General features: G+C 34.3%; 1 protein-coding gene across 1 annotated transcript; it reads left to right on the plus strand.

Moving 5' to 3' along the window:
- Positions 1 to 28,900: 28,900 nt before the first annotated feature.
- LOC128669702 (uncharacterized) lies at positions 28,901 to 49,516 on the plus strand. The gene is made up of 6 exons (XM_064435944.1): positions 28,901 to 29,047; positions 43,615 to 43,689; positions 43,857 to 43,861; positions 44,257 to 44,450; positions 48,006 to 48,248; positions 48,843 to 49,516. Exons 1-6 carry the CDS (start codon positions 28,901 to 28,903, stop codon positions 49,256 to 49,258), a joined length of 1,080 nt encoding a protein of 359 aa, XP_064292014.1. The 3' UTR covers positions 49,259 to 49,516.
- Positions 49,517 to 72,089: the final 22,573 nt, after the last annotated feature.

A 72,089-nucleotide genomic window follows, 5' to 3' on the forward strand; every position in this document is an offset into this window, starting at 1 on the left:
CATGTTTTGGTGATCATTCATTATACAAAATCACATCACACATGTGTGAGGTTACCACGAAAAATTTTAATATAATCTCTATAATATTTAAATCCAAAAATCTATATTTACTTTGCCAACCCTATTGAAATTCAAATGAAAAAATTGGTCTAAAACCTCGCACGATACCACAAAATGGAATATCCGTCGATCCATCAAACCATCGGCAAACTTTGCATAACCTTATCCCAAACGCCATGACACTGACAGATTTTGTTATCAAATGGCGCTGACATTATAACAAAACCGTGTCAAAATACATAAATCTATATTACACCATACCAGAATGACGTCACTTTCAATAATATCGAAGGAGCGATAACGTGGAAAGTGTATGTTGGTTTAAAAATTAAGTAAGATAAGGACAAAATTTTTTTTTAAAAAGTTACCTCATTTGACCGACCCTATTTAAATGAGTTTCTTTTGCCATTCCTTTCAATGATGGTCGTTCCGAAATGCAAGTATTTTGTAGCTTTTATAGATATTATTGAACTTAGACGTGACTGACGTGATACATATTTTACATAATTCTTTTTAAGCATAACGATCTTATGCTTAACTATTTGAAGCGAAACTGACATATACCAAAAATATGCCAAAATATTTTATATGACACAATAAATTATGAAATCATTTGCGTGTTAATACAAATATGTTTTGAATCATTTCACCGATACATTCCGAAAAGCTAATATTATTTGCGGCAGCTAAAACTGGAATTTATCGCCCGGCTTATTTGTTGGAATTTGGCTTATTTAGCTTGACTTATGCTGCTGCATGCATAGCCGTGATAGCTCGAAATATTATTCAAATACCGCACTGAATTCAGTACAATGGGTGGCAATTTAAGGGAAACTAAATTAACTAGCATTTTTGTAAATTCCATTGTAAAAAACCTTTTTAAGAGTATTTTTTTTTTAATTTATAGAACTTTGTAATTTTTTGTTCTTTCTGTTTATTTTTGTGTAAAGGTAAATCTTTAAATTGGCTATTTTAAATAAAAACCAATTCCCTTAGAATTTGTTTGACTTCTTTTCGAGTGTATTAATTACGCAACACTGGTGTCAGATTCTATTCAAGTCACCCAAAGGCATCTGACATGACTTTTACTGCCTAAGGTTCAACTGGATATCCATAATACAAAATACAAAGTAAAATGATTTGTGTAGGTAGATTTGAGCGTACACATACAAGCACTAGAAACTTTACTTACACAAAAATGCAAATACTGAGCAAAACTTTTGACATAACAGTCATATTTTATATATTTATTCCTCTCTCATCTAAAAAAGGACAGAAACAGAATGTGTAAGCAGGTAAGATGGCCATCTCGACCGTAACCTCTATTCCGCAAATCACTTTGTAAGCCAGGACTCAGCTTTAAGCTCCTCTGAGTTCATGATTTTCTTTGTCGGTTTTGAAATATAACTTTTAGATATTTTTCGTGTATTTATCTTTATCTCGCTCTAGATAATCCTCGCACATTGTTGGGTTTCAATATTATTGAATTTATTCAAAGAAAGATGAAAAAGGTTTTAATTTTTTAACTGTGTATTACAAGTACCTTGTTGATTAACTAAATTTTAAAAATAACTTTATTCTTAAAACATATTATACTTTTCGATTGATTCGATTGATTACCTAACTTATATAAAGTTAGATAATCAACCCTGAAAACAATTTCGGACTGTGGCATAGGAACAACTGACAGTGCATATTCAAAACTATTGGACATAGAAACATAAATTGTATTATGATGGTTTCTTGCAAAATGTAATGCAGTGCCAAAATGTCTTCCCAAAATTCCCACGAAAATGGGATCAAAACGGATTTTTATGCCCATACGAAGTAGTAACTATAAGATGTATAGTTTCGTAAAACTATTATGCCAGATTGATATACTGATATAGTTTTAAGTATCGCTTCTATCGGCTTATTATTTTTATTATTATTATTATCATCTTTATATTAAAATGTATTAAGTACCTATAATTATGTTTTTAACGTAAAGTCCAAGGTATTATAAGACTGTTTGTTATTTCAAATAAAAAAATGTCTCGACACAAAGAGACAGGAGTTATTCATAGATTCGACCCGCAAGTCGAGCGAGCCCCGTCGTTTAGGATTGATCTTGAGCGCGTCATAAAATGTTATTGTCGCATACGCTGGAGCGGTCGTAAAGGTGGGCGAGAATACTTAAAGATGACCGGGCACAGTGTAAAAACAGTCCTTCTTTCATTATAATAAAAATATAATTTTGTTTCAGATTGTTATTATTTGTACTATATATATTTTTAAATAATTATCATTATTCTTTGAAAACTATGAAAAAACTTGCCTCAACGCATCGGTGACCCGTATCGCATTGGCCTACAACGTTTGTTTACCATCAGCCGACCCGCATGTTCCTTTACCCACTACGCAATAAAAAACAATCGACGTCGACGTCTATAAAATGTGAAATAATATTTTTATTTTAGTCTGTATTTTAGGAACCAAATAGAAATAAAAAAACGACGAACTTTTCTTGGAAAACCTTAATTGTCTCAAATCATTTCAGATCAGAATCAACGTAAAAATTTTGATATGTTATACACATTCGAAACGAGATCATTGTCCAAAGGCACACTATTCCCCAAAATATCTTCATGTATCTGTCTCCAAATAACAATTCGTTAAATGGTAAAATTATTTTGGAATGCAATTAACACGCGAGATAGATAATAAACTAAAGGCATTAACAGATATTATATAATATTATTATGAATCATTAGAATTGGTCCACTGATTTAGCTTGCTCTGTAACCACTGCGCTAGGATAGAGGTCACTTTCTCTAGTTTACGACAGGCTTTTGTGACCGAGTTACAATTTTCGACATAATTGACTGCCATTGTTTATACTTTTTCGTTGAATTATATATGATCATGCTATATAATTTGATGTTATTTTATTTGACGATGGTAATATTTTTCACGTTTGATTGTATAAATAAGTACTTAAATTAAACTAAAGATTAGTTTGAATTTTTTCACTACCTTTGTAAATCACATAATAATGAGGAAACCCCGCTGGTTAGCTGCATATAATTCTTTTTAATCACTTAGTTACAAAGTACAGTAACAATATAAGTATATAAAGCATTTGACCAAAATCCCAGAGGTGAACTCCTAACTCTTCATTTGTGAGACATTTAATACTGGCCACAAAATGTTCAGTGTCCAGTCCAAGGTGTGTATTAAATCACCCAGAGTAATAGTACTGTAAAAGTGTAAGGAAATTAGATTTGTTTTATGTTTAATGGCCTAGGACGAAACGACACTAAACTTTATTTCTAGACTTCTGATCTTGAGATGTGTCACAAGATACCATCTAAGCCACAAGAAGTCCACTGCTGGATATAGGTCTCTCCCAAAGACTTCCACAATGATCGATTGACAGTAGCTTGCGTTCAGCGTTTTCGTGCGACTTTGACGATATAGGCAGACCACCTGGTTAGTGGATGTCCAGCTTTGCGCTTTCTCACTATATTCCCATAATATTTATTCATTCTAAGAGCTGTATGTCTCTTAAATATAAAAGAAGATTCAAGAGTTCAGAAGTTTAATGATTACTAAAAACTTATGGCTCCTTACAATCCTTTAGTACGAAAATTTACAAATTGTTTTTTACGGAACACAAAAGAAAATTCTAAAAATATTAATTAGATATATTATTCTTCGTTTAATATAAAATTGGTAGGTTCACATAAAAACAATATTATAAATGATCAAATCAATCGCGAGTAGTTGCACAAAGTCCACGACACGCAGGTTCAGAACTTACGATATGGCTACTGACGAATTTAATCATTGTATTAGGTTGGTTAAATTGTAAAACTAAACCCAAAGATCTTGTAGCCAATAGCGTAGCTACCATTCAAGAATAATCGCATCTAAAATCATGGCGTTATGTTCCTATTGTTGTGCTCTGGTGGAGTAGACACAAATTAAGTTTTTAGCAATGCGAGAGAGATGTCTCCGAACTTTGACGGATTCGGCATACATTGCTGGTTTTTCATTGTGTTAAATAAAAACACTCATATAAACTACGCAATGTTTATGCATTTGCGTCAGCGTTCGATGATTATGTGGAGGCAGCATAATATCGTAAGATTATAACAAATAGTAAGTACATTTATTAATTTAGGAAAATAAGTGATTTCAAACTCGATACATTAATGAAAGAGATCTTTTATATCAAATTGGCTTTGTAGACATGTTTGAAACTCGTTCAAGTGTCAGTTCAAAGGTCCAAGAGTTGTTCGTACGCAACAATGGACAAAGGTCCATGTCTTTAGAGTTCATTGATGTATGAATATGGGATATATTCGTATTCAAATTCTATGAATTCAGAAGAGCGTATGCAGATTTTGTTTAGACCTTGCTCGGATTTGTGTGAATGCTTTGTTTTTGTTCTCTTCTTCAGGATAGATGAAGTATTTCAGGTAGTTTTGAAGCGGGTGTGGTCCAGCAGCTAATACGCCCGCCTGTGAGTCTGTGTGGCCTAAAATTTCCAGGTTCGAATCCTGCTCGTATCGCATGAGTCTGAATTCCAATCTGACTCATTTATAGTATTCTTCATAAAATTTTTTTTTTCTGAACTTAGCCACTAGTTGACGTTGTCTGCATACGAATATTATTCACCAGATTGCGGTAGGTACTCGTAAAATTCATGTCAGACGACGGCGTCTCGAATAAAATCTGACACCAATGTTAGCACAAACACACTCACCGTCGTTCATGGGTGTAAACTTCGTCACCGGAGTAAGGTATCGGTTTATAAAGCGAGTTCACTAGACACTAGATCATGTTAGTCGCTAGTAAACACAGTCATCAGAAGTATAGAAACATGGGTGAATGGTTTAGATTATAATAAATTACGCCACCAATTTACCTAAATCTCAATATGTATAAATAGCAAATATTGGACATATTTGCTTGTTGATTTTTCGCGAATCCATTGTGTTTTCATTTATTGGGGAGCTGACTCCTAGAGTTGCAACAAAATCGTAGTCAACAAAGAAGGGTCCGAATTAAACTTTAAAAACTGATACAAATCCTACGGGACGAGAGGAATAGTTCGCCAAAGACATGCGAGTCATAAATCAAGTTTTCCTGAGCACAAAGCGCTCTGTTCTTTTTGAAAACCTACGGAACCTCGACAAAAGAGTATTTTGTACTAAGGCGTCGTTTTTTACGGTGAAGGCATTTCATTGGCTATATTGAAGGAATTTTATTCTTTTATAATGACTTAGCTTTGCTCTGTGTAGAATATAATGATTTAAATAAATAAATATATTATATTTTTTAAAGTTCAACAGATTAGCTTTAAAACTATAAATATTATATCAGATCAAAAAACAACCCGTTTGCTTTAATTTCATATTTTTCCAATTCAGTAGTCAAATGAAATATATTTGGATACAAAAGTTATTTTTCAACACAAAATCTGTGGAAATTGCGTGAAATTTGTTACAACACCTCCCTATATAATAGGGATCGAAACACCTCAATGTCCCGCCCTTAGCCATACAAGGGAATAATGTATTATCCTTAGACAAAAGTAAGTAAGAAATGTGTAATATCGATCCATTTCTTTTACTACGTATTACTATTACTATTCAAGGTTATAAATAGTTGCATCGGTGCATTACATGGATTAATTTGCTTCGACTTCATAGTTCATTTGCGCGACAACAACAAATTAGGCCACTCATAAAATTAATTTGAAGACCGATTCGTAATTTCAGAGTATCTAGTTGGCTTTTAAAATAAAAAAAAATATATAATAAATAACATTTATTTTTTCATATTAAATGACAATTTTGTAAAAACTCCTCGCGTTAATAGAGCTGATGTGTGACGGAGAAACTATTTTCCTTGCAATGTTACCTTATTGATTTCGGTGCACATAACTCGATCCAAATCTATATCTCCTTGTTCTATAACCTATTATTTCGAGCATAATATAGCCCCTACACTGTCGCTATCAGGGACAGTGATATGTGGAGACACTGGAGAGCATGTGTCACAGGGTAACCCCAACACTATCAATGTATTATCTGATATATATAGTGCCTTGAATAAAATTATAAGTTTGGAGAGGATAAAGACTGTACTCTAGATAATAGAAATGAAAAAATCATTTTAAAATATTATGATTGGCTACTCAGTTCTATCTGATACTTGTGAAATAATTTTTGACACTATCTGTTCGTTGTATTACATATACAAGGTGATTTCTTAGACATTGGCATTATTTCATCAACTCAGTCAATGGTACTGAACAACTTTTCGCAACCTTGAAATCGCGAAAAAAAATCAGCTGATCCATACATTTTCCACAAGGTATTTAATGTTGTATGGAACAGCTGATTTTTGTTTCGCGATTTCGGAGTTACTCCCATACTAAAAGTTGTTCCGAATCATGGACTGAGCATGTAGACAAAATATTGCCAATGTATTAAGTCATCTTGTAGATTATCAGTTACTTAATCAGGAAGCATTAAAATGCTAAGCAATATTATTATCCGAAAATGCTAATTGATAAAAAACATGTGCGTGCTTATGTATGCACGTTATCATCCTCATGTAATGAAGCTAAACAGCGCGTGTTCCGTATTTCCCGCTACAATTCTTCTAATTGCTAGACTGCGTCTTTGTGCTGAATACTGCATGTTCTGCTACTCTGTAGCGAGGACTGCTAATTATTACGCTGTGGTTTGTTGAATATTAAGGTAATAAAGTAAAATGTATTTCATGAGAAAAATAAGCTACAATTTGTTTAAAATAATGCACTTGTTTTTGCCTGCGTGAACGTCACATGGGAACAGTTACTTTTTAGAAAATAAAGGTTGTATATTTGGAAGCGTTTGTCCTATTTCATAATGTCTGACTAGTATAGGAAATTAAACTGCACAGGTTACATCTTTAAATTTAAATTGATTATCTTTTATTATTATAGATAGTTTTTAACATACAGTAACAAAGTTGTAGTCATATGGGCAAAAAATTATACATAAACACTGAAGTCAGTATGGTTCAAGACGATTTTGCGATCGAATTATTTTTGTGGCTCGAAAAATGCAATGCGAATAATATTTTTCATACAACATACGTACGCGATCTTCATTGGAATACAATTTTTCATACTAACATTTTTATGAATACAACAGTAAAGCATTTTCAAACTTCACTTAAAAACTTCCTTAATGGTTCTATCGGAAACAGTTCAAAACGACACAAACACAAATAATGACACAGCACACTTTCTCTCGATCAAAACTGCAGTGAAACTTCACGGGTAGTTGACTATGAATAACGATTACTTGGTCCCACTCAAGTTACAATAACTTGGAGACCTAAGTAATACTTGCAAAGTAAAGTTTTTTTAAAAGTAGCTTGATGATTTTAGGAAAAAGTATGGAAGTTAAACAAGTATGCGCAGGTCGGTTATCATCATTCTTACTCCTTATTGAGATGAGATGTCACACATCATGGATTCGAGTACTATTCAGCATTATTTATAAATCCATACTTCCTTGAAAATTATTGAAAATGTCTGTATTTTTCCTATTTTGATAAAATTTGGATTTATAGTTGAATGACTCGGGTCACATAAGCTACCGCGGACGAGCGCTCTTCATAATGAACAGAAAATCTGGCCATGGCCTATCTCGATCCGAACGACTGACTATCAATGAAGATCTGAAAGAAACCGGTTTAAACAAAGTGATAAGCTAAACTAGCTGATCTCAAATAAATTGGTATCAAGCAGGGATAACAAGAAGAAATTAACTCACCACCATTATTAGTAAATTTAAGAACAAGGTTTTTGTCGCTGTTGTATTTTCCATTCTATTATTTTCCCTGCCATAGATTTTACCTCCCTACACGATACGAGCATTGCCCTGATTTATATTATATTCATATTTCATCTACGAATGCTTCGGCTTTTCTCCTTCTTCTTCCAGCTTCAATTTTTCCTCCGATCATGTCCATAAAGTTGTCATGTCGTATAAGTGAGTCAAAAATCTTTCCTCTTCTTGTTGTGTTATTACTTACTGAATTCTAAATAAGTACCTATTTGTATTTATTTTAGCTAGCCGAAAAGTCAAAATAAAATTAAAAACTTCATGCACTAACTGTTGGACAATAGAAACCAGCGCTGAACATTTTTTATTACAACCACTTTTTCTCGGACAAAAGCCATATTTTAAAAGCAATTTTCCATAATAACTTCCTTGCATTTTGAAAGTGCAAAACCCAACCTTATTTCTTTCAGGTAAGTATGATTTTTCAATTAGTTGCTGTGAGAATATTATTTTGCATTGCATAGTTAATCTTGCAGGTACAATATTAAGAGTTTATATATTTATTTAAACCTTTACTTACCAAATAGTAAAAAGCATTATATAGGTACCAGTTAAACTTTATAAACAATAATGTCAACATATTAAATAAATGACGACCTCGGTGGCGCAGTGGTGAAGTGCTTGCCTCTGAACAGAGAGGTCCCTAGTTCTATCCCTGGTCGGGGCATGATGGAAAATGATCTTTTTCTGATTGGCCCCGGTCTTGGGTATGTTATAAAATATAGTATCGTTGAGTTAGTATCCCATAACACAAGTCTAGAACTTACTATGTGGCTAGCTCAATCTGTGTGATTTGTCCTAATATATTTATATGAAATAAATAACTAAGCGTTTGATTTAGATGTAAAAAACATACATGTCATAATTTTTTTTTAACACATTTATTTTCTCTTTCACCTTCGCATATTATTCCGCGTATTTTGATGTCTGTCGCTTCAGAGCGTGGGCTTTAGGGCGTATGGTAAATATAAAAATGTTAAATGATAAATGTCTATTTGAAACCTTGGGTTGGTAAATTTTACAACTGGCCTGACTGGCGTCAACTCTCTTTGGGAATGCTCTTATTGCCGATCATTTGCTTATGCTATGTGTTCCTTAGTCGCCTCGGATTATAGAGCGGTTCTAGGGCAAGACCTCATGTCACATAATTTTTATTTTTCTAACATACAAATGTTAATAAAAAAAATCATGACACTTCACCAAAATCATAACATTAAGTAAAATCATAAAATTTATTTTAAATACTCATAATGAGAACTTTGGTATAGGTATCTTAATTAACATCAAGCAATCTCACAGATGTTTCCAATTCAGACACTTAAATTTCAATTGAGAATGAAATTCCGTTGCACAAGGAACAATCGACTAGGATTCGAATTTCAGGATTGCACAGCTGAATTTCAGCTGTCCAAGAGTGGATTTTTATTTAGCAGTTTAAAACCCAGTTTGTTTTCAAGCGAAGTGGTAACTCGGAAGAAGAATTTTGGAAGATTTAGTATTATGTAATGAAATGGATTGAAAATTAAAGCTTAAGCTATAATATAATGATGATATAATGAGGCTCATAGCTACGGTTGCTAGCGAGGCGTAGCTCAGCAACGATATTTGATATTTTCGTAGAACTTTTCTACAGTCATTGTAGATATTGTTTTAGAACATGCTTAGCACGGTGCAAAAAATAAGCGACAAATGCGGCAAGTTACCGAACCGTGATGTGATGCGTCAATATAATAATGAATTAATTTGTGCTTTATATTACAACGTTTCCAATTCAGACACTTAAATTTCAAATAATGTTATACGAGTAGCGTCGTTCCGTGCAGCTAGACGCTCACCACTATAGACATAAATGATTATAAATATGTTCTTGTAATACATTTTTTAGGACCTTCGGCAACTAGATGTGTCGACAACTGCATAAGGATGGCCCAGGACAGAAGTGGTTGGAGTAGACGGAAGGAGGAGGAGGCATACAAACAGCAGAGCTGGTCACGGAGGGCTGCAGATAAAGATGATAAAATTGATATCTGAATACTAATATTAATAATGGTTCTTTGTTTTAAAATACAAATATTAGTGAGTCTTAACCTCGACTGCATAATTCCAACTTGATAAGAAAGGCTTTCAATATTCACTAGCGATAGAAATAGTTATCGTTTAACGATGTAAAATGTGTAAAAAGACTGTTACAAAAGTCGAGTATCCGAACGAAGTCATCAAGACCTGCAAGTCAATGTAAACGGACTTTATTTGCGGTCGATTGAATCCGCACAGAGCCGGTTCTATCCAGCGCAAACCGGTTTGCATTCGCCGACGCTCGTTACACACGCTTCCGGTGAATACAGAATTAGGTTTCTATTCTGTGTGTGTATTAAATGACAAACCCTAATGATAATGGCGTGGTAACTGCCTCTTATACCTACATTTAGAAAACGAGCAAAATATTCAGCTGAAATTAATAACCTAAAATTGAAACTTTATTTTTTACGTTGTAAGAAAGGATATATGGATTTTAAATTGAATGGGAAAAGAAGTAGGGGCAAGTCGAAGAAGAGGTGGATTGAGTGCGTTAGGCAGGATACGGCTAAAAAGGAAGTAACAGATCGGTTAACATCAGACAGGGAGAAGTGAAGGAGACTGACATGCTGTACCAACCCCACATAAAGTGGGATAAGAGTGTGAAAGGCTGATGATGATGATGAGAAACTTTATTTTATTATTTCATTTCGGATTAAATACAATACAAAAATCAAAGAATTGATGATTAAAAAAAAAACTTACGTAAATTGGGTATGGGTTCACACCAATATTTACGTATTTTTTTCATCTATCTGAGAAAGTTTGGTATGGATACCAAACTAATGAAGCAGTGTAAGATTAAGATATATGATTTGTCTATTATATCTGAATTATCAAGCAATGTAGAATTCGTCATAAAAATAAATTCAAACAATTCTGAACACAATGCAGAATACTGGAACGAGCTATGCAGAAATAAACAATCAATACATCGCCTATATAACACATGATTCATCGACAGGAGAATCCCAATATCTGCTTAGCTCGCCTACTCCAACATTCCAAGAGAAATCAGTACAGTGACCAAGATCACCTTGTCAACAGGATCTTAGGATACGTGTAAAATAAAGAAAACAAGAGCATTTGATGACAGATCAGATCCCCCGTCCGTACGCATAAGTGAAACCTAGTCAAACATACAAACCAATTTAAATCGCCAGGTTGTTGTTTCTCCACAAAGTTTCATCACAAAACACCATCGCGTAATGAAACGAAAAATTTAATTATAAGACAGTTTCAAAGATAAGTTGTTAACATTTAAATGAATAAATCTGATGATATAGGTATATAAAATCGAAACTTTAACTTCTCTAGTTCATAAGCTTGTGCACTTAGGTAATAGCCATTTCTCAGTACCGTTCAACAAGAACTCGTCCAAACAAAAGGATTTAAGTTTAAAATACAGGGTGCATCTAACAAATTCTTAATTAAAGCAAGTTGGACTCCCAAAGAAGGGGTTCCTGACGTGGCAATTTTGTATGAACCGAGACTTGACCTCATTTTGCTAACGGCCAATTACTTGAAAACGATTTGGGAGACGAAGTGCACTTAGGGGCGTGTTCCCGTGACACTATGTGGAGTCACCATATTTGGGACGAGTGTGGGAATCATATTGATCAACATTATCAGGACTTCACTAGATGTTGCCCGGGGCTTCGCTCCCGTGAATTGTGATCAATCTTGGATAATGTACCTTTTTAATGGTGAAAGAATTTTTTTAATAGGTTCGGTAATTTCGGAGATTACTCACCTCAAACATACAAACTGACAAAAGCACTTACCTCTTTGTAATAATAGTGTAGATGGGTATTAAAATGGAACTAGTCTCTTCACAAAGCATACGAGTTCAGTACATACAAGTTCGAGTCATATAATTATTAGCTACGTAGCTTTATTGTATTTATTGTGAAGATAAAATAAACGCTTTTATTATTATTATTATTTTATTAAAATCTTCGAAATCGTTGGTAAAAAAGTATAAGATTTGTGTAAACAACAGATCTGCATAGAAGTAGAAGAAAAGAAATTGAATTATATTCGTGGTAAAAAAATCAATAAGCCAAACGGAAAATGTTTATTTGGTAGATCGTTCTTCATTTCCATTTATCAACTTTAGAAGTAAAAACAATAAAACGCCTTTATTTCGTTTTCAACAAATAAAACAAATAATTGGTTGAAATCAGAAATAAAAGCTCAAATAAATTGTTTACCAAAACGGATATCCGCTTCGAGCGACTTGAACAATGATCACTCATCGGAGAAAGCTTCGCCGGTGCTTTATTAGCGCTTTTGTGTTTCTCAATCAACTGCAACTTGAGTTGTAGCCGTAAAATTACTTCACGTGTGGTATAAAGATATTCCTAAATACAAACTTTCGGTGATCTAAATAAGTACGTTATCGTATAAACTTGACCTGAGTAATTTAACGCATCTGAGGGCTTAGTACGGGTTTGATCTCACCATTGAGTCGATTGGAAGAGAACCAATCACATTGCGCCATTGTGACATAACGACAACCACACTGCAATGTGATTGGTTCACTGCGTTTCACTTCGAATCGATTCGATGGTGAAGTGTGTCATTGTCAGTTTTGAATCCAAACGTCACTACACAATAAGATTTGGATTCAATAACACAACACCAAATCATTATTTTATTGCGTTATCTTACGTCATCATTATTGATGATTGTGATCATCAAATATTGTATCACTTTTTATTAGGCTTTGGGCAAGGGCGAATATGTCTACTTTAAGTCTTCTTATGCGCTCGTGTTTAATTCGTTTTTAATTCTCTAGTGTAAATTTTTGTGAAACAGTACATTTCAGAAATATTTACTTTTGATAGAAAAAAACAAACAAGATACAACGAAAATGAAAAACACGAAATGCGGACTCAAGATCCGTCAAAACTCGGAATTGTATCATCCAAATCGCTCCAAATCGCTTGTATCTTATAATTTGAGTCCCTTTTAAAAGGGGTTTTCAAACGTGAAATTGTATTTGCCTTATTTTAAACCCAATTGCATGTTGTTGAAGGCTATTGTTGAATCCTTTCCTAATTACATCGTCAAGATTTCGTTAATTTTATTTTATTGCAAACAATACTTTGGAAAGGACTTCCATAAATATATGGGAATTTATCTTAGTGACATTATTATTGGGTAAATAGATCGTATTGTAATGAAATGCCCAATCAGATGAACAAATGCAGATGTGCTTACAGTTTTCTTTTTCTTTTAGAGTTTGTTATTTGCTAACACTGGAGCCAGATTTTAATCAAGCCGTGACGTCGTACACCCTCCCGTATAACCTCTCGTGGTACTGAACTCAGAACTTCTTATTTTCGAGTTTGTTAATTACTAACACTGGTCTGAATTTATTACAGAGTTGCAAGATCGCGTAAACTTTAAATCATCCTGCAGGGATTTAAAATTGAATACACATGTGATTCAAGTAGATAACCATCCTGCGTTAAAATGCAGATTAGGCAGGATTGAAGCCTGGAGCAGAGGGTATTGTCCGCGTTGCTGACATTGCGAGTAGAATGTCCACAGGAATTTTAAGGAGCATTGAGCAGGATTTTCCTTTACCAGTTTTAGCAGATTATGATCAAAAAGAAGCCTTTCCACGCCCGAGGGCATGATTAAGCTTTTTTATTCATATTTTCCTTTCATTTTGTGTGTTTTTTCAACTTCTCTCACAATTCTTTTGTCTTATTACAAAAATACATATTTCATACACATTATCTCTGCTTTATTTCCTTTTTTTTAAATAATAACCTCTAAAAATGTTTTCATGTCAATTTTATACTTATTTTGACAGGCCTCAATCGCAGGATGATGGCACAGTGAATAATTCTTAATAATCTTATAAAATGTTTGTTTTTTTTTTTGTAGAAAACAAAACTAATACTATTATACTGATTTTGATGAGACTTTTGCTATTCATAAACGGTAATTATCAAAAATGGCAAAGGTTCATTTACTTCGGAGAAATGTCTGGTAGTAAAAACACGAACACGATTACGCAGAGTGGAAATATAGTGTTAATAATAAGCTACAATTACATATATACAACAAAAGGTATGCACGGAGGCTGAGGAAACTGCAAGCCACCTTCTGTTGGAGTGTTGTGGCATTGCATCGAAGTGAAGAGTTCCTTGGAAATCGGGATCAAATGTAAAGCCATAAGCAGAGCGAAAACTCCGCGTGCAGAAAGAGCTCAGACAAGAGCAAGACAACACTTGCGAGTTCAAAATCGTTCAAAATCGGTCGGACATCATCATTATGGTAGATCAACAAATTTCGCAACGTTAAATCTCCCCTCGAATAAGAAGGAAAGTAGCCAAAAAATCAAGTACTTAACTAGACTATAAATACTTCGCCAGTTCTACACCAGCATCACCTCATACCCTGTATCATTAAAAGTGTCTCAGCGTATAAAATATCGTTACAGTCATATCTGAGCAGCGAGGGTTATAAATTCTCTTCGGAGCGGAAGCGCGCGCTGATGAGAAATTTCCCAAAATTAAAATATAACAAAATAAATCTCGGTACGGCGCGCACGACTTTTGCAGGGTTACGGTGGTGAGGGAAAAGCTTTATTCCGTTTAGCACCAAGCGGTTCAACATTACATTTATCGTTTATAGCTTCTTCTACAACACCTGACGGAGGTCATTATTATGTCTGTGCTATTTTCAAAATTACCACTAAATATCTCACCAGTAGCTAGGAAGTGTCAGCTTCTGCTGGCTACACACTATCGCCAAACTCAGACAACTACCGACACCAATGCATGAATATACTGTATGAATTATTTTACATGTGCCAAATCCGCCAAGTTCGGTGTACCGCGATCGTTTGGAGCCGGCTTTAGACTTACTTTTATTTCTTTCTTTGAGAAGGTGAATTTTAATTGGGCCGTAACAATTTTATTGTGTTCCATGAATATTGTTACCTCAGCACAACATGAAGTCACTATGAAAGCAAATCCCATTCTAATTATGATGTCATGTCACACGTAATCGTAAAGTGTGAGCAAAATTTTTATTTTCGTTATGGAGTTTACTTGTCCGTAAATAATACAAATTGACTTTTCTGTTTACAAAGTAATAGTAAGTCAAAACACCAAGTGTGGTTACACAGGGAGCACTTCACGACAAAATATCATATTTGAAGTTTAAATATTTCCTCGCACGCTTTGTGCGTCTCCAACTTTGTCCACAAATAGCGTTATATGTTGTAATATTGTTTGTTTTATTATGCTGTGAGATGTTATTATACGTCTGTACTTCAGCATTAAGAATACGGATATACTTAAGTTTAGTATATATTCTATCTACAATCCCCCATAGGAAACGGGCGTGATAATATGTATATAAATCTAGTAGATAAGAAAGAAAGAAGGAAAACCTTCTTCTTGTTGTAGTGCCTTTCCATTACTGGAGGTTGGCCGTCAGTTCCGCAAACTTCGCCCTGTCCATCACCAGGCGAAACAGGTGTTCCACTCTGTTGATCCCAGTCCACTCCCTTATGTTTCTCAGCCATGATTTCTTACGTCTACCAGCACCTTTTTCGCCTTCTATTTTGCCCATGATAATACGTTGAAGCAGCTGCTACCGGTCGTGCCGCAAAACATGTCCCAGATATGCAACTTTACGCTTTTTAATGGTTTGCAACAACAGTCTAGACATTGCACCGGTAGCACCACATCTCAAAAGTTTCGAGACATCGCCTGACGTCTTCCTTTATAGTCCTTGCTTCGCTACCGTACAAGACCACAGGCCAAATGTAACAATGCAGTATCCGTCAGTATGCACTCTGAGCTGGATGTTAATATGTCGGCAGCACAGTACTTTTTTCATCTTAATAAACGACGCACGGGCGATTTCAATTCGGGCTTTTATTTCTTGATCAGAGTCCCATACTTTATTCACCCAAGCGCCAAGATATTTGTATTTTTGGACCCGCTTTAGATACCTGCCTGTGTAACAGTTATCTTCGGCAAAAACTGTTTACTTGGTAAAAAAAATAGGAATTACATGAAAACATATTTTTTAAATATAAAATTGTATTAATAATTACTTGTTTTACTCGTATTTTACAGCCACTGTTATCACTATGCCATAGTGTTTTGTCGATGAATAAATTCACTAATGCCACCGTTAGCAAAAAAGTGAACTATCCTCAACAAAATAGAATAGCGACAAGACTTTACTGTTTTTATACTTTATTATTGTTAATTTTGATTTCCTCGACACAGGCTCGCCTAGTGAGGAAGTCATAGATGTTAAATATTGTTTTTCAAAGCTCTGCAATACTAATGCTTAAAATTTCCATTTATAAAAAAAAATATTTTACCTTTTTTATGTTATCTTAAGAACCGATTGTAACCTAGGCAAAAATCACATGTACAACTAAACTACGCTCTATTTTAAAGCAGGACAAGCTAAAATATTAATTCTATCAGATACAGAATGCAGCTTGTCACAAACAAAGCGTCGCAGCGGGGGCAGGCCCACTTCTCTCGATTTTTTTAATTTTTCCACTATTTTCCGACGAGACGGCTTCAGAGCAATGCACTTTAAATTTTAAACATGCTTTAGAAACATTTTAGAGTGTGTAGGAGCGGGTTGGAGGAATTTATGTAAACATTTCATGCACATTTTACTCCCTGTTTTAAATAACATTGTTTTTGATTACAAATTATTTTCTACAAAAAAAAAATAATAAATCTATAAACTTGAAAACGAAAGGATAAAAAAGAAAAGAAAAACAGGACAAGTGCGATTTCAAATCGCGTGAACAGGATTACGTACAATTTATAGAATTCTTATAGATTTTCCTGTAATCTACACAAGCAATGAATTATATTTTGTATTATTTTCAAAATTCTGGGCTCAGTTTGGAAGATCAGGGGACATACACACTCCTAATGAGTTTTTGTATTATGGAAATATAAACAACATTTTAAATAAAACTTTATAACCACTAGCGCCATTTAGTAACACCACTAGCGCCATCTATCGAAATATTCTCGTGTTAATTAATATTTTCTGCATCAAACTTATTTTTTTTTTCATAATAAGTAAACTGTATTTGAGATCCTCATAACGAATTCCCTTTATTTGAATTTCTTAATTTAGCCCAGAAAATCACCTTTATTTGAAAAAAAAAATTCTGCACGTCTGTGTTTGGGTTAATTGTAATACTACGACCCAAACACAGACGTGCAGAATTAGGTGAAATTCGGCAAGATATTGATCTTGCCGAATTTCATCTGATTTGGTCCAATAGATTCGGAGCAAATTGGCTGTGACAGATGGACGGACCGATAGAAGTACGAGTCATCGTAAGGAATAAAGGGATACGTTTTTTATTTATTTTTTTGCACAGAACCCTAAAAACTCACATACAGATAAAAGTACGACAGTGTTATTACAAATTGCACAGAATTAAGTCACTAGCTAATATATTATTTATTAATCTAATCGTTACGTCACAGAGGCAGTTTAAAAACAACATAGATTGTTATTTCATTTTGTGATATCGAATACAAACAAGTAACAAATGTTAGAACATTCATGACTGAAACAGAAAATTATAACTCGTATATTTGAAAAAACATCAAGATTTTTTATTGTCCAAAAAAAGGTCCTGTTTTGTTTATTTTTAGCAGGAATTTAATTAATCACGGGGCACCCTTGTTACATTTTTGTTGCGCCGCAGATGTCACCGCGCGGCTAACAAGTTGCAAACATTTGACACAAACAAACTTATATGTTGATCTTCGTGTACAATACACAGATATAACGAAATATATATTTTGTCTAAACAAATCACATGTAAATATTATGGACAAGCTTCTTCTTGAGCCATGGATTATCGAAATCCGCATGTTTTAATTCTTCTTTTTTTGAGTATGATAAAAAATAATAATAAAAAATAAAAAATATTTATTGATAAGGTGATAGGGAATTGCGACTTTAATAAGATCTGACACCAGGTTACCTGGTGTCAGATCTTATTAAAGTCGCCTAAAGCATTTTTCTTCAACATTTTTCTTTACTTTTGTATTATAAAAACTAATTCAGTTACAAAAACTATATTTGCATAACCATCCTTTTAACACTAATTTTTACATGTATAAATATTTCTTTCTTTCAAAAACATTACACATTTTTCAGTCAATTTCTGTCTTGTGTCGGTTTCGAATTTTTTATATAACAAACACTATTTATTCTAAACATGTCTAATCAAAAATAATTGAATACTCAAATTCAAATCTTTATCTACATTTACGATTTGGTACCTAAATGTAAATAAAAATTTAGAAAATAGTAATTAAAAAACAGACAGAAATTTCGCTATAGCGAGGGGTCCAGTGCTGAAGAATAAAAAGTGTCTTTCTATATTTTATTAAAAATCCAGCGACCAAACATTTTTCCGCATCATCAAATTTTGATACAAAAAAATTATTTTCATATAAATAATAATTATGAAAAAAAAAAACTTAATCAATGATTAAATATATTGAACTATAAAGAACAAATTTAAATAATCACAATTTATAGGTAAAACTTATTGACTTATTAAATAAGTAGAAATATGTATGGTGATTGCAATTGTAGATAAAAATTTTGAACATTAAACTCTGAACAAACGATGGAGGAACATTAGACACGAATCAGAAACCCAGAATGACTCTCAAAAGATAGAGCAATCTGACTTTTATTTCATAAAAAACTTTGTGAAATTGTGTGCGGGCAAGACACGAAAGTTGCAGTTTTAACGAATTAGGGTACCGACATTTGGCTAGAAAATCAGCTAAAGACCTGTCCGATTTAATATTATTATGTATTTTTTAATATCAATAAAATTTTAATGGAGTACAGCCTGTGCCTCAGCCGTGCGGACATTAAAATGGCTGTTGATAATGACAATGCTAGACAAAACGCTTGTCAAAATTTATTTCCAAATAACAATAAGTGTATATCGTTACTACGCTTTGAAAAAAAAGGCGTTTGGAACATGATCTTTATATTAAAAAAAAAAATAGAACAACAAATTAATTTGATTATTATTTTAAACTAATCATAAAGTTTTGAACGCTATTATGTTTAAATCAAAATGGCGGTTCTGACCTCTCCGTTTTAAAATTAAACCTCTTACCCAAATATTATTCGAAATTCGAAACTGAAAGTAACACCGCAACGAGTTCACTTAATTAAAATGTTTACTGCGGGCTCGAGTAAAATCTGATACGTAGATCAATATTGTAATATATTTTGTGTAGTTGGCTTGGATGACATTGAAACACCAACTTGCATTTCATTTTGACTGACTTAATTCTACACATACAAACGTTAAATCTCGTAGGGATTTTTCTAGGATATGTTAAAATATTGTATGTATGCGATACGTTCATAATTCAATGCGGAAATGATGGCGTCTTACTTTAGAATTCAATTTTCGGGTTTTGGGTGAACAAATTTCCCCAGGGCGCGGTACGTCAAATTTACTGAGTTGTCACGCGGTGAATAATGGGTTTCACCTCGTATGAGTCACCAACCACCTGTGTGTGTATGATTTTCTATGTCGTTGGTGAATAGAGAATCGTTAGTGACAATAAATTCTCCAAAAATAAAATAAAGAACAGCGCAATGCCTCGACAATTTTAAGCGTAAACGAACAGTATTTTTATGGTGTCTCGTGGCGTCCTCTAAAGTAGTCAATTTATATGGAAGATGAGTGCAATTTCCTTGTAAGTACATTTTTGCCGTCGTATTCAGATTTTTTTGGTAAGAAAGAAAGAAAACATTTATTTGCCAAAAACATGAGTACAAATATACAAATTGATAAAATGCATAAAGGTATTCTAAAATATATGTTTATTTATAATTCAATGTAAATCATGCACAAAAATCCTAAGAATCGTCATCAATATTGAATAATCACGAGATCTGAAGCGTCTCTAAGTTAAGCTGTGTTAAGGGATGAGGTCCTTACAAGACTCTGGGCAATATATTTATAAGGTGGTAAGTTTAGGTAGTGTAGTGCCGTAGCAAGACGTGGACAACAAACAAACGAGAGTATTTCGTGACAGATCGTCAACCATCGACAATATTGTAGCTCGGATGCTGCCTCTATTTCTGACACTTAGCAACCTGCTTTCGCAATCATAGTTGCCAATATCTTTGCCAGTAATACCCAGCCAGGTATTATGGATTTGTTTCATAAAAAGCTGTCCGATCTGAAGATCATACTCATCATCAGCATCACACCACAGGAAACCATGGGGTCGGTACAGCAAGTCTCAGTCTCCTCCACTTCTCCCTGTCTCCCTGGAAAATGCCGTAAGAAACTCATTTGAACAGTGTTGATCCCTATCATGTCAGGATTTTAATTATTAACCGATCTGTTACTTCTGTGCTGTAATCTAATAATTATAGTATAAGACAAAAATACCAGATAATATTATTATGTACATAGAGTGACGAGATAAGGCTGAGACGTTAAAACTAAGGGTTATGATGAGGAACGAAAGTTTAGCAAGAATGAAATTGATCATTGAAGATTTTTTTGCAATCATCTTCATTGTTGTACCTTAGTTTCCGCATGGTTAAAGATTGTGTGAAGCAGAAATACCAATCAGTAGAGTACCGTTTACACCCGAACTTGTTGGTTAGCAGTAACTTTGATACAAAACACCGACTTGAAATGTAATTTTACCTAAAATGTGCTTATTTTACTCTCCAAATTTAGTATTCCGTGCCATAACTAAACTCCAATCGTATAATTTATACAAACGGTGAACACGTTGCGTTTCGATTCGCGTATCCAATATGAGAGTTTACGATTGCAAGAACTTTATATTGCATCCCGAATAATAAATAAAGCTGCCTGGAAAAATAAACTCCATTCAGTAGTTTAAACTTTTTAAAATAAGTTACAAATCTGTATTTTTGTACGTTTTTGTTGGTACGAGTATTAAGAAACTGTACCCCGTATTGAGAACTGTACGCACAGTTTATTTAAGTTTACTGCATAAAAACAACTTCAAATACGGACTTTATATACAACCTTTTCGAATCCAGCTGAAACAATAATTTGTATTTTTTAGCACAGATATTTAGTAGTCTGCGATTCCGGATGTGTTGTGTCCGTTTCTGTGTTTCAGACCCGCAATACAAGTTTAGTGCTTAGTGTGGATTGTTGAGTGTTGTCCATTTATTTAAAAGAATACATATAAACGTTATTTTTGTTAGAAATTAGGAATTATATCAAAAATGGTTGTGTTTTTGAAAAATAATTGAAAAAAAAAGAAAGCATTATTATACTCGTCCAAAGCTGTTTCTTATCCCTGACTCATCATGTTTAGACTCTTGGAGTAAAAAGCAGTTTAAAATTTTATCAATTTCTCTCGCCAATATTCTAGAATTGCGAGAAGCCTTTTCCCCTGTTGTATATAATCTGAATATCAAGAAAACGTACCAGTCTTTTATTCAATTGAATTTAATATCTGTGGTTATACGGCACCAGGAAAATATATTTTTAATATGAACTGAAGGTTTTGGAAATATAACGCAATATTCCTATGTGAATTTTACGTACATGACACGCAGTAATATATAAAACCGGAATATTAACTATGTCAATAAATTTCTTATGACTGGAATGGAACCTCATGGACAACCATTTGCTTGAAAAAAAAAAAGAACAAGGAAGCATAGGTAAAGAATCATAAAAGTCACGTTAGACACATTTGAATAAAATTTAACACCAGAGTTAGCAAAACATATTCGAAAATAAAGAAAAGACCTACATTGATAAAAGTACTGCAAATTTTTAGTAATCATTGAATTTTAAAAAAAGCTTTAAAAAAGGATTTACAATAAGCAGAATATGCCTTATAAAGTAATACTGAAAAAACCGCAAGCGAAAAGCGAGCGTGCTCAAAATTAAACGCACAATTAACATTTCACATCAGCTTTATGGCCCAGAATACTCGTCTTTTTTCTCTTTTTTCTGTGTACTGCATGCAACAATTTAATGTTTGGTGACGCGAGTTTTAAAATTTGTTGCGTAAACTGGGCCAATTTACAATGTTTCCTTTATTATCAGGCTGTCACTGAGACAAGAGGAGAGTTATACTGTATATGTATGTTCATGACGACGGCAAATCTAATTTGACGACCTCGGTGACGCAGTGGTAAAGTTCTTGCCACTGAACCGAGAGGTCCCGGGTTCGATCCCCCGGTCGGGTCATGATGGAAAATGATGTTTTTCTGATTGACCCGGGTCTTGGATGTTTATCTATATATGTATATGTTATAAAATATAGTATCGTTGAGTTAGTATCCCATAACACAAGTTTCGAACTTACATTAGGGCTAGCTCAATCTGTGTGATTTGTCCTAATATATTTATGTTTATTTATTTATTTAATTTGATTGTTAAAATACCGCGCTACTTTCATCTTTATTGCCTCAATTTAAATAACTAGATTTTTATCAAAGATAACTTTATGTTCAATAATTGTATATGATTTTATTTAATATTCAAGTGTAATATATTATATTATGTTATTTACATACATTTTTCTGTGTGTCCTAATAGTTAGCTGGGAGATAATGCTTTTAGCATTATGTTCGCCATGTATCGGTAGGTATGTTTTTATTTGGAACAATAAAGAATAAATTTTAATACTTCTCAAAAATTAAGCCTTCCTTAAATTATGTGACTATATTCTGTACCCTTTAGCTTTGGTGAAACGTTACTCTGAGACCTAATAATTTGTTGGAAGTGACACATCAGCAAAAGCTTTTCAACCTGATAATAATTTTATGTTGATATATAAAAATCACAGATCTGAAACTCCAAGACACCAGTTGTATATTATGGAACTGAAACATATTTATACTATATACTATAATACGCTGGAGTTATAAAATTCACGCTTACAAAGTCACAGGTATCAACTAGTGAAGAAATAATATCTTAACCCTTAAGACAGTGTTAAAATAGCATTAAGACCAATTTTATGGTTCTTCCGTTATAATTCACAATGAAAGTATTTTAAGAGCCAAATGCTGTAAAGAAGGCGTACTTATTCATAATCTTAACCTGGAAGTAAACCTGTAAGTACTGCTAACTCAAAGAGTAAACGCAAGTATAGAAGGATAACTTGTTGTACTCCACTTAACTTTAGGATTCGCCCGTTCGTAAGTGTCAATAAGATAAATAATTTAGTAATAGGAAAATGTTCCACATTAAAATTTATAAGAAATTTACACATCACGCAAATTAATTATATACAAATTAACATTTGCTTTTAAGTAAAACTAAAATTGGTTTCATCAATTTAAAAAATGGCTACTACATGTGCCCAAATGGATATATAGACCCTACATACACAGCAAAAATGGGAGGAATAGAAACAAGTATAGGGGCAGCAGTAGAGGAGATAAAGAGGAGGAAAATTGAGTTAAACTTTCTTATTGCTACACCAATTGTTGATGTTGATGACTTTATTCAATGCTAGCTATGATGAAGTTAGAACAGGGGTAACTAGATTTAGAGTAAGAGAGACTACAGCTAAGATAACTGTTAAGAAGGGGCCAGATGGTAAACCTATTGGAAGAATAGATAGAGCTAGGGAAATGACACATAATATAACCCAATATGGACTTAACAATCACCATTTTCCCCTCCTACAAGGAATAACTTTTGCACCAGAAAGACGAACAGGAGTGATTAGGAGTTTGGGTCCAATGGCGAAAGCTATAATGCTTGTTATGGAGGATAAATAATATATGAAACTCTAATCAGCAATGATAAATAGCCTACAAATATTATATGGCTGGAGAAATTGTTGGAATTTTTTCCACTTTTATTATATAGTTACACGCGCCTTCACGTTAGTTTTAATTTATTATAACCAACTATTTGAATATTTGGTTTAAATTTATATATAATCTCCACTTTAAAGCTATATTTTATATATAAGTTCAAGCTGTGATTTCGCTGTGATATTTTATATAACGTTAACGTTCTTTATGATTTTCAAGAAAACGAATAACTTAACTCGTCTAACCATAGCGCGTCTTTGTGCCTCAAGGCTCGGCGTTAAAATATTAAAATTTAATTTGCATGTTAAGGCTTGCTGACTTAATAATTCCTACCGTGGATCTCAGGGAATAGGCGCATAAATTAAACTGGACAAGTTAAACTTTCATATTGTTATCAAAATGTTTATTTTGTCGACCAGGAATATAGGCCACGGATTAAGTTCTTTCCATATATATTACTACTCTCAACGAATACTGTCCCGCAAAACAGGAGGTAAATTATAGGTACTAAAGCAGACAAATAGGTGCTTCGCAGGTGCTTTGTCACGGTCGCGGCGTGTCGTAAACTTGCCAATAAAATGCTAGTAAAAAAAAACAAAGAGCTCGAACGTATAATTCGTAATGGGTGGGTGCAATTTAGTTTTGTGTCCAAACTCAATAATGAACACACATTTTATAAGTAATGGACAATTAGTCACAGTTGAACAATGTTTAGCCGAATATGGAGAGGAAAAAGTAGGACCCCTGGGCTCCGACGCTTAACGGCGGTGGAAGTAACCTAGAAAGTTCTCAGATGAGGAAGATTTCATTCGTTAAGCACAAAACCATTTGAATGTGGATTTCAGATTTATAAATTTGATAGTTACGATTTTTTTTTATTTTGTCATTTGTGAATGAAATGAGAAATGCAATGACACAAGTAAGGAATATAGATTTGAAATTTTAGACAATAAAAACAAACTCTACTTGAGTTTACGTACTACACAATTATTTCGAAATACGAGTAGTAGCTTCAAGATGAAAAGGAAGTCTTCTAGTCGACAAGTTAAGGCCTTTGTGCGTTTGACATTCGGCCGATTTTCAACTTGACGTTTTGTTTTACGCATCCCAAGCGTAAAGATAAAACGAGGAAAAAATAAATATATACTGCTCGCCAGTTTGCTTTCTATAGACAGAGAAAGCTATAGTCCTATTCAATTCATATCCTCAGTGGTAAAGTGCTTGCCTCTGAACCGAGAAGTCCCGGGTTTGATCCCTAATTGGGTCATGATGGAAAATGATCTTTTTCTGATTGGCCCCAGTCTTGGATATTTATCTATGTATGTATTTGTTATAAAACATAGTATCGTTGAGTTAGTATCCCATATAACATAAAGCGGGACGTTTGGTCCTGCTACGGAAGGAGGGACGACCGGCGGATTCCCCGTCTGGCTTTCGACCAATCGTAGTGCTCGACGAGGCAGGCAAATTGCTGGAAAAAGTCACTGCTGACCGCCTCGTCGAGCACCTGGAGATAGTAGGTCCTGACCTCGCGGATTGCCAGTACGGGTTCCGCCGGAAGAAGTCAACCGTCCACGCCGTTCTGAGGGTGAAGTCCATGGCGCAGGATGCGGTCTCCCAGGGTGAGGTGGTCGTGGTGGTGTCTCTTGATATCGCCAATGCCTTCAACTCCCTCCCCTGGCCGTGCATTATGGAGGCACTTCGCTACCACGGGGTGCCGGCCTACCTGCGCCGGATCGTCCAGGACTACCTCTCAGATAGGAGGATAGTATTCCCTGCTCGAGATGGTTGGAAGGAGAGCACAATGACGCGCGGTGTTCCACAGGGTTCTGTCTTAGGACCGCTCCTGTGGAACATCGGATACGACTGGGTGCTGCGGGCCGTAAATCCACCAGGTGTGGAGTTGGTGTGTTATGCCGACGACACCCTGGTCGCGGCCCGTGGAGCCACATATCGAGAGGCGTCATTGGTCGCTACTGCGGGAGTAGCGCAAGTGGTGCGCCGAATCCGCCGGCTGGGTCTGGAGGTGGCCCTTCAAAAATCCGAGGCGTTGTGCTTTCACGGCCCTCGAAGGGGGCCCCCGCCAGACTCCAGCTTGACGGTTGGCGGGGTTCAGATCGCCATCAAGCCGACGATGCGGTACCTAGGCATCATCCTTGATGGCACATGGAATTTCGGCGCCCACTTTGCGGCGTTGGTGCCGCGCGTGATGGCGGCGGCTAGTGCGCTGACACGGCTCTTGCCAAATATCGGAGGTCCGGAGGCGTCCTGCAGACGCTTGTACATAGGGGTCGTGCGATCCATGGCCCTCTATGGTGCCCCCATCTGGGCAGAGGCCCTGAGTAACCAAAATATCGCTCTTCTGCGACGTCCGCAGAGGGTGATGGCAATCAGGGCCTCCAGAGGTTATCGCACGATCTCCTGTGAGGCAGCGTGCATGCTGGCCGGTAGTATTCCTTGGGACTTAGAAGCCAGGACCCTCGCGTCTCTGTTCAAATGGCGTGAGGAGGCACTAGCCCGGGGCCACCGGCCAGCACCTAGGGAGATTGCGGGACGCCGCAACGAGCTGTGTCAGCGCAGCATTCAGGAGTGGAGCCACAGGTTGGAGCGGCCCTCTGCTGGGCGTAGAACCGTCGAGGCTATTCGTCCAGTTTTGGCCCAGTGATGGCGAAGCAGCACGGTTCGCTTTCGTACCGCTTGACGCAGATGCTTTCAGGGCATGGTTGCTTCGGGGGGTATCTGTGTCGAATAGCGGGGCGTGAGCCGTCTGCCGTTTGCCACCATTGCGACGGATGTGCTGACGAGGACGCCCAGCACACTTTGGAGGACTGCCCAGCCTGGGACGAAGACCGCGCGCAGCTGCGCGCGGTTGTGGGGGACGACCTCTCCCTGCCGGCTGTCGTAAGACAGATGGCCGACAGCGAGACGTCGTGGACAGCGGTGCAGGCCTTTGCGGAGAGCGTAATGCTCCGCAAAGAGGCGGCGGAAAGGGAGAGGGAGGATATAACCGACCTCCCCATTCGCCGCCGGCGCACAGGGCGCAGGAGGCGGGCATACGCCCTGCACCTGCTGCCCCCACAATAGGGCCGGTCGGGTGGCGGAAACGGGATTTTCCGTTGCCCGGCTTAACAGCCCCCGGGTAGAAAGACGCGCCCATGCCAAGCGCGCCTTTACCCAAGCGGGTAGAACTGAAGGCTGACGAGCCGTCCCGCTGGCCGCTCCGAGGAGAGCGGCCGAGCCGAGGCCGCCGTGGTAGCGGCCGCCGCGCCGGGGCTGTGGAGCGAGAGTAGCACATGGTTGGCACAACTGCGGTTGGCGTTGGCATCGTGTGGTTTTAGTGGGTTCAAGTCCCACACACCTGTCCGGCTTCCCGTGGCCGGATGGACGGGACGAGGGTCTTTCCACACGTTAAAAAAAAAAAAAAAAAGTATCCCATATAACACAAGTCTCGAACTTACTTTGGGGCTAACTCAATTTTTGTGATTTGTCCTAATATATTTATATTTATTTATTTATTATCCTCTAATTCGCTTCTACAAGAGATGTGCATTCAAAATATATGAGAAAAAGCGAGATAGATATCTTTTGGCCCCCATCACGTGTGCGATCGAATCTGGCAATATGAGGTTATCCGGATTGGCCTGGGAGTTGCATGGAAATCTTCTACCTCATTTGGCCCCACTCGTCCATCGTCTATAATTTTCTTGCTCTTTGGTTATATATAGCCATATTGTTAGATATAGCTTACAATTAGTAATTATTTTTCGCTCTTTTTGTTGACTTGTCAACAGATTCACAAAATTTATTTGTATTTTCAATTCTAGTGAATTTGACGTTCTTTAGATTTCAAACTTAAGATTTCAAACTAATCGACTTATCTATTGGACTATACATAATAGTCCAATACGTGAAGTTGGCACGAAGAAGAAATAAGATTTTATTCCAAGGTGTTTTTGGTAATATTTACATATAGTCTTCCAGAAAATGCAACCATGTTGCTTAAATTTACCTTTTCTAGACTCCAAGTCTGTGTAAACACTGGACCCTAATAAACAACTATATAAAACTACGACGTATCGACGGACAAACGATTTTAATTTCAGATAAAGACGGAAACTATAAATGTGAATTGGTTTGGATTTTTTGCTACGACCCAGATTTTTATTTGCATACATACTCAATCGCATCGGTTGTGTTTCACAGTATATTGTGAATGTGTTTTACATTGAGGTTTCAAGCCAGTGGCGAGGACCAAGAGAAAAACAAAATGTTACAATATAAACACCGTGTTAAAATATACTTGTATAAATACGAAAAGGTAACATAAAAGGTAGGTAGATCCTTTAAGAAAGAAGCGAATAAACACTTCATAAATGCAGTCGTCATTCGCGTCCACTATTACAACTACAAAATCTTTATAAGCACATTTTATGAAGCATTAATATTAACTTGAAACTTCACATAATGGATCTGTCCAACTACTGAATGTTTCCAGTTCATATGTGTATAGGTTTTTGTAAATAATCATTCCCTTATTAATAAAAAGTAAACCTTTCAGCTTTATCTGTCAATGTCAAATAAGTGTAATAGTGACAAAGGAATACTTTAGCTTAAAGTATACTTGAACATTTAATGAATAATTGGGATTGAGTTATGTCAAGGTTTACTAGTTAACAAGGAGACTGAACGTCACTACAGACAAATTAACATGTGCTACAATATATTTTACAAAATAAACGGTGTTCAAAATAAGACTGGAAAGTATAAAAGATGTAGCTCTTAAAACAGCAGTAGTATCTTACGGGTAAAATGATTTATTTACAGCGTTTACGGCATAAAGTATGCATTAGAGTGCAGGGTCCTCGGAAGGCTATCCGGTTTTATCCGGTTAATATCTTACACTACGGTTAGGCTGGTCAACCAGAGTTGTGAAAATATCTCAGTTTCCAGAATGAACAACTTACTAAATAAGAAAGAGAATTTACCTGGTTACGATGTTCGTTACAAGGGCATTAAAGATGGAAGTAAAGGGTGCCAGGAATAGAGGAAGACCTAAGAAGAAATGGTTGGAATGTGTCAAGGATAGTATGAACAGGAAAGGAGTATCAATGGATATGGCAAATGGCAGAACGAAATGGAAGGAACTACATATCGACCCCACACAAGTGGGTTAAGGTCAAGAAGAAGATGTTCGTTGCAAGAGTAGAATCACGAGAAGCAATTAACAAAATCTAACTGCAAAATTTTGGGCTGCTGTCTATTTGGTCGAAAAACTCCGTAGTTAGTATTCAATAGCTGCAACCTACCTATTGAAATCTTTGAAGATGAGTTGAGTTTAGACAATTTAGTAATTTATTTTATTCATATCCGACTACAGCTATGTTACGTCATTTAATTGCGAAGCATCGATGTCAGAGCTTGAAATAAGTATAAGAAGGAAAACTCTGATAGATACTCTTTGTATCTATAATTTTATATGTCAAGAATAAATGATATTAACATACAGTCGATCCGTGTTTATTATATATATTTTATCAAAATCTATGCCTACATGTTTAAGTAATATATAAAAATCAATCATTTAAAATTATTAACGATTTATTACGATCGCGTGTTAAAATATTTTAAAACATCTATATAGTATTCAAAGAAAAATATCAACTGTATTAAAAAGTATTTTATATTCAATTTTGATCCTGAGCCAATATTAACTCGTATGTGAATGCCAAACCCATGTAGAAATTTATTTTGCGTTTGACATTATTTAACCTAGATAAGGTCTGTTAAAATGGAAAGAAATCCTAGGGACGTCCTTGCTCGATTGATCCGATCAGATTTGTTCGACATTAAATTCCAAAGCGATGTAGATTAGAACTGAATAGCGGAACACAGAGAATATCATAGGAAGGTGTCACTTGTGCGTCACGGATCTCGATCCCCGACATTGAGGTTTACGTCAAAGGAGAGATGCTTATTCGAGCATACACCAAGCAGGCTTTTTGACATCGGTACCCTGATAAAACAATATTAAATTCAATTTCAGGTAAAACGCTCGATCGTGTAGTCGGGACTTAGATGCGACTGCAGGGGCGCTATTGAATATATCGTCATATATTTTAAACTATGCATTAAATTTAAATGCTTCAAAAAGCAAAAATCATGTTTATTTATTTATTTCTATAGGCATACACAACAAGTTATAATCTATAACATCAGTAAACAGAGTAATTTAATGTACCTATTATCGTGATTTTGATAAGGATTCATAAATTGTATTGTATATCTTCAGTTAAACATAACTCAATGATTTTGAATGTTTTTAAAAGTACACAAGTAGTTCAAGTAGCTAAAATAAAAAAGCTAGATAATATGTTGTCGTGGAATTATAGGAATATAATGACGATGATGATCATATGTTCATGAGGAATATAATACAAACCATTGATTTATCTCTCACCGACAAAACAGCGTACGAAAGGAGAACTTCAATCGACTGTTTTTTTCGCCAACTAGTTATATAACGATATAAAATATATACACAGTCCATCCTGACATTTCATTCTACATACGTGCCAGATTTCATTAAAAGCAGCCCATTCGTTTTTGAGTTTAATCAAATAAATAAATCAAACAGATTCACACAGATTGAGCCAGCCCCAAAGTAAGTTCGAGACTTGTGTTATGGGATACTAACTCAACGATACTATACCGATAACCGAGGTCGTCAAAAACAAAAATACAAATCTTTTCTCATTTTATTATGACTTATCAAGAAGAAAATCTAACAATACAAAGTCAATAAGACCAAAAATAGCTTTCAGTATATCGTCGGCTTTAAGAGCTAATAAGCCTGCTACAGAAGAGGGGAGTTAATTAATTCTGTGAATATCCACTATTCTTACTTTGTCTCACTATTACGGTTTCATATGGAGGCTCCATTTAATATTCCGCTATTACATGTACTATTTACTCCGAAATTCAATGATATTACGAAGGAACATGTAAACTCAAAAGGTAATTAATTTTTTTTCAAAAGTGTGAGTTTATAAGATTGTATATCTGCAAGTACCTAAATGTATTTATTTTCATGCCGTGAAGTAATTGACAAATAACAAACTCTTTAAGATCACAATATTTATAGGCATTATTTGCGAAAACATTAGTATTTATTTAGATAATATTTACATTAAAAAAAATGTTTAAATTCACTTCATTTATTCAGAAACAAGACTTTAAAACAGGAACTTTTTCACGTCAAAATTGTATATTAAAAGAATTGTATGGCTAAATGTTTTTTAAAAAAATAGAACATACATATTTGTGATCAACACATTTTCAGTGCGCGGAAGTTAATGAAAAACAACAAAGCGTGCTGTCAGGAATTTAGCTGAAAAACTTTCTAAAAAGCCAACATGGTGGACAAAATGTTCGTTTCCACAAAAAGTAATTAAAATAATTTTGAAACAAAAACATCTCATTTCGCGGACTGAGCATACATTTTCTGAATGCGAATAGTCTAACAAAGCGGTGTAAAGTCAAGTTAGCATAATTCAGAGCAAATGTACTGAACTAAAGAGCAAAGAAGGCTGGGTGTAATTCGGCGTAGATAAAAATAGAGTCCCCTTTGTCGTCTGTTGAAATGTATTGTTCTCTTTGTGTCTCGGAAACGGCCAGTTTTATATAAAACCCATGTTTTTGACAAATACCCGGTAATTATTTTCCGATAAAAATGCGACGGAGAATTTTATATAAAATGGTCAAATTTTTTGCTGCACTTTCGTTACATATATCGGTAGGTATATACCTCTGTGTAGGGACTTTATTATTTTACGACATTGTATTATTAAAATAAAATCAAACATCATTTCGTTAAGAATTTAGCGATTTATTTCGATTTATAGGAAATTGTGTACATGATATGAAATTGTGGAATCTCGTTTGTTTTCTCAAAAAATTAGAATTGCTTACTTTAACTAACAAAATAATTGCCTACGTATATGGAATTATATAGCTCTTTCAGATATTTCCACAACCACCGCTCCCTTCCTTTTTACTTTGACTAATGACATCCGAAATCCATGTCATAATTCAATTCTGGTGTACACATATTTTTTAAAACTCTGAAAACACTTACTTTACCACAAAATACTACTTACTTTACCACAAAATATACCTACTTAACTCGACGACACCAAAAATCAAACAGAAACCAATCAAAAACATCGAACGGCTTAAACTTCCAACTGGCGGCGTAAAAACGTTAAAGCATACAAAACACGAATGTATTTCACATTCACCGCAAAAGACACATAAAAATCCAGGCTTCGCGCGCGGGTGGTGGGGGAGGGGAATGCAATCTCCCGGTAACTAAAAAGTTTCCGAGGAAACGATCCTTGCGTGCTGAGGCCTGCGAGACACACAGCTTTGCTAGTCAACTCACATCCCAACAAGCTCGATTACAGAATACGGTAACATGAATACACATAACCACATCTGACAAAACACGGGTTCGTTAATGTTAGTTATTTAGCGGTTTCTTTATAATAATAAAAAAAACCTATCATGGCCTGGGTATTTTAAAATAAAGGTACAACCAGTTCTTTTATAACAATAAAAAAGTGTCTAAAAAGTTGGTATGATGCTACCGACTGTTAATTATAGGAAAATTAACGAAGTGCGATGGTAAGGTAAAGGTAAGGTAAATCTCAAAATATATAAATTAATCTTGTGTCCGACTGAACTATGGCAACAGGTTCGGCCTTAAAATCTTATTTATAGATAAAGTACATTAAAAAACCCTTGTCGCGGTTGATTAGAAGGGATTAGTCTGCCATTGATATAACTTTTTATGTTTGTGTCTTATTGTATTTTATGTGCTTTAGTTTCGACCAAAATTCACGATTCCATACTTTGACATAACTTTAGATGAACACTCATTATTGATGCTACAAACTTCGTGGCCGTGTGTGTCACGTAAAGTCGCCCTGTCAATGTTTGCCGACGGCTTTGAAGAGGAAAGCTTTCACGTCTCCAACCTTTTTGTTTGCCACCTCACGAGACCCGTGATTCCGTGATATACATTTCAGGTACCGCGCTATCATCACACAGTCTCGCATGTGACAGCAAATTCTGTTGACTAACCAGTTCATTCTGACAAAATGACAAATTTTCGTGAAAAATTGAAGAGAAATTAGATATAAATTAATAAATAAAATCATCTATATAAAAACATAAAAGGAATTAATAGAGTAAAATTAATTTCTTCATAGTCGTATTCCTCATGACCGAGGGTCGTGGTCATTACGTGGAATTAAATACACACAACAACTTTCTTGGCATTAGTAATGGAGTGGTTTGACATTGCCTTCTTCATTTCACACAAAAGTTAATAATCAACCAGTGTGCAGGTTTCCTCACGATGTTTTCCTTCACCGGAACCAAGTGGTGGTCGATGAAAACTACTATACATGAGTCAGATTGGTATACAAAACTCATGTGGCACGTGTAGGATTCGAACCTGGGACCTTTCGATCCACAGGCGGGCGTCTTAACCATTACACCACCTCAGCTTCATATTCCGCTCCGCACAAATTAATTTAAGTAAATGATTATTGTATAAATATACCTATGCTTAATAGAAACTTGTGAGTGTCTTTGAAAATAAGATTTTAAGTGTCAGTTTTAATAAATAATAGATTCTATCTTGCATAGGAAGCCCTGTGCCCCAGCAGTGAAACATTATAGCAGTTGACGGCGGTGATAATGATGATTTTACTATTCAGCTTCATTTTATTATCGAGGCGTTCATAAAATTGACATACTTGCAATATGCTCATTGGCTTCAACTTAATTTGTACATTGTGAAATATAGTTCGATCCCAGTGACCAGGATAAACCGATACAATCGAAATGAGAGCGACAGAGACAGATATTATACTCATCTGTCACAAAAATTAAGCTATGTTTTACAAAGTATAACAAACATTGAAACATTAAATATGTTTGAAACAAAAGAATGCATTTCACACAAGTAATTCTCATAAACTTATGCTTATCCGCTTAACACAAACCTTCCGTGAAACTTGGCAGAACTAGTTAAATGCTTTGTCTTGTAAAGCTTTTGACTATTACAATGGTTACAGTCGGTAAATTACGTAAAGCTTGCGAGCAATTAAATTTTAAATATTAAACTGGTATGTAGTAAATTGCTAATTGTTTAACTTCACAATACTGCATCCTATTATGCCTAAAAATATCTTGTTGGACAAGTTCTAGAAGTGAATGTGATCGCTTAGGTGACCTTTAGTGATACTGATGGTTCACTAATCAATCAAAAATTGCACTATTCTGTAATCTACGATTTAATGTTTATACATAGTACATACTACATCTATAACATTATAATTCTATGCTATGTACAACAACAATCGTAGCAAGTCTGCAGTGTAGAGTTACCCGTAGTGTAGTGATTAGACAAAGTTCAATCATCAATTTAATGTATCATTTTCAAATTGTTCTAACTTACTGCAGCAATCAAATAGGAAATAAACAATAAAAGGAAATAATTGAGGGCAAACTATCCGAAACATAAATCTTACCTGAAACATAAAACAGCTGTGGCATGCCATCAGAAACAATCGTAAATACGTACATCCAGTGATATTAATGCGTCAGTGTGAAGCCACAAATTCTGCTATCTGGTGGAATCCATATATTATTATTGACGGTACCGCAATCACGGAGATCTTGATATATTGAGTGAGGGAATGAAGCGCACGTGATGTGAACACCTAGGCAGGAAAAATACACACGTGCACATTTTATGTGCATCAATGCGTTGATATATCAATGGTTCCCGACTACGAGTAAAATATACGGATATTACAAATAATATCCGTATATTTTACTCGTAGTCGGGATAAAAATATTGCCATGACAAATCATGGCAATATTTTTATTTATCTACGAAGGCTAATTGGTGCGAAAATAAGAAAACTCAATGAACAATCGTATAAAAATGACAGATTCCAAATTAGAAAGTAGGTAATATTTTATTATTTAATTGTAACAGTATTCGTGGCCAGGCTAAGTAAATAATTGAAGAATCTGATATCATAAAACAATACTTTGAATGCTTAAGGTATAATAAAATAAAATGCAAATGCTTCTGAACGGGTAAAATCGTGATCATTACCCGTATGTTTCCACATCAGGTGAACGTGCCTGAAGGCGCGTCGCAGCAAAATTTGAATTGACGTTTATGCTGATAAGGAAGCTACAAATTTGGGGAGAAACTTGTTTTTTTCGACGCAAAGATCCTTATCATCCCTGATCGCTTGAGCTCGTAGCTGTTTGGAACTTTGTTGAAATAATTATGCTTAAAATATATTTGAGACATATTAACAGATCATGAATTTTTTACATAAAGCTTACTCGATTTTATATCTCGTATTGACGATTTTCTTGTTGACCTTTGTAGAGGTATGTTTGTCGCGTAATACAATTAGATATTTTAACACTTGTCTAACAATAGATGCAATAAATGAGAAAAAAATACATAAACATAATTCAAAATTGACGTGATATTCTTAAAACTGTTTTACTGTTTTTATTATATACACCCTATAGTATTTAAAGTCTGCCAAATGGAAAGGTAAATATATAAATATATTAAATAAATATATTAGGACAAATCACACAGATTGAGCTAGCCCCAGAGTAAGTTCGAGACTTGTGTTATGGGATACTAACTCAACGATACTATATTTTATAAATAGATACATATATAAATAAACATCCAAGACCCGGGCCAATCAGAAAAATATCATTTTCCATCATGACCCGACCGGGGATCGAACCCGGGACCTCTCGGTTCAGTGGCAAGAACTTTACCACTGCGCCACCGAGATCGTCAAAACTAAAAATATTATATACTAAATATATACTAAAGATATAAATATAAATTTCGTATGATCAGTTTAAAATTTATAAACACATGTTCGTCTTGTATGTCAAACTGAAGTATCGGTTGATTTTACTCTCTAATGTCGAAAGAGTAAAATATTAATTTTATTGACCTATTTATCTGTTACGATGGATCTATGATTATTATAAGATCCCCTAATATTTTGAGTTAATGCTGCATTTATTGTTTGTTATTATAAATTATTATTTTGTTATAATTTAGTTCTATGACAAATTGAAGCGTTACATTTGTAAAAAACATATATAGAAAATAGATATACCTATCTGGCGCGCGTCAAACTTTGCAGGATTTTAGAAGGCTCGTTTCGAATCAACGAAAACTTCCCACAGAAGTAAATACATCCAAAATGGAACAGAAATATTTTTATTCATTCCAAAAAATAATAATCTTTTGAAACAATAAGGTCTACAACTTTTGTGATGTAGATTACAAGAGGTCAGACTATGAAGGCGATAGTCAAAAAGTCACTTATTAAAGTCACTATATTTTTTACACTTTATTAAACGTTTACTATATTTTTACATAATTTTATGACCTCACATAATACATAGCTTTCTTATTTTATTATCATTTTATTGATACATGGACATTAATTACAAATTAGTTTTGTCAAATTTTTGATGTCTTATATATATATACTTTAACACTTTAACAAGTTAATTACTACTACGATACCGCAGAAAATTTAATTACGATCTATTTTCGTTTTGTAGGTAACTAACTAACTTTTAACATTACACGTGTAATTGGAATAAATTTTGTTAATTAAATTAGGCCGATATAGAATTTTGATTAGAAGTGTAGAACTCAAAGTAATATCTGAGCAAATTTTATAAATTAAGTAAGGTACTTAACTTGATTAGAAATATATACATCTTAATAGATTTTATAAATCAGGATACTTTCTTTAACAATTTATTTATATATTACGAATTTCGGGATAAAAACCCTATGCTATTAGTATTATTCTAGGTTATATTGTACCCGTGTACCAAACTTCATAATAATTCGTCTAGTACATTTTTTGTATAATAGTAATAAACTAAACATACATACATCCGCACATAAACTTTCGCATTTATAATTTTAGTACGATTGTAGGACTTTAAACAATTTGAATTAAGTATTTGGATTCAGGATCACGCAGAACGCATATGATATAGACAAACCTTCTCAAGGTTTGCCTATATCATGGATACCATAACTGCCAAAAAATCCAAGCTTGATTATCCAAAAACTTTCCGGAAATACAGGTTTTAGTAAACGTATATAGTAATGAAATACTGAAAAATGTTATTAATCTGTGTGCTAGTATCACCGAGCAAGAACACGGCTCCCATTAAAACACGGCCAGTGTTTCAACTCCAAAAAGTCACGTACACTATCGTAGGCAAACTTTTATTTAAAGCCAGGAATAAACGACGTAGTGCAGTTTTAGTTTTATGAAGGATTTTTATAAGTTACTCGTATGCGTTGTACGAAACATCTGATGTTGCAGAAAAAGGAGGGACTTTGTATGAAAATAAATTGATTTTATTTATCCTTGGACAAAAGTAACTTTGAACATTAAAAACCAGACGCCTATGTTAATCGAGACGGTCGGTATCAAATTTCATAAAAATCGACGCAGCAATTTATCCAGTTTGTTCTATACAAACAAATGTTTTCTCATAATAATATTAATATGGATATTTATTGAACAGCGAGAAATGATAACAATATTTTGGATTCTTATTATGAAACCAAAATCAATAATTCAAAACATAGACAGTAAAGAGCGGTTTTGATACTCTTGCGGTTATTGTCACTCTATCTAATATGGCTAGCGAAGGAGCTGAAAAATGACAAGGAGGTATATAAGTATTAATGGCAAGCACTAGTAGTTCTAATGATTAATGTGTTATTTATATATATATATATATATATATATATATATATATATATATATATATATATATATATATATATATATACGAGACACATACGAGACACACTATTCTGTTTTTGATAAATGTATAAACTATGTCATATAACTGGATGTCAACAAAATACATAGCTTCATATTTTTCCATGATAGCCCAATAATAATATTATCTACTGTATACGAGAAAACAATAATGTTTATTGGTTTATTGCGTATTTTTTCGTCAAAACAAATAACAATCACAAACATAAGCAAACTGTTATTGTTTCAAATTAATAAAACACAGAGTAACTTTCCGAAAACAAAATATTCTAATTCGTATTTTCTTTGGTAATTAGAATTTACTATTCATCTGATAAACAAAAATGAAATAATATGTGCAGTAATAATAGTTGCAAGCAAAGTGGCAATGTATACGCTTAAACTATGCAAGAGTTTTCCACTAAGAAATAAACTAAGAGTTACAAAAAAATGCACAATCGAACAAACGAGTGTTACAAGAATGTTTCCGTCACAGTTACAGCTGTGGCGATCATTATGTAACAGCCATATTAATCGAACGTGATTGGTACAAGGAAATTGGAATTATAATTCATCAATAATATTTTGTCCACTCAGCGCAATCTCATTCGTCCAAGATTATTTGACGCCACAGATTACTTCACTATATAAGATGTCACTTCACAAATAAATATCGATTAATTTACTGGGACACTCTTGTCTTACTTATACCTAGATATAACCAAGTGTATGTCTTGAAGCGGTGGTGGTGTAATGGTTAAGACTCCCGCCTGTGGATCGAAAGATCCCAGAGTCGAATCCTACTCGTACCACATGAGTTTGTATACCAATCTGACTCATGTATAGTAGTTTTCATAGACCACCACTTGCTTCCGGTGCAGGAAAACATCGTGAGGAAACCTGCACACTGGTTGATTATTATTAACTTGTGTGTGAAATGGAGAAGGCAATGGCAAACCACTCCATTAATAATGCCAAGAAAGATGTTGTGTGTGTTTCATTCCACTTAATGACATTGACCCTTAGCCTTGAGGAATACGACTATGAAGATGTCCTGCAGCGATGACACCCAAATAGGTGCTCTCACAAGTTAAAAAACCTAATTTTGATATTGATATTCCAACATATTGCCAGGAATAGTACAAGACAAAAATTTCAAGATAAAAAATCTTTTATTTTGAATGCAAAAAGAACAAATTTACATAAAACTAACTTCGGAATTAAATATGATTTATTAGCCTACAACGGCGAAAATTCCCAAGTTACTCATAGAATCCAATGTGAAAACTATACTCGTGTAAATGCTCCTTCTTGGAAATATAATTTTAACTAAAATGAGGCAAAAACCTCGTTTCAATACAGAGCAATATGTTTCGGCAGGATTCTTCCTAGAAGTCAATTCGAATCATAAAAATATAGTTACTTCAAAAAATAACACGCACGTTTGGAATACAAAGCACATACATTTTGTGAAACAGAACATTTTGTCTAGTAATAGCATCTTTGTAGAGATTGAACCATAAAGTCATTCGTATATTTTCAAAATTTGGAGTGCATTTGCAGGTCTTGAGTTTCTATGCTTGAAATAAATGATTCTCTAAAAATAGAAGATATAACACGGGCCGTATGATAGCATCCTCTACACCAGGCAGCCGTGTTTTGTTCCTTCTTTCAAGTGTGTTAATTGCTAAAACTGGTTAAAACTTTTGAAGACTACCTACCGCGTGTTTAGTTGATGTATGTAGAAAAATGACTTCGAATTGTATTTTGTCAATAGAGTTATTTCATACATATCTGTAAATTCCTATAATATCTAATTAAAGTTTTACTTCATACGTAAAGTAAATATGTTACTCATACTCCTCACAGTCCACCAATAATGATGTAAATTCTACTAGCCTATGTCAATTGTGGCAAGTTTGGCGCCGCAGCTGGCGTGGCTCACTACACTAGCGTGATTAATGACCGAAACTCAACCACTCTTTGCTCCTTACTGCTATTCATAGCTGACCTCGATTCGTTTATTAAAATCGCGGAAAACAATTGTGCGTCTTACATTTTGTTCCCAAAATATTGTTAGCATATTGTTTATTCTTGCATCTCTCCTTAGGTTTCTCCTACCTCTCAAAATTAATCAATTTTTTAAAACCCATATAGGTAGGTTATTACCTACATACAAGAAGTATCTAACACAATAACAACGCACTTCCGCGTTCATCATTGCTTTCCCTTACCGTCAAAATATGAACAGGCCAAAAACATTTCGAAATGGGAAACAAAACAAACATCTTCGGTTCAGAAGTATGATTTCTCGGGAGACTGTCGCGGACCAGGAAGTAGGAACCAATGGAGTCCTTTATATTTTACTTTTCTATTCTAAATTTAAAATGAAACTTAAAGGTAGAAGTAGGTAGAAGCTAATGGACAGATCACCGAGATGATCTGACTGGTCGTAAGTTCTACTTTGATTTATATTTTGAAATGTAGAAACTCATCTTGGGGGAAAAAAACTGTTGATTTTTCTAATGAAAAATCGGAATATGTTAGCTTATTGTAATACTACACAAGAAGATGTTTTTAAAGAAAGCTATATAGAATAGCGAACGCTTCTAACAATTACATTGTTTGTCAATCCGCCGTTTTCATGTGGTCTATTTTAGAAGCGTTCGCTTGCTTGCGGTGAAAGGAAACATCGTGAGAATTGGTTGACAGTTTAGTTGACTAGTGTGTATATGACTACTTGCCACTAGATGGCGGTAGTTTGTCGTAAAAGTCATGTCTAATGCCTAATTAATCTGATGTCGAATAAAATTTGACTCTTTATTATTAGCAATAACACACCGGATAAGAAGAAAAAGTTTACAAATTTTTGATTATCATTATTATTATCAGCTCGTGGGAATTTGTAAACATGATGGCTTAATACCGTCTACGTACCGGCGTACTTCGTATCGGTTATTGTCGGGCAGTGTTGGAAATTGCAGTCTGGGAGAACACTGGAAACACGTTTTTTCCTACTATTGTAAAGAACGGCAAATTTTTACAATCTGCAGTTGTTATTTCTCGAAGTAACATTAAAAATAAAACGGGTTGGATATAGATAGAAAGTCATCACTCCAATACTTCAAGACCTGTATTCTCTTTTTTATTTCTTACTTCTAGCAGTCCCAGTATGCTTAAAAGTAAAGCTTGAAAAAATAGTACATACGTCACAAATGGAACGAACCAAGCAAAGGCAGACCGCCGCCGGCCACGTGGATGATAACCCCAAGGACATGGAATGGGTAAAAGTCAACACAGAGACAACCCAGAAAAGAATGTCCTGGCGCAAAAGATGACGAGGACCAACCCAAGTAACGAGAACAGGCAAGGAATAAATAAATATTAGTAAAAATCACACAGATTTCAGATCAAAAACAGACAAAGGAATCAGACAGAGGAAGAAGAACATGTGTATATTTCTGGCGTAAACACTACACCTGCGCTAACAGCATTAATATCTAACAGTCATTAATCAACCTTAGCCACGCCTGCACGATGTTAACAATTAATACGAGACCCAAGTAGTTCCCAACTTCGCGGGATTATAAATAAGTCTTGGGGCGTCTGGCAGAGGCAACGAATATCTTATAAACGTTATTCTAAGTAAATTGGTCGAAGACTCAGAGCCGACACGCCCTCGTTCTGTTCTGAAGATTGAGTGCGTTGTAACATTTAAGAGTTGTAGAAAACGACCGATCGAATTAATTGTTATTAATAAATAAATGTTGATGAAAAAATTTGGATGCTATATGTAATTGTATAATTTCAATTAAATTGGGATTTGATAAGGAGCAAGAAGAATTTATTATAATGAATATTTATGAGTACCCAAAATACTATTTTCGACAATATTCATGTCAATGCAAATGGTCAGGCGTAAGTAAAGTTTCTTATCCTAGAAAGATAATGGAGTTAAAAGTCTTACGGATATCTAGAATTTATTTGTTCTAAAAATATAGTTTTGCTTTTTCTTCTGCATTCGGAATAACTAAACACTCGTAATTATTGAATTTAATATTTTTTCCTAATATCAGTAGTTGACAGTACTAACTATTCTGATTGTGTTGCTGAGTTAATGGTTGGGTATAATTCAAAATTGTTTCCGTAGCAAGTTTGTAACCATCTTTACTCTAAACTGCTTGAACAAGATTTTAAACTAGACTTTGATTAGGACTTATAATGCAATTTGTGTACGTGTTTTGGTTGGGTTAGTGCAGTGATCGAGTTGCATAGTTTGGATCGGCTAACAGTGTTTACAAACCTATCAGACTTGATCACTTTGGCAACTTCATTTGATGCATCATCTGCCTTACCTTAATCTATTTTAGTATTAGTATAACATATTATTTTTTAACCTCACAGTTAAAGAGAGATTATATTTTGTTTTCTTAGATATTTGATTTTATAGGCTATGTATTCCATATTCTTTTCTACTTTATAAAACTTGTTTGCTTTTCGATAGCTTTGAAAAGGAACTAGCAATCGAAATTAGAAAATACTCGTAAAATAATGGTTAAACTTCATACTTTCTTAGGTATTCTTCTTTAGAAATCTTCTACCATTCTTAATTCACCACCAACTTTCAAAATAACACGTCAATATCGTCACTTAAAAAAAATATATAAAAAATTGGTTAACAAAAAATTTGTTCGCAGGAACAAATAAAATTAGTGCAGATTGCTAGTCAATCGTAAATCATCTGATTATCTGGCAAGCGGCCAAAATGATTTCGGATCATGTTTTACTGAACGCTTTAGCTCCGGGTCCATTTAAAAAAGGCTATCTCCTTATCTGACTTTAAGCCAAAACAACTAAGTGGATTCCCTAATCCCTTCCCGATTCCTCGCCCGATTCCTATTGTACCGGCCAAGTAATTAATTTAAGTGGCTTCTTTGTCTTATTCTTTATTTTTGGAAAACTTCGCGTTAATTGGTAAAACACTTTGTATCAGATATACTTTGAATAATTAATACTGAGTAATAAAGAAGTTTTGTAGTTGTTTAAGATATTTTTGCGCCGCACAACTTTTCTCTGTTTCTCCTAATGGTTAGCTGTGAGGGAATGCTTATAGCATTAAGTTCGCCATTTGTTTATAAGTATGTTTTACTTGGAACAATAAAGTCTTATAAATAAATAAATAAATGTAGTTGAAATTTGTATAATAAATCAATTATGCATCTTTTCAATCATATATTTTTGTAAACCAAAAATGTAAGAATACATAACTTTCAAACACTCGATTTGTGTATTTATTCAGGTAAATTCAACATGACTCGCATACATATAATTTCTCATTAAAATTTAAATGAACAATGAATTAAAATAAAAATACATATTTGTCGCTATACCTTAATCATGACAGAATATGACGCATAATTTTGACAAATAGTCCCGCGGGACATCTCTGGCTTAATATGCGTGACAAAGGGGAACGATTTGTCGGAATGTATTAGCTAATATTATACAGATTTTCCTGCTTTATATCGAGTATAAAGTGGTAAAATTGCACATCCACAGGCAGAAATCATAAAAATAAAATGTATTTATTGTACAATTCGCCATAACTTTTGTTTATGATACCACTATCGCCATCTATGAGTGAGAAGTCGGCAACTTTTTCATCGATCATCAGTTGTACGCGCCCCACCACTGGTAGATCTCTCTAGAAAAACTGTCTCGTCCACGCGCGCTTGAGATAGCACAAATTTAATATAATTATTCTGTTTTACTGTAAACGTATTTTAATCGTCTAATAAAAGGAAATTATTGAAGAGCACCCCGAATACTGCACAAAATTGATCCTGCGGCCGGATGACGAAGAGGATTCTTCAATCGTGAGAAGACCACGTCGATGCGAATACTATACGTCGTGGACCTCCTAGTCAACGCTATACGTCTACGTGTGAACCAGATCAGCAGTTAAACGGTTAGGTTTCCTTCTGAATATCCTTCCCTCCCCAATCGAATTGTGTTAAAACTGTGTTATTTGTGCTAATTTCAGAATCGGTTAGTGACGTGTCGGGTGATTGCCGTTCCAGTCCCGCTTAAATCGTGAGTACTTTACCCTATTTTCCAAGCCCACAAAATGCCTGGTGATGATAATTTAGCTGTGCCTTCAGCACGATCAGTTTCTCCCTCAAGAAAAGCGATTAATTCAAATATTTCTGACCTCAAAAAACAAAGAGGTGTCTTGAGAGGTAGATTGACTCAATTTTCTAAATACTTAGATTTATTTGAAAATAATAGCCCATCTAAGCTTCAAATCAAAGAAATAAATTTAGAATGCAGGCGGCGATAGATATTTATCAAAATTTTAATAAAATCAATAGTGAAATTCTTTGCTTATCAGATGAGTCATTCGATAACGAATATGTCGAGTCATTTGAGTCGTTATATTTTAGCGCTTTAGCTAATGCTGAATGCTTAATCGAAAGTGATGAGACTGGGGACAGTTCTAGTGATTTTAGGTCTAGTTCGAATACGAGTAAACCTCGCGCGCATGTTAAACTTCCCGAGATAAAGTTGCCTACCTTCGACGGGCAGTATGATCAGTGGCTTGAATATAGAAATTCCTATATTACAATGATCCACAAACGTACAGATTTAGATGCGATTCAAAAATTTCATTACTTACGTTCTTCACTCAGTGGAAGTGCCTTACAAGTTATTAGTGCATTGGAATTTACTGCGTCTAACTACCAACATGCGTGGGAGTTACTAGAAAACAGATTTCATAATGCGAGACTCCTAGTTCATAATCACATAAAATCGTTATTTTCTCTTTCCAATATAAAACAAGAATCGGCCTCACTAATTCGCAAACTTATTGATACTGTGTTACGCAACCTCCGTGCATTGAAGACACTAGAGGAGCCTGTGGACACATGGGATACCTTATTAATTTATTTAATTGTGTCGAAGCTCGATTTAGCTACGGAGAGTGACTGGGAAAAACATAAGGGCACTCTTGTTTTAAATTCGTCACGAAAGTTGAAATTAGATGATTTGCTAAGGTTTCTTAGAAATAAAGCGGATATGTTGGACATGATCAGTGCTAATCATAACAAGTTGCAATCGAAACCAACAAATAATGCAACCAATCAGGCCAATAATAAAGTTCATAGTTATGTCTCAACAAATAATAGTAATTCCAAAAATAAATTCACTAGTAATAATAATAAACGTCATAAATGTCCTTCATGTAACGGTAATCATGCTTTGTATATGTGTTATAATTTTTTGAATTTATCTGTACAAGACAGGTCCTTATTCGTAGATAAAAATAATTTATGTCGCAATTGTTTACGATCTGGACATGTACTTTCAGATTGCACGTTTGGCCCATGCAAGCAATGTCAGGGCAAACATAATAGTCTACTCCACTTTAATAGTTCTAATAAAAACAGTGTTAACAGTGACGCCATGTCCAGTTCTCCCCAGGCTACCTCAATGCCGACCGCTGCGCTGTTATCAGTAGGCGGTGATCCCTTCTATTCGAATACATACACATGCGCAGGCGATCTACCACTGCAACCTGTTTTGTTATGCACGGCATTAGTGGATGTGATTGATAAAGATAATCGTATGCATACAGCCCGAGCGCTGTTAGACTCTGGGAGTCAACATAGTTTTATTTTAGATAGATTAAGAAAACGTCTTAATGCGCCTCTTATACAGTCCACTATTCGAATTTCGGGTGTCGGACAATCAGTGTCGCACTCTAATCATTTATGCGAAATTACTTTTAAATCAAAAATATGCGATTATACGGCGAAGGCCAGATGTATTGTCTTGCAGCGCATAACAAACGGTTTGCCCACGACATGCATTGATGAAGCCCTCATACGAATGCCAAATAATATTCAGCTTGCTGATCCGTCTTTCTGTGTTCCTTCAGATATCGATTTATTGATTGGTGCAGATTTATTTTGGAGTTTGTTATGCGAAAATAGGATTCAATTATCGAATGGTCCCTGCTTACAAAATTCGAAGTTAGGTTGGCTTATTTCTGGTCCTATAAACAACAATAAAATTTTGTCTACCAATCAAGTACATTGTCATTTGTCACAAACTCTGAGCGAACAACTTACGCGATTTTGGGAAATAGAAGAAATGCCTCAGTCAGGTAGTCCTCTGACTAACGACGAGCGTTTGTGTGAGGATTTGTTTGTTAAAACTACTATTCGAATGGCTGACGGTAGATTCTCGGTACGTATCCCGCTTAAAGAATCAGCTGACTCGTTAGGCGATTCTTATACGTTAGCAAAAAATAGATTTTTTTCATTAGAACGTAAATTAGAACGTTCTCCTGATTATAAACGTATGTATGTCGAATTTATGCGTGAATATGAAGCTTTGGGACATATGGAACGCATAGATATGCCCAAAAGCCCTAATTATTTTTTACCACACCACGGTGTTTATAGGGAAGGTGCTGTGACTACTAAATTACGCGTTGTTTTTAATGCTAGTGCTGTCACTACTTCGAATAAATCGTTAAACGATATACAGTTACCAGGTCCAGCACTTCAAAATGATATATTCGGTATTTTATTAAGATTTCGTCAGTACAAGTATGTTGCCTGTGCCGATGTTTGTAAAATGTTTAGGCAAGTCATGGTTCAATCAGATCAAAGGTCGTTGCAACTTATAGTTTGGCGTGAAAACCCAACTGATCCTTTACAGGTCTACCAATTAACTTGCGTGACTTATGGTACTGCGTCAGCCCCGTACCTTAGTATGCGTTGTATTCGTCAGCTAGCCTCAGAGTGTGAAGATAAATTTGTTGCTCGCGTTATTAATGATGATTTTTTCGTTGACGATCTAATAACGGGACACGATAATTACAAAACCTTGCTAGACATTTGTGAGAAAACACGCCAAGTCCTGCAGTCTGGATGCTTCCCACTCCGCAAGTGGACATTCAACTCTGACGTCACACGATGTGCTTCGATAAAGAATTTCGAAGGCGAGCATACTCAAAACAAAACATTAGGCGTAGGTTGGAACAGCGATAGTGATGAGTTACACTTCACTACGAAAATTGATTTTAATTCAGATAATTCAAAATTGAATAAACGTCAAATGTTGTCCATCATAGCTCAAATTTATGACCCCTTAGGATTATTATCAGCATCTATAATAATTGCAAAAATATTATTGCAAAAGTTATGGGCTAATAAACTAAGTTGGGATGATGAAGTTCCTCAGGACATTGCCGAATCATGGAATTATTTTATCGGTACATTAAAGTGCTTAAGCGAATTAAAAATTCCACGTTGCGTTTTAAATACGGATAGGCAATATACTGAGCTCCATATTTTCTGTGATGCTTCTTCGAATGCATATGGTGCATGTGCCTATATACGTACCTATAGCGATGGCTCGTCAAATCCCACAGTAAGACTTCTTTGTGCCAAAACAAAGGTCGCACCTTTAAAGTCACTTACTATCCCAAGACTTGAGCTGTGTGGTGCTTATGTAGGTGCTAAATTGTATAAACATATTGTAGATTCGTTGAGATTGTCCTTCACTAAAACTTACTTCTGGACTGACTCGACTATCGTACTAGGATGGTTACAAATGTCTCCACATTTATTAAAAACATTTGTTCAAACTCGTGTAGCAAAAATTAAAAACATAACAGAGGAGTCTGAGTGGCTACATGTACCTAGTAAAGACAATCCAGCAGATTTATTGTCCAGAGGCGTTTATTTAAATTTATTAATTGATAATAATTTGTGGTGGAACGGACCGTATTTTTTACAGTCTCGTGAATTCAGTTTAGATTTTATACGTGATAATAATGAGTCGGTAGAATTAAATGATTTGCCTGAGTTAAAGCCTCCTACTAAAGTTAGCTTTGTTTGCATTCCAGTCGAGAACGATTTATTTGAATTCAAAAGATATTCGTCATATATTAAACTTTTACGCATAGGTGCATTTGTTTTGAGATTTATAGATAACATTCGCAGCCGACATCAGAGCGTCTCAAAACAACAAACCGGTTTTCTAACCACGGACGAGCTGCGTGCATCACAGGCATTGCTAGTAAAGTGTGCACAACGCGAATCGTTCCCGGACGTTTATGACAATTTATTGAATAATACGACTGTAAAAACAAATAAATCGCAATGGAATCGTTTATCAGGTCTTAATTTGTTTTTAGATGATCGTAAAGTAATTAGATTCGGTGGTAGGCTGTCAAATTCGTCTGATTTCAACTACGATAAGAAACATCCAGTGTTGTTATGTAATAAACATTATTTTACGTTACTGTTGGTTGGATACGAGCATAGACGTTTACTTCATGCCGGTCCACAGCTGCTATTGTCTTCACTGCGCGAGTGTTGGTGGCCACTGAGTGCTAGGAACTTAGTAAAGAAAATAGTTCGTGAGTGTGTTACGTGTGCGCGAATAAAAGGCAAAATGTTATCTCCTATAATGGGAAATTTGCCATCTGAGCGATTGGATGGTGGATTTCCATTTATTACAACCAGCTGTGATTATTGTGGGCCACTGTTCATACTGAACCGGAAGGGCAGAGGAGCCCAGTTAACTAAAGCGTACGTTTGTTTATTTATTTGTTTTCTTACTAGAGCTATATACTTGGAACTTGTTACCAGTCTCACTACTGACGATTATATTTTAGCTCTAAAGCGTTTTATTAGTAGAAGGGGTAAACCTGATACTATTTACTCTGATAATGGGAGAAATTTTGTAGGTGCAGAGAAAGAATTCCCTAAAATTTTGAGTGAAAATTCGGATAAAATTATAAATTATTCTACAAGTAATGGAATAAATTTTAAGTACATTGCTCCGTTTAGTCCCCACCAAGGCGGGCTGTGGGAAAGTGGGGTAAGGTTATTTAAGTATCATTTTAGACGCATTGTAGGCAACGCGAAACTAACTTATGAGGAGTTTAGCACAGTTTTGACAGAAATCAAGGCTGTCCTCAACTCCCGTCCTATGTCTCCTCTTTCCTCAGACCCTTATGACTTCAACCCGCTAACGCCTGGTCATTTCCTTATTGGCCGGCCGTTGACTGCTCCTGCTAGCACCGACGACGTAGCAGCTGCGACATCTACGACTCCGGCGCTCAACCGATATCGACGCATCGAGCAAATTCGTTTACATTTCTGGCAACGATGGTCGAAAGAGTACATAGCTGAGCTCCAGACGCGGACTAAATGGAAGACGAATAAAAACGATATTGCCATGGACAGCATGGTCCTTATAAAGGATGATAACCAGCCGCCTCTGAAGTGGAAATTGGGACGGATCGTGAAGACTTATCCTGGTGCGGACGGAGTTTCTCGTGTTGCTGACATACGGACGGCTACAGGAATAATAAGAAGATCGTTCTCCAAGATCTGCCCGTTGCCGCTGCAGCCCGAGAGTTGAATAAATCCAGAAGACGTCATACTTTGGAAGTCGGAGTCTTCCAAGGCCGGGGGCATGTTTATGATACCACTATCGCCATCTATGAGTGAGAAGTCGGCAACTTTTTCATCGATCATCAGTTGTACGCGCCCCACCACTGGTAGATCTCTCTAGAAAAACTGTCTCGTCCACGCGCGCTTGAGATAGCACAAATTTAATATAATTATTCTGTTTTACTGTAAATCTTTCCAATAAACGTATTTTAATCGTCTAATAAAAGGAAATTATTGAAGAGCACCCCGAATACTGCACAACTTTATTTGTAAGAAAATAAGTAAAAATAATATTAAATCAACTTATATACATTATTGTTTACTTTATAAACTGCAACCTTTCTTAATTCACATAGAGTACCACTGGAAGATATCTATTATAAAAAATGCGGAATACTTAAAATGATTAATACATACTTCGAGAAACAAACTACTGGCACATACTAAACTTCATTAACTGTGGTATTGGTAAGATGACACGAAGTTATTTGCCAAACACTCATATAACTTTACCCCTACTTTCATTTCCTTACTTCAACAATCAAAACCCCTTTTCCTTATCAGAAAAAATGGACCCAAAGTGTATCGGACAAAATAGAATGATCACATAAATTAGCATACAATGCCTTCCGGGTTTCCTCATCTCTTGGCCGCTGGATTAAACTGTGTGGCTTCGGGCGGAAAAAATTACGATAATATAATAGGAGTTCGCCAAGCTCCATTATGGACCCCTAGATACATTTTCCGTGTTATCTGGTACTATTTGAGTTTTATCCTCCGTTGTTTAGGTAATTAAACACACAAAAATGACGCAGTCCAATTTACTTTTTGAGATTAATCTTGCTTGTAATTTTGGCCTTTTTATATTTTTACGAATCAAGGAAAAATACCGAGATAAGTGTTTCTTTGCAAAGTGGAAATGGAATACGCTATATAATCTCTAATAGTGCGGAGAATACTCCACCGACAAAATCATTAGAAAAAGAAGCTCAAATATTCTAGTATTACAGCTAGTACTTTGACGACCTCGGTGGCGCAGTGGTAAAGTGCTTGCCTCTGAACCGACAGGTCCCAGATTCGATCACTGGTCGGGTCATGATGGAAAATTATCTTTTTCTGATTGGCCCGGGTCTTGGAGTTTATCTGTATTTGTTATAAAATATAGTATCGTTGAGTTAGTACCCCATAATACAAGTCTCGAACTTACTTTGGGGCTAGCTCAATCTGTGTGATTTGTCCTAATATATCTATTTATTTACTTATTTATTCATCGAAATTTCGAGATAGATGAAAAAGGATAAAGAGAAGTTGGAATAAATAAAAATAATACTGGTAAAGTTAAGAACATAGGTTTCCAAGTGCAGGCTACGTATTCTGCTCACGGCACCTCTTATCTCAACTTTAGCCATGAGCAAGCCTTTCACGAGCTACATTGAAACTTCACCAGTTCAAGCTTCAAGCACCTACTATTTCCTGTTCGAGTTCTCTTCGAGATCAATTTACTTACAACGTCGAATGTCGACTTTGGTAAGCATGTGTGGAATTAGAAGCATTTGTTCATTGCCTTTATGATTTATGTAGTAATCTAATTTAGCATTTTATTCTTTCAATGTAGTGTTTATGAATAAATTCAGTTAGATTATTTTTGATTGGATAAATTAGATCGGACAGCCTTTGGTAGGTTTTGAGTAGCATTTGAAATAATTTATTTTAGCAAAACAACGTAAAATTATCGGGATGATTTTTAAACTTGTTTTGGCAATGATAATCTTTGTCATACTACTGAGACCACAAGAAACTTATTGTAACCTGACTTACGTCCAGAAACATCACTATCAAAAACTGTAAAAATAAATGTGATTCATAATTATTAATCAATATCATCAAACTCATGGTAGTGGTACCCAAAACTGGGCCGAGACAAGATAACAAACTAGGCACATGTATCTACTTACACTTTATAATAAACCCGAGTACATGTAGTATCGCAACTTCTTATTACGACCCGTGCAGAGCGAACTACTCTTTAAGTTTTAACAGTACAACTTTCTAGAGACGCCCAATTATGTTATGTATTTTAATCCAGTTGATTTTTATTTTTATCTTCAAATATATCTGCAAAAAGTATAGAATTTTTATTGATATTGTAATTTTACCTTATCGGTCCGTAAGGTAGGCTTTAGATGGCTTTTAATGATAATTATAGTAATTTTTAATGCACTGAACGTACATTCAAAGATAATGATGTTTATTTCAATGTCAATAATTTTAACTAATTATAAAGTTAAAGTAGTCACAACCCTTTTAGCTGCCGTCGAAACTATCCTTCGTAACTACTAGAACCTATACTAAAACCAGTATTGATGGATAACATATTCGTACTCATTAGAATGGAGACCTACCAGGAAATATACAATCACTTAGCAAGATACTAACGTTCTCATGCTGTCCTTGTATATCTAATATTGTGTACACATCGTGTAAAAAAGTACATGTGTACGCAATAACGTGCTACTAGTTTAATGTTAGATTTATGTTTCGATTGAATACTTTTTATAGTTTGAATTGAAACTACTTAACGCTGCTACTTTAAAGGAATATAATTATATTCTATAGAACGAACTAGAACAATAATGAAGGGCGGCACAAGTCATAAGAATAAATTGATTTATCGTTTAAAAATCCAACAATTGCTCTTTTTTGGAAGTTTTATTGAAGGAGACATTTTAAGAACAAATTTTAAACACTAATGATGTTGATAAATTTGCAGATCAATTGTTTTACTTCCCAAAATTAATGTGATAATGATAAGTATCATATTCGTTATCTAAAAGATGCTTAGAGAAATTGCTAACAGCGATACAATTATTAACTTAACATACAATAATGTTTTTCTATATTTTGTTTAATCTGCAAAAAATATTTTGTATCACAGCTTGCTAATTATTTTTAAAACAGTAGCAAAATTTGTGGCGAAATTCTCACTGAACCTGTAAGAACAAGTGATGACATTGTCCATGGTCTATCTAGATCAATACCGAGATTCATATGGAAAATTTATATGGAATATTTTCAGCAAAATAACAAAAGTGTTTTACAAAGTATCTATTGGTGTATGTGGACTAAATAAAATAATTATTATGCCGTTGTTAAAAGCCCGATTTATATTATGTGTTATATAAATTGGAGACATCGCAAGGATTAATAACTGTATAATTTAAATTGGAAGGGATATATCGTAAGGAATAAAATCCAGTGACGCATTAAATATTACGAGTCGTAGAGATAACTTGTGGCAAAAACAATATTATTTTTAAAGCGAAGCAACAAGAGTCTGGTACAAGTGTCGTGTCACATAAGCGATTATGATATGATTTTTGTACATAATAAATCCATTAGAATCACCAAAATAAGAACTACAATATTGTATGTTTCTATAAATAGGTAATCATTGCTTAAGGTTGAATAAGAATAACATTAGGTACATTTATTTAATTATAATCATTGAAATGGAAACCCAAATCTTTTTTTCCAATCACTCAGCCTAATAAAAATATTACCATTCCGTATCTACCATGGCTACGTGGCACAAAGGCTTATATTACAATCGTGATGCGGGTTCATATCGACTCGATCCAGATAATGTGCAACCACAGAGCAGAAAAAATATAGATAAAACGTATAATTTTTATAAAGTTGCGGGTTTTAGGTTTTTCCTTGAATCCTTCAAGTAATTCAAAATAAATTGTAAAGATACATTGTACTAAAAAAGATACATTGTATGAGATATTGCTTATTTTTATTATTAAGTAACTTACTAACAATATTTTTAGTATCTAGCTAGTAGGTAGCTATTTCGAAAGAAAGCAGTTTCATGAATCAATATTCCAAAAATGTTAAACTTCTCGGATATCCAAAATATTAACAGTTAAAGCGAACCAAAAAATCTGTCATCAACCATTCTCTATTAAAGGATACGCCAAAAAAACACCCGTCTTATATTAATTACATGACGCTAAATTTCAATTAGCCGTCAGCCAAATCAAAATTTTCTTAACAAGAGGTTAAGTAGAATAATTAAAAACTCTCTGCTTGCGTTTTCTATTCGTTGTTGGTCCATGATACTGGCCCACTTAACCGAATTTCCTATGGGAATACGGGCATGTCGAATATGAAATGCATCTGATAGATATTACTGCTATTTTGATCTATAACTTTTGTTAATCTGTGGAATTAAAATATGAATTCAACATTTCAAATACATACATACGCGTTTTATATATAATAAAAAAAAATAAAGTAAAAAAAGGGGACTATGACCCATTTTTTCTTTAACAAAGTCTATTTCTCTCGTTTTTAATCAATTTATTTGAAATTTATTGAAGCATAAAGTAATAATTAATGAACAACTAATAATTTAAAAGACATGTCAACAAGTAATAATTTGAGTATTTTCGTACATACATTGTGCTTGTACTCGTATATTTTATTTTAATATTTCTTTGTTGTATTTTTTAAAACCATGTCTGCCTCAGACGACGAGTGTGAGGATGCTACATCGGGAGAGGATCATATAAGGTCTACATCATCTCAGAGCTATGTCGGGTGTGCCAAAAAATTTTCATTCCAAGCCTCTTTCTCCCTTTCAAACAACTATACCCCAGCTTCATCTTCATGAAACACTTTCAAATCTAAAACACCATGAGACAATAGTCAAAATGATCCATAAAGTTGCCCGTATTGCAGTCGCAAATACTCTATTCAAATATATAAAAACAGTAATCATGAAATCTCAATGTGAGCAAGGCCAGGCCCTCATTGTATTCTACATGTTTCTAATCATTCAAATTCATTAATCAATCTTACGTCCAAAATTAAAACTAATTGTTCCGAACAGCCTTATCATCCATCTTTTTGTGATTCAGTTCCCTTAAATAATAACTATTTATAAATTAGTTGAGGATGACTCTGATGATGTAATAGCGTCTAACAACTTCTTTTCTCTGCGAGACAAACACCCACTCCAACTCAAAAGTCTCATTCGTAGTTTTCGGATACATGTAGTCTTTAAAACATTCCATTTTTGTAATATCGAACAGTTCAATTTCATCGAAATATCTGCAGACCGCGCTTGGATCCTAGCTATTGCGTAAATGAAGTGGGAATCAGGTTGTGTGAATTTTCCATTCACGATATCGAGACCATTCCGTCTTGCGACATTTCTGAAAATCTCTGATTGATCAGGTACCATATGGACATAAAATTTTCTCCGCCAAAATCATTGAGATAACACGTGATCAGAAGGCTGGTATATATCTCGCCCAAAGAATGAAAATTGCAATTCAACGTGCTGTTAGCTATCTGGCACAAAACATTATATATTCTTTTTAGTTCTATTATATTGTATTATTTATAAGAGATTTCAAGATTATTTTTATTTATTGTACATTATTTTTTTTAAAGACTTAATATTACTTCGATTTTCTAATATGGAATTACTCGTGTGAATTAATTTACTGAAATACGGGGAATAAAAGTTACACGGCGTCCCATCACAGGGTCGTAACAACGACTCCACGAGCAATACCTGGAGGAAGTAGAAGCATGATATGATCTTAGAAAATACTTGTAAAGAATATGAAACTGTCAATTCCCAGTAACCTTCAATACTTCCGATAACTACAATAAATTCCCTATATTTCTGGCGAGCACACAACGTTGGCACTCCGCTTATTTCTCGGGGGACGAGACGTCGGCACCGTAAATGTTTTAACAAACAATAACTAGATTGTGGCTCAACGGATTAGTTTCGTCTATATTTTATGATTTATTTCCTCGTCTCTCATACGCTGTCTCTAAATTGACTCTTTGTGCAACTCAGGTAACTATTATAGTGACGTTGAGGCTCTATTCGATTTATAACCTTGACTGACTCTATGACTTACTCGTAAATAAATACAGAAATACGGACATAGACTACAGAAAAAAGCGCCAAGAGACGGGGAGTACGGACCAAGACTTGACGGACCATAATATTAGAATGAATTGTTTCCAATTAAACGACTATTTATATTCGACGACGACACGTTCAGCCTAAAATAGGCGGTCCTTACAACATCCAAATTTTGGATATTTTCTTGTTCAGATTAGCTATTTAATGACTTTTCAACTGATTAAAACTTCATAGTTTCAATAACTCAACGTAAGATGCAAGAGTGCATTAAAAATACTAAAAGAGAGAAATTGGTTGCTGTAATTAACGATTAAAGAGATTTATGTGTGCTTAATATTAACCTTATTACAAGCGCATACAGACTTACAAGATTTATTCACATTTTTAATATTCAAATTGATACAATCAAAATTAAAGCAACATTAATATTTCGTCGATCATTTACACATTCCGTTAAATTACAAATTGACATTAATTGAAGTAAAACGCAAAAACCATCCCATAATTTCAGCGCAAACTGTCTAATAAATTTGCCAAGTAATTTGCACATACGCGACCGCAACCGCGACGTTGTATTTATTTCGTAGTGCAAGGCATCGACTGATAGCGAGTTCAAAGCATACATTTACGTCCAGTATTTTCCCAATTTACTCCCGAAATGTTCGGCGTAAACCTAACCAACACATAGGTTTGCACTAAACTTAGAGAACCGGAATAAATTGGGAGAAAACTGAGCATAAACCCAACCCGAATCAATCATAGCTTTCAACATTACAACTACAAAATTATTTATTATACACTAGATGTTGTCCGGGGCTTTGCTCCCGCCTGAGTTTTGAGATAAAATATAACCTGTAGCAATCTTGAATAATGCACCTTTCTAATGTTGAAAGAATTTTTGAATTTAGTTCGGTAGCTTCGGAGATTACCCGCCTCAAACATACAAACTCACAAACGCTTACCTCCCTATAATAATAGTATAGATGTAATTTTGAAACGAAAATAATGTGCTGTTGTGAAGCAAAAAGATACACTGCTTTTGAACACATGTCACCGAGATAGACAAGATATATACATTTTAAAGCATATTTAAAAGTTCACAATTCTTTTGAGCCATGAGAAATATTGCCATACGTTTAGCTGCAGTGCCAGCTGATGTAGTCACGTGATTAACAACATATTTCGTACACTTTACATAACACAACATATTTAGCATGTAATTATCTCTTTTGGAACCATTAATATATCACATATTTTTCATACAATCTAAAAATAGTATTTAGTATTTTAGAATTTATTTACATTTACTTTGCCAGCATTGCTTCGATTCGTATCAAATTTTATTTATCACCAATTCGTAACTTGCACCGCAACACAACCGATGCCTCTTTATTTACAAATGGACTGTTTCTCTCTTGTTTATTAGCAAATAGGTGAATTTTATGTAAACCACACCGACATTATATCACAATTAAAGTCGGGTAAAATCACCTGGATCTTTTCGAGTCCGTCCTCTTTATGCAAATTAGGTTGGATCATCAGAGAAACAGTTTATACTAGCCAAAAATTGCTTACGTGTATACATGCATATTCATTAAGTTATCTCAAAAGCACTAGACATTTACTTAGATAGTAGTACTAAGATTTTATGTAAAAAGAGCTAAGAAAGATTCAAAATTCAGTATTAAAAAGTTAACAACGAAATGTTGAGTTAAAATTTTAACAGTAATATTAATTTATTACTAATGATTAAAATGTAGCTTATAACAAAATATGTGTTTAAAATATGATAAGCACACAAAACACATTAATAAAATAGACAAATAACACAGATTCCATGAAAACAAGTAATTAAGATCAAAAGAAAGGAAGTTAAAACAAATGTTACAAAACAAAGACATTAAAATGAAACGTGAAATCTACCAGCCCATTAAAAAAGTAAACGCGAAACTTAAATCACCTAAGTATACAAAAAGAAGCAACTCTTTTAAATAAATGTTTGGGCAAAGAGTTTATAGCTTTGCATAATATAGAATAAATTAATTATTACCTGAATGCTTAGGTAATTTTGTCTGTGGTTTATTTAGGGCCTGCGGCACGTTTTTGTGGTAAAAATGTGTTTGCACAGTGAGCAGAGTGGAGATTTTGTTTTCGACTCGTATATTTTAGTGTAGTTGCTTACTGGTGGCTGGAAAAGTTTGTGAATATACCACCGACAGCCTATAGAGTTTTCGGTAAAGCTAATAGTTAAATCGTGATTTAAAATTGGGAAATTCTCACAAATCTCTGTTTATCCGGATTATTCTTCTGCCGTAAGAGTTATTTATTGAGTTGTCCAAGGTCAGATTTCCCAGTTTTTCTTCTCCAATCCCCATGATCTTTGGCGTCCATAGTAGTTAAACTATTGGCATATCCTCCTTGATAATATTGTCAGCTAAACTTCTTGTGTTAAACCCTTTTGTCAGGCCCGAAAAGTTCAAACGGGTTTTAAGATACGATTAGTATTTTAGTGGACAGAACACATTTCAAACTTTGCTCACAGCAGTCAACAGTTTATGGAATTATCATAAAACTTGAACATTGCAATCGCCTGGGAAAGTTGTTGTAACTTTGATCCGATCTCGCGTCCAAGTGTCGCGGGGTGCAGATAAACCATCTTGTCATACTAATCCACTTATTTTCAATAAAATGTGGATTCTCATACATATAACCCACTACCTTATTTTACAAACGGTCTCTTATGATTGAAATATCTTCTTCACGCATAAACACAAGGTATTGTACTCTACTATAAATACTTCTCCTTCTTCACTTGAGCTGCTGTTGGTGGTAGACTTATTTTTAATTTTAAGTATATTTTTAAGTCGAATAAAGTATTATTTTAACCGATTTCAACCGATAATAACTTTTATATATAAGGTACCCCCTATGCCTATTAATGCTGACAAAGTCAGACGTCAATCAAAGAATACTGGCCGACAACTGGCGGTGGTAAGACGTCCAACTTAGCCCATCCATCAACTGCTCAAATGAACTCTTTGCCAGACGATGTCAAACGACTTTATTGCCGTGTCGAGTTACAGATTCATCATTTTGTTTTAATTGCTTTTAGTTTAAAACCAACTGTAATCAACCAACTGTAAAAAATAGAAGCCTATGTCACTTCAACTATACCCAAAATATCCTCAATCGATCCTCCGTTTTGACACGAAAGAACGACAATAAACACACACATATTCGCATTTATAATATAGTATTTTAAAAATTAATATTGTTATGGATGTATGGATTTTACATCTCCTCGATTTTCTAATGTATATAATAATATGTAATAATTAAATAATGTACTTTATAATGAAACATTTTTGTAAAATCGTGAAACCAAAGACTTTTATTTAGGTATTTGTCATCAGAAAGTTTAAGGGTTGACTGATAAAGAATTGTAGCTAAGTCTAATAATTACTATACTAAGTGCATTAATAATATTTTTTACATCAAAACGGTTGACAATTGATGTATAACAAATTACATGTGAGCGTTTAAACAGCGTCCAATAAATTAAGGGCAGTTAATGAAGGAAACGCAAGGAATACCTCTCTCCAGAGACTCCCCGTCTTAATCTCCTAAACCACAGTCTCAACTTTGGCATCAAGTATTTTAATTATCTTAATCCCCTACAAAACTCCTCGGGTCCTCCGACGACTCACAAGTATTTTAAGTTGACGGGCCAGGCCTAAGTGATAAACCTATTAAGTTTTCTAAGGTGAAGCGTATTTATATATCGGAAAGCGTAACCAATGTATTTAAATGGTCGTGTCATGTCACACATGCTTTCTAATTTTTAAAAATAATAACGAAACGAAAAAACTATATCTAATGAAAATATTGTACGTCGGCGTAAGACGTAAAGAAATTGATTAATTCCGTCGAACTGGCATGGTCTCAATCACTGCCCCGGATAGACAGGGACGATTATTGAAGACTAATTTTTTCGACTATGATACAATATTTTGTATTTTTACCTTTTTGTTGTCAAAAAAAATCTAGATTGCAGAAATAATTTCTGTCAAATATGGACCTTGATTATGTACCTTGGACCACACCCGAATTGTCGTTTATTGCAACTCCTTAATTTTTGTACAACCAGAGTTCTCAAGTCTCACCGAGTTCAAGAAGTGCAAAAACTTGTACCAGCCCTCATCACCGGTCACTATATTTCTGTTATACTAACTAGCGATTGCCCGCAGCTACGCTTGTGGTTGCCTATATTTTGGCCCCTAGTTATTGTATTGGTGGTAGTGGTTTAGCCGTGAAAGCGTGACAAACAGAAGTTCAAATAATAATATTAGTATGGGAGCGTGCAGTAATGAATATTTATCAAAGACCAATACGGACATAAATCTAAATGTCTGAATATTTAAATATATAAATCAATATATCAAATATATAAACACTAACACATCACGTGTTTCGTCAGCTATATAATGTTGAGCACAAACACAAATAAGTAGTACCTACTGCTAAAAGGCTAGACACTTTTTGATTATTTAAAAACAAAACATCGAAAGAACTGACATAAAAAGTTAACTATCACAAAAAATGGTTTAGAATACTGCATCTGATAGATTTTCGTTTTATTAAGCGTCGGGAAATTTATCAAAATAGTCGTATATCAACGCACATGCACCGAAACGCATAAAATGAATATGACGGTGCATTTGGCAACTGGCGGATTTATCGTCCGTCGATGATTTTTAGACACAGTCTAGTAATATTTAGTGATACAAAACTACCAATATTCATCCTTGCGTAACATGTCCCCCTGTCGTGTCTATGTCTTTATGAATGCGATAAACTATCGGACGAAGTTTTGCACAGATTTATACCAATAGATATTGTGATTCGTAGGGAAATGTATAATGTATTATAGCTTCACTCGAGCGAAGCCAGGACGAGCCATAGTATTTATTAAATACTTATTCTCAAATAAAAGTGTTTATCAGAATTCCATGCATTTGGGTGAAATAAATAATATATAAAACAAAATCGGAACAACATTACTTATCAACTCAACGTTCTGTATTATATGGTGTTCCACAAGGTAGTGTTTGGCTCCTTCTTTTCTTAATCTATATTAACGATCTTCCAAATACTACCAAACATAATATGACTTTGTTTGCGGACGATAGCATGGTAACAATAAAATGTAATGATGTAAATCTTTATCAATTAGATATTAATGCAACTTTAACATCCATACTTTCCCCTCCCTCTCTCTCTTTCTCTCTTTCTTTCTTACAACAAATTATTGATAATTGTGAACTTTAAACCCACTAAGATGTACATTGTATATTCAAATGGTCAAATCGGTAGCGGCGTCGTGGATCGGGTCGGGAGGTTCCCTCTATTGTGGTTGAGCTTCGCGATGGCTGACTCACGCGTCAACTCGAGAACGGGTGCTGCCGGGGGAACTGGTCAGCTCGATCTTTTATTAAAAGTTTTTTTTTTTGTTTGGTTAATTATACATATATATATATAAGTATATATATTTTCCTTTCATCAGCACTTGATCACAATCATAATATGTTTCAGTATACCTTTTGACCATGTACTTTATTATGTACTTACATGTTATATTACTGATAAAAAATTATACATAAATTTATATTTAAAAAATGGTAAGCCCTTCTGGCATAATAGGGACAAACACTGTTTGAATGAGTTTCTTTCGGCATTTCTTCTCAGCAGTGGTCGTTCCGAAATGCTAGTAGTTTGTAGCTTTGGTAAACATCATTTAATTTAGATTATGACGTGAAAAATTGCCTGTGAAGGCCTAATTTCTGAATAAATGATTTGATTTTGATTTTGATTTTTGATTTATATTTTGTGAATTAAGGCATTTACTGCAATGAACTTTGACGTCAACTTTGATCTACAATAACGCAAAATACGCCATTTTGTCATATCGGTAACGATTCGCAGTTAAAGTTAACTGGTGCAACCTCCTCTTAGAGTTAATCAGAGCATGTGGAGTTAGAATGTTGGCTCCTCATTAGATCTGATACATTTTATTGACGATATAATTACATGAATTTTTTTTTGCTTCAAGTTACAAATATATATAACTGATTTTCTTTTCTACACTGTGATTAAAAAGTTTTATCAGTGGAATGGAAACGTCAATCGCAACGGTCGCATTTGTCAATAACTCAGTTGAATAAAAAATGATTTAATTCATTTGTTAGTCTAGCTATAACAGTAACTAAGCAAATGGTAAATAATATTATAAATGTGAAAGTTTGTGAGGATGTGTGTATTTCCGTCTCTTTCCTTAGCAGTTAAACATCGGATCACAGAGTCCGCTAACGATTTGTTAATCCTACTAGGTACTAATATTATACATTCGAAAATGTGTGAGGATGTATGTGTATGTATGTTTGTTACTCTTTCACGCTAAATCTACTGGACGGATTGTTATGAAATTTGGTACACGAGTAGAACATAACCTGGAATACCCATAGGGTACTTTTTAACCATAAATTCCCACGGAAGCGAAGCCCCGGGGCACAGCTAGTTAATTAAAAAACTATAAAACGATAACGTGAGCCTCATCGTCGCAAACTCTTTTGGTATTTACATAAAAATAATGTTCTTTTAGTTTTTGTGTAATTTGTAATTTTTTACTTTAAAACTGTCTAATAAAAGGGAATATCAGCGACAGTTCAGATCCATTTTATTACCCACTTGTTTTTTATTTATTTAATTATATTTGTTATCCATCAAATTAAAACGGAAAATAAAGCTAGATGCTTTATTTTCCTTGCAGATAAAAAACAGAATAGAAAACAGCAATAGACTGGAAACTATAAAGCATATATTGCATGCCAGTGAATGAGCACCCTAATGCTGTCTTAGGTCTTTTGTTAATAAGTGAGAAGCGAGTGGCTATTCCTCGCGATACGCAACTACCGACTTAAATTTTTATCAAATGGTTGTATTTGGATGCTCACACCAACAAATGTACTTAGTAATCTGAAGTGTTTTTTTTTCTCTTGTAAGTGAAATGTAAATTTCTTTAATAAAATAAAGTTTTTTAACTATAAACCGACGTTCTTGAAAGTTATACGAACTATTGTGTATAGCAGTTATTATCGGCAAGTCCACGCTTTGAACACATAACTACATATATTATATCAACGGGACTTAACCTTTTTTATTTAATGTTGCTGATATAAATAAAAAAGGTTTGTGCTAAGTCCCGTTAATATAATGTATATGTTACTGTAAAAGCACGAACTACCGTAAATCCTAAGATATTCCAGTAAAACCTAAGATTTACCAACTCTTGATGGTAAAAGTCCGAACAATTTTGCGATTCGAACTTTTACCACCATTCACTTGGTAAATCTTAAGATTTACATCGAAGGCACGGTAAATTTTGAGAAAATAATTTTACTTTTGTTATTTTTTACTATTTAAGAAGTATTTTAAAGGTTATACCTTACCTTTAAAGTATAACCTTTAAAAATTAAAAACATTTATAAATTAAAATAAATAATTGAATTCCAAATGAAAGTAATTTAAAATAGGTAAGGATTTGACTAATTACTTAGTTAATTAATTACTCTCATAATTATGATACTTACATAAAAATATGTAAGGTTTTGACTGAAAAATAAATGATTAATAAGAATGAATCATTGTTTTATTCCCAAAACCAACATTTCCCAGCCGTCAGTAGCAAAACCTAGCATTTATACTAAATTTTATTTAAAAATCCTTACTTTTACCAACCCATACCGGTAAGTCCTAAGATTTTCTGAAAAAACCTAAGATTTACCTGTATACGGACTTTTACAGTAACATAATAAAACTAATTGTTCAATAGATAATACAACAAAGTAATCAATACATTATAAAAACGTTTTCAAAGGATAACAACAGTAATATAAAATCAAAAATTATGAGAGGTGTTTGTAACAATAATATTTTAGTATTTATTTGATTTGATGATACTCGTATTAAGCTTTTTTGCCAAATTGGTAAGGAACCAAATCTTCTGGAAGAAATTGGATATTGTAGGGCTTTCTATAAATTTGTTTTGTGTCGGCGGATCTTCGTGTCACGACGTGTCCGCCACACAAATACAGTGACCGTGAAGGTTGGAGATGAGGGTACAGTGGACAGGTACAGTGGATTGATTTGGTGTTGATGTGATTTCATATTTTTTTATTAAAACACGTTTTTATTCTGCTTCTTAACACATAGTATAAAATAAAGACGCTTCCCGCTGTCTGTAACGGATTTTGATGCGGTTTTTTTTCAGTAAGTAGTTAGTACGTTTATTTCAATAAATAGTGTAATTTTTGAAGCAGGTTTAGGTGTAACAACACACCGTATATTCCACCTGCCATGTATGAGTGAGAGAACATGAATATGACTCTTAATAGGATGCCACGCTACCGTCCAATCAATAAAAGGCCGTTAAGTGATGAAATAACTTTTTGAGCTACGGACAAAAAAGCGGGAAATCAAAGTTTCTACATTTTTTGATAACATAATGTGATTTTTTCAGTTGATAAAAAATAAGCATAATTGGTACTTTCAATAAGTGTAGAAATTATTTTAATACCTTATTTAGTGTTTTTTTTATGAACTTTTTTGTTTTTTAGCGCAGTAAATAAAAATAAAAACAAGTAATTCTACAAGAGTTAAAGACGGCCAGCTGAAGCGCAACTGTGTTTTAGATTTGTGCGATATTACAACTGTAGGTCTGTAGTCTTACTAATAGCAGTTAGGTAAAATAACAAAACTACATAACGGTTAAGTCACATAACCGTTTTCTTGAAATGTAACTAGTAGAATTTATTAGTACAGCAGCTTTACAATAAAACGTTAACAAGCTTAAACTGCTTTTCATATTTTTTATCCAATGAGAAATTCTATTTTTTACTAAATTAGAAAATACTTTTTAGAACCTAAATCAAGTTAACTGTGTTTTAGACTAGCATTGTAACGTCGAAATTTAAAGGCATTAAGTGAAATAGACGACCAAGTTAAAGATTGGTATATTGAAATGTCTTGTTAAAAATAATTTGTAAACATATTAAATGGATTATAATCAAAATAATAATACATTTCCACATTGTTAGTAATATTTATTCATCAGAATAAGCATACAAAAGCCTCAAAGCGATAGAATAACGACTAGTATTCATTCTTTGTAATAATAGAAAAATTAAAGACAATAAAATCTTACAAAAATAAAAAAGTCTTCTCAAAAGATAACAGACGATAGCTTCAAAACGTCCTTTCACAAAGTCATTTGAAAAAAATAATAACAATTAACAACAACATAAAAATGTCTTCTTAAAAATTAAAACAACATGTCTTCTTAAAAGTAATTGAGATCAATGATTACGTTGATTACCTAATCAGTCTAAAAATACTTAAAAAATTAAAAATATTTGTTTTCATGTTTTTATGCATCACAAACAGAAATATCATTCCAGAATTGCATTTTATGAGGTGGAGCTATATTGTTTAATATTTTGATAATAGAGTCTTTTCGACTTTGCTCAATTCCTTTAGGAGCCGTTTTAGGCTCAGGACGCATAACCTCTTTCTTTTTTAAATATTTGTCTTTAATAAAACACAGTGATTGAAATTCTTCATCTAACTCATTTTTATATAAAAGATCAAAGTGGTTCCTTTGGAATTTCACTTTGATAATGTCTTTCATATAAACTCGTGGATTTGCAGTTTGGATGCGTCTGTCTGATACGACATTTGGAAAGTTAAAGAAATCAGTGTATTCCATACATTTTACATCAACTTTTGATAGATTTACGGATGCCACACAGTCAGAAAAATCTTGAAAATCATACAATTTTCCTTTTTTCTTCATTGATAGCTCGACTTGGTGGTGTACTTGGTCGCAGCTCATAAATGTATGGCCGGGCTCAAAATAAAGAAAGCTTATTGATTCAGTTGCGATCAAATCGCTATTTATCATAAATATAATAAAAGAAAATAGCAGCCAGTTTTTATTTTGTGCACTGCAGTTATCCATCCAGATATGTATATGTTTAACATCACGATGTTGTAGAAGAAAATAGTAGTAGCAACTTATTATATCCTCCTGTTTGCGACCAGAAGTAGCGTCATGCCAAATGCAGGCAAGCGGTTTATTTTGCGTGGTAATTTTCCCTAGTGGTGCAAAAGTCAAATTAAACGTTGTAAGTCTTGGACAGAATAACATTGCTTTGAAGCAATCCAGTCTCGGGAGCATAATAACTTTTTGTAAGTCGACACTAACATAAATATTTTCCATATTTTGTGCGTGTCGCCTTTGCTGATCATATAAATCCCGAGCTTTGATATACTTTTGTCTGTGCTTTCCATATGACAGACACGCACCGCAGTTTTCTGGAATTGCATTTTTCACATCGTGTGTTGTACTTTTAGAATGCAAGAAATAACTTTCACAAATTTCACATTCTTCATTACCTAATTTGGTGAATGAGATCCGCATACTGTTAACATGCTTTCTATAAAGCTCGTAAGATACCTTTTGCGAAGGATTTTTTTCACAAAAGTCTTTATGCATCAACTTAATCGTTACATCACATGGCAAATAGCGTCGAAGCGGTGCATGTTCTCGTCGGTAGTGTAATTCAAGTGGATGAAATGATTCTACGTGGCTGGTCAATATATCTCTATCTATACGGGGAGTCTTCGTATGTAGTCCACGTCTGTCTTTCTCGATCTTGTTTAAAGAATTGTATAATACAGTGTCATTGTTTTTGTGAAACCCTAATGTTGTCAGGAAAAATATCTTGCAAACTTCGACTTGGGTTCCATCAGAATTTTTTAAATTAAATGTACTTCTTGGTGCTCTTTTGGGTTCAGCTGTAATTTTTCTTTTGGGAATTGCTACTGCAGTACTATTTCGCATAAATACTCTTCTTTCCTGCCAAGATAAGTCCCAATAATATTTATTTATCTCTGCACGTGTGTCTTCTGAAAACTTAGTTGAACATTTTTTAGAACATTTTATGTTACATCCAGGTTTGACATTGTATGTCAATCTCTTCTGTTGTTTTTGTTGTATTTTTCTCTCTTTCGCATTAAAGATTATTATATCATTGATTTGTTCTTCCGCAGTAGCAATTTCTGATGAAGATGCAAAAACTTCTGGCTGCTCTGTTATATTTGGTTCCGTTTGTTGGGTGGTAGGATGAGCGTTTGTGGGTTGCTTTTTATTACATTTGACCCTGGAGATATGGTCATCATCAGACAAATCAGATTCCTCGCTCGGACAGTAGTCCTTGTCTTTAACAGAATCGTCTGATGAAAAGTCTCCCACTGGTGAGTCCGGTGCAGAAGAGATCATAGACATCGGCAGCATAATTTCATGGCAAATCAAATCTTCAATAGACTTCAGTGATTGATCTGAATGAGTTTTGGTTTCCCCAAATTCATTAAATATTGAAGAAGTTAAACTATACTCTCTCGCGTAAAGTGAGTTTACGAGAGTTACTTCCATCGGCAGATTAGGGCATTTACTGTGATTTTCTTTATCACAGAATTGTACAGAAAACTGTTCTTTGGGTGCCATATCCTGCACGATTTCGAGATGATTATTATTTTCAGGCCCATGTACCGGTTCAGGCAGTAATATTGGAGGTTGATTTTCTTTTTCTGACTCTCCTATTGGCCATTCTTGAAGCAAAGACGATTTTTTAATTACTAACTCTGAACGAGAGCGCTCGTGGCAATGATCAAGCATTTTTTGGATTCTTGAATTTCTAAACCTAAAACAATAATAAGAATTTAATGAAATTCCTTTAAAAATTGCTACTAGTGAAAATATTTGATAACAACTCTTATATTATTTTATATTCCCCTACATAGGGGAATATAAATAAATTGTAATATACATACAACTTGTAAGGAAAATGTTATTATTTTCGTTTTAATATTTTAGGCGCAAAAGCGTAACAAATAAACAAAAAATACTTTTCGTGGTAAGTCGTAGTATAAATAACTGCCGGCGACTTTCAGGCATTTCCTTAGCCTTATGCAATTATAATCTATCAATACCTCAGACTTAAAACCCCACCAAAACGTTTAGGCTACAGAAAAATATATAGAGAAACAATAAAGCAATACATAGCCTTTGGCAGTTAGGTACAAATAATACCATAATTCTCAACTAATATTATTTTTGACTATAACATCATTATAAACCTAAGTGATTATCGGCTTAATAAATAATCGTTTCAGTAAATCTCTTACCTGGGATTTGAGTCCATTTTTGGCGGTACAAGATGACGCGACCGCTGACAGCACGTCCTAATACTTCGTATAGGTAGCGACGACTGAGCGGAGGTGCGGGTCGGCGCAGGAGCCGCTGAGTTTAGCCGTTTTTAAGTGTAGTAATACCACTTAGCCGTTTTATTGTATTGTCCCGCTTAATTATTATTTTTTAGCTTGTTATTATGAAAAGACGGTGACCGTTTTATAGAACAAAATATTGGTAATAGTTTTAACATAACTTCCAACAGCATAACGTTTAAAGACCTTTAACAGTTTTTAAGAGAGTTACTACTGAAAAAACTGTTTTTAAGTATAGTAGCCAGTAAAGAATCCTAACATTAATTACATTTCTTGAAAAACGTTAGATTACAGTAACTGTTTACTATAGCAGTAGCCGGATATAACTGTGTTTTAAGATGGCATGAGACAAGATTTCGGATATTGATCAATGCAGTTATAGGTCTTTATACGTATTATTGTGTTGTATAGTCAGTTTGCCGTTTTTAAATATTGAAACATCAAAAAAATAGTCTACTTAACGGTCTACATGGTGACCGTATCTCCAAGACTATTTAAGATAGAAAATTGTGGCATAGATCAGTCGATAGAGAAAAAATTGCTCTTTTGCGCTGTATATAAAAGTCAAAATCACCTAAATGTCACTTAACGGCCTTTTAGTAATAGGACGGCAGCACGTGCGTCTGTACTTTTGCTGCTCTTCCCTTTACCTAGACTGTTACAATCTAAGAGAAATCAATTTTTGAACCAATATTTATTTATTTATTAAAGTTTACCAACATTTGTTTACATCTATACTTAATTTTAGATTTTTACACAAAGCAGTTTACTAAATATAACAAATACTTATAGGTAAACACGATATGCATTAATAATCTTAACAAGTTAGGGTAGCTTAAGCTAACAAAGAATAGTTTATACAAAAAATGGTAACTAATTTAGTAACTAGTTTCTAGATATTGGAAAGCAGCTTTCCGTATCTTACCCAAGGAATCCGCATGAATATCTATTAAATAACGCAATTCATTCACTAGTCTACTAAGTCTTGGCACAGGTGAATTTGCGCCAAGTTTTTAATTCCTTTTCTGTAGGTATATAATTATACCTGTAGAAAACGCGTAAAATATGTATATAAAATACCATAGCGCATAGAAAAAAGCAAAAAGCTGAAGTTGATTCTTCTGGCAGCTTTTCAATTGACATTAGGCACTTATTAATTAATTTATCTGATGTTTTCATTAATTTATCTAATGTTCACAGGAAAAATAAAAAAAAATTACCATGTAAAAATATAACGCTGATGAAACAATAATGTTACGTTCAAAATAAACTCAACTCAATCGAAGCGACTGTATAATTTTCTATCGCACGATCGTTTTACACGTTTCGCGCGTAAAACTGCCTGTTAAAGCTATAATGGCTAAACAGTCCGCGAATACACAAAACATAAAAGCAAACTGTTGTAGTTTAAGTCACAAGCGGCGGCGGTTCAACTGGAGCGTAGTCCTGAGATGTTGATAAATACCTTAAACAAGTTCTGCCTTTATTTTTATGTCAGTAATTTCGGTTATTGGAAGACTTACCCTTCATAAAGTATGTTTGTTTGTTTGTATTTTTTGTTTTTTTTTTTAAATACTTATTATATATTGCGATAGTGATAAAATTTACTTTAGCTTAAATTTGCTTTATGAATAACCTGTATTGCACTCATTAAACGAAGCGACTATCTTGAATATTGCTCAGATAGACTTGGTAAAACTAAGATTTGTATCTTTAAAAGAATTTGTATGAAAACCGTTGAATACAAATTCTCTTAACAACAGCTTCTTTAGTTGCATAACAACATCTTATTTATGTTTTTTGTATTATCACTTGCGAAAACACTCTATGACCGCAAACCCAAAGGCCGAAGCACGAGTTTTGTACAGAATGTCAAATTTATTGGTCCCCTGTGAGTGCATAGCTAAATCATCATAACGAGTGTGTTATTGCTAAAACTGGTAACATTCACGTGACTTTTACGAATTCCTAACGTCAATTAGTAACAGGTAGTAAGTCGCATACACACTAGTGAACTAAACTATCCACCAATGTTTCCTCATGATGTTTTCCTTCACCGAAAGGAAGTCCACCGGTTCCGTTCCACATGACCTATGAAAACTAATCAGATTGCTAATGTATTAAAGATTTTCGAAATATTCATGATAAATTTAAATTAATTATCTGAATAAATATATACATATAAATGTTTGTATTTCCGCACCAGTTGGTAGTTTGTGACGCACTAAAAATATACAATGTCGAATCTTCATTACGCGAAGTTGTTTACCGAGGATTGCGCAAACATACCAACAGCGGTGCAATATAATTTGGTGGTCTGCGTGACGACCAAATTTTCATATACTTTTACAAGAACGCTTTATAAAACTGTTACAGGACTTGAGTTTTTATATATAGAATCAATATGCAATATCTCGCATAAAAGACTTTCTAGTAAAATTAACAACAATTTGCTGTATTCTAATTAACTCAATACCTGTTTGTTCTTGTAATCTCATCTTTTACTATAAATACTGAACATTATTTTCTGTAAATCCGAAGTGATTGGTTCGCAAGAAGAATTGTACGGCATTTTTATCCTTGAAATATTTTATGGTCTACTTGGATATTGTTTTGTAGAAAGAGAATCAGTACTAAAGGAAAAAAATGTGACACCTGCCTGCACTCTAGTTGATAAAAAAACATCTCAATCACTTCATTAATATTTTGACGATGGACGATCTTTGTGGTCTAATGGTCATCAAGCCGTACTGCTACACTGGAGGTCCCGGGTTCGATCCTTGGTCAGGTCAACATGAGAAATGATCTTTTTCAGATTGACTTGGGTCTTGGATATTTATCTTTATATGTTATAAAATATTATCGTTGAGTTAGTATCCCATAACACAAGTTTCGAACTTACTTTGGGACTAATTGAATCTGTGTGATTTGTTCCTATATATTTAATTTAATATTACCAAGAAATTTGTTTCATTGAACGTAATGACAACAACTCCCATTCATGAGAAATGCGACTATAACGAAAGAGCAAAGGTTAGATTTTTAAATGAACAAAACTTTGCTTTGTATATTGTCAATTTGCTCGTACCTTACACATTTTTGTCATTATCTTTACACACAGTAAATCACAATATGCCCAATCCCTATCAACAATGGTTTTCTCACGAAAATAACGGCCGAGATTTCGGAGCGCCCATAAAAAAGTAATTAATTTGAATAAATACGGAAAAACAGTAACTTAATGGGACATTTGAAATTCTGTCGCTTTTTTATCGCGACATCGTTAATGGGCCCTTAATATCAGGGGAGCACTTGGCACCTAGAGGAGACCTCCTTATTTTTTCAGAATGCCATTTGAATACCAAATACTGCTGAAGTGATAAGAAATCTGGGTTTCTGCGTTGCTTAGTGATAATTTTATTATCATTGTTATTTTGTGTCTTTAAATAAGTTACTTCAGAAAATCTTAGGTAAACAGTAATGGGACGAATTGTATCAAAAATCTTGATCGTTTTTACTAACGTGTAATTATTATTGGCTTCGAGCTTTTTGCATTCAACGCGTGACAAAAAAGTCACGCGCGTGCAATCAATCGTTTAGGAGTTTCCGCGTTGGAGGAGCTAAGAAAGGAAACTGGCATAGATTTTTATTATTTGTCGTAAACACTTAAAAAAATATTTCGACAAACATACTTTTCAGACAGGAGCCAAGCCTCATTGCAGCGTTGCGTTAATGTATCAAGCTGCTGTTCCGTTGTTTTTCATAGATTTTGCCACTATCGTGCATTGATGTATAATACTTCATACAATTTTTGCAATAGACGAACAATTCCATCGACGGATGTCAAAACGACGGAACACGACTGAAATTCGATATATAATTATTTTGCCAATTCGTATTATAATTATGCCATATTCGATAAGTGAAAATAAACAAGTATTCATTCGACCAATTGCGTCCCGGCCTTATTATGGGGTCGACCCGAGCATATGGTATTAGTAAAGATGTACGGGACTCAAATGGACGTAGGTGATATTTATCATAAGGGTTTGTAAAAAGACACAATCTCTAAGAAGAAAAGTCACTATTCCAGTAATCCCTCTAAGCGCGCTTTCTTGTTCTTATTTCACGTAAAAAATAAATGATCACCCACGACGCATCTGTTCTATAATCTCTGTGCAAATATTTATTATCCTTCTCTGGGATTGCTAAAGCAGGTTCTACCATGCTTTGGGATATTGCCGCTAATTTCATATCAGAATTGTGAACACAATGTACAAAATATTGTTGAGGTACAAGCTAATCGTTAGTAAACAAGGCGGATAAAAATGTTTTGTGAAATAAAATGTTCATAGTATATATCTTCAAGAAACGCCCGCATTAGCTTAATGAGCTTATAGTGTGTTTTAAAATGTATAAATAAATATTGGATAACTTTATATCCAGC

Source organism: Plodia interpunctella, chromosome 5 (genome assembly GCF_027563975.2).
Source record: "Plodia interpunctella isolate USDA-ARS_2022_Savannah chromosome 5, ilPloInte3.2, whole genome shotgun sequence".
In the NCBI taxonomy this organism is placed as follows: Eukaryota; Metazoa; Arthropoda; class Insecta; order Lepidoptera; family Pyralidae; genus Plodia; species Plodia interpunctella.

Bases quoted from the DNA above. Each gene is read 5' to 3' on its own strand.
- LOC128669702 (XM_064435944.1), top strand. From the start codon at position 28,901: ATGGAAGTAAAGGGTGCCAGGAATAGAGGAAGACCTAAGAAGAAATGG. The intron at 44,451-48,005 runs GTACAGATTTAG...ATCGTTTATCAG, and splicing joins TATTACAATGATCCACAAAC to GTCTTAATTTGTTTTTAGAT. The intron at 48,249-48,842 runs GTGAGTGTGTTA...CTCTTTCCTCAG, and splicing joins CTTAGTAAAGAAAATAGTTC to ACCCTTATGACTTCAACCCG.